General features: G+C 43.7%; 1 protein-coding gene across 1 annotated transcript; it reads right to left on the reverse strand.

Annotated features, from left to right (window-relative positions):
* Positions 1 to 17173: 17173 nt before the first annotated feature.
* LOC140186817 (histidine ammonia-lyase-like) lies at positions 17174 to 57932 on the reverse strand. The gene is made up of 17 exons (XM_072241408.1): positions 57686 to 57932; positions 56734 to 56870; positions 47746 to 47907; positions 47589 to 47661; positions 47418 to 47484; positions 46768 to 46805; positions 41518 to 41643; positions 41283 to 41422; positions 40831 to 40878; positions 40007 to 40154; positions 38209 to 38304; positions 37842 to 37900; positions 37633 to 37713; positions 35203 to 35268; positions 31449 to 31614; positions 25336 to 25470; positions 17174 to 17286 (listed from the first exon to the last, which is right to left on the reverse strand). The coding sequence occupies exons 1-17, from the start codon at positions 57930 to 57932 to the stop codon at positions 17174 to 17176; spliced, it is 1902 nt and encodes a 633-aa protein (XP_072097509.1).
* Between the last annotated feature and the right edge of the window lie 318 nt (positions 57933 to 58250).

Below are 58250 nucleotides of genomic sequence, written 5' to 3' on the forward strand. Positions count from 1 at the left end.
AGAAAGCTTCCTCACACAAAAGGGAGACATTGTGACAATCATGGGGGATTTCAAGACTGGCAAAATCAGAGTGGTGCTGAATCCCAAGAGAGGGAATTTGTAGAATGCCTACGAGATGGCTTTTCAGAGAGGCTTGTGGTTGAGCCTGCTGGGGGAATGGCAATTCTGGATTGGGTGCTATATTATGACCCAGATTTAATTAGAGATTAAAGTAAAGGAATTCTTAGAAGACAGTGATTATAATATGATAGAATTCACCCTGCAGTTTCAGAAGAAGCTAAAATCGAATGTATCCGTATTACATTGGAGTAAAGGGTAAATATGGAGAATAAATATAGAAGAGAGACGAGAGTGCTATCGGACTGTTGTAAAATGACACTGGGGAGGCAGTAATGTTGGACAAAGATATTGCGGATGAACTGAAGCAGTATTTTGCGTCAGTCTTCACTATGGAATGATGCCAGGAGTGAAACGGTTAATATATGAGGGGTGATTGGTGATCTGGGCCTGTAACTTGCTGGAGTTTAGAAGAATGAGTGTTTCTCAGACTGGTGGCCCCCTGCCTGGTAGCGTTCCCCAGCGTTTGGTACTAGGCTCATTGCTATTTGTCATCCATATCTGTATCATGGTTTGTAAATTTGAAGGAAACACTAAAGTCGGTGGTGTTTTAGACAGTGAAGATAGTTATCAAGAATTAGAGCAGAATATTGACCAGCTGCATAAGCGAGCTAGGCAAAGGCAGACGGAGTTTAATTCGGGTAAGTGTAAGGTGTTGTATTTTGGGAACATAAATCACGGTAGGACTTTCACAATGAATGGTCGGGCCCTGAAACTGTGTTCTGTGTTGGTCACATGGCTATAGGAAAGACAGCATTAAGCTATAATGAGCGCAGAGAATTCACAAGGATGTAATCAGGACTCAAGGGACTTAGTTATGCAAAGAGGTTGAGCAGTTTGGGACTTAATTCAGTGGGATTAATGATTATAAGAGGTGTATAAAATCATGAGGGTCCTAGATAGGATAAATGCATGCAGTCTTTTTTCCATGATTGGAGAATCAAGAATTGGAGGACAAGGGTAACGTGACAGGGGAGAAATTTAACAGGAACCTGAGTGTCAGCGTTTTCACCAGAGTAGCCAGTGTATGGAACAAACTGCCAGAGGAAGCAATGAGGCAGGCACATCAACAACTTTGAAAGGAAATTTGGACAGGTACATGGATAGGAAAGATTTAGAGGTATAGGCAAACAAGACTGGTTTTGTCGGTACGGACCTGTTGTCTGTTTCCATGCTGTATGACATTCAACGAATGGTGTTCAGCTCTAAAGGGAGGTGGCTCCTCAGCACTAAGTCAATGACTCCCCAGGGTTAGTGATGCCCACATCCCAAGACTATGCCTTTAAAATGCTGTATCCAACTTTGGAATTCCGGAATCATTCCAGTGACAGAGCTGAGTTGTCAGGTTAGTTAACTTCTGTGTGAAGACATGACAAGCAGGTGAACAACCTGTTTTTTTCCTTCTTTCCTCTAGTGTTAGGGTGGAGGGGCAATATTTCAGCTTCAAATTTCTTTACATTTCTGCTCACATAAGTCCAACAAAATGCCCATTTACTGCTGGACAGCTGTCACACGGCCGATGACTATTCTGGTGCATGTGCTTGTCTGTAATGTTCCATGTACGGCTGTACAACTCTCCAAACCTGTCAACAGAAATCACAAAGGATCACATTTCAACCAACACAGCGCCTGATGAGAATGACTTGGCTCAGTACCTTACTCTGGGTCTGAGCTGGCGAAGCAATGTGTTTATACGTTTACTACTCAGAATGACCTGTCACCTTAACCCACCTCACTGCATGCATAATAAACTTACTTTGAACTTCTGATTTTGTTATCAAAGTACATATACAACCCTGAGATTTGTTTTCCTGTGGGCATATTCATTAAATCCAAGTAACATGATCAGTGAAACATCACCCCCAACAGGACAGACAACCAGTCTGCAAAAGACAGCAAACTGCAAATACAAATGGGGGAGAAAAAATAAATAAACAATAAATATCGAGAACATAAGATGAAAAGTTCTTGAAAGTGAGCCCATCAGTTGTGGGAACAGTTCAATGTCTGGGCAAGTAAAGTTGGGTGAAGTTATCCACTTTGGCTGAAGAGCCTGATGGTTGGGGGTAATTTCTGTTCCTGAACCTGGAGGTCTGGGTCCTGCTGGTGTGTACCTTCTTCCTGATGGCAGTAGTGAGAAGAGAGCATGGCCTGGATAGTGGGGATCCTTGATAATGGATGCCGCTTTCCTGCAACAGCACTCCGTGTAGACGTGCTCGATGGTGGGGAGGGCTTTACCCGTGATGGACTGGGCTGCATCCACTACTTTTTGTAGGATTTTCCATTCAAGGGCATTGGTCATACCAGTCAACATACTCTCCACCACACACCTATATAAGTTTGTCAAGGTTTTAGAGGCCATGCCAAATCTTCGCAAACTTCATGGAAGTAGTGGCACTGCTGTACTTTCTTCATAATTGCACTTACGTGCTGGGCCAGGGTAGATCCTTTGAATTGATAACACTGAAGAATTTAAAGTTACTGACCCTCTCCACCTCTGATTCCACAATGAGGTCTGGCTCATGGACCTCTGGTTTCCTCCTCCTGCAGTCAATAATCAGCTCCTTGGTCTTGCTGATATTGAGTGAAAGGTTGTTGTTTTAGAAATTGTGGAGGAGATGCTGTTGCCAGTCAAACTGACTGGGATCTGCAGGTGAGGAAATCAAGGATCCAATTGCACAAAGATGTATTGAGACCAAGATCTTGAGGCTTATTGATTAGTTTTGAAGGGCTAATGGTATTGAATGTTGAGCTGTAGTCGATAAAGGGCATCCTGATGTATGCACCTTTGCTGTCTAAATATTCCAGAGTTGAGTGCAGAGCCAATGAGATGGCATCTGCCTTAGACCTGTTGTGCCAGTAAGCAAACTGGATTGAATCCGAGTCTCTTCCCTGGCAAGAGTTGCTACGTTTCATCGCCAAATTCTCAAAGTATCATCTCAGAGGATGTACGTTATTGAGGCAGATTACCATGTTCTTCTCAGGCACAGAAGTAATTAAAGCTTGCTTGAAGCAGGTGAGTACCTCAGATTCTGAAGTGAGAGGTTAAAGATATTGGCCAACACTCCAGCCAGTTGATCAGCACAGGGCTTTAGTAATCAGCCAGCTGCCCCGTCTGGGCCGAATGCTTTCTGTGGGTTCACCCTCCTGAAGGAGATCTCACGTCAGCCTCAGAGACTGAAATCACAGGGTTGTCTGGGGCTGTGGGAATTCATGAAGGTTCCTCAATGTTTTGACAGTCAAAACAAGCATTAAAGGCATTGAGCTCATCTCAAGGTGAAGCCCTGTTGACACCTATGTTGATTGTAAGAGATAATAGCACTCAAGCCCGGCCATAGCTATTGAGCATCCTTCAATGATTCTGTTTAGCCTGGAATTGCCACTTTGCCTGTGAGGTGGATTTCCGACAATCATACCTGGACCTCTTGAACCTCACTTGAAAGCCACTATTCAGCCCTCAGCAGATTTTGGATATCAAGGTTCATCCTGGGCTTCTGATTGGGGAAGACTGAGTGATTCTGTGGGAACACACTCATCTACGACTGCTTTTATAAATTCCGTGCCGACTGTGGTGTTGTCCTAATCTCTGAAGCTTTGCTCTTTAGCGTGCGCCTGTCTGCAGGTCAGAGGGGGACAGCCAGGTGATCAGATTTCCCGAAATGTGGCCTGGGCGTGGAACCGTAGGCATTCCTCGTCATAGTATAGCAGAGGTCTAGTGTGTTGGGACCCCTGGTGCTGCAGGTTATATGCTGATGGTATTTGGGCAGAGATTTTTTCCAAACAAGCCTGACTGAACTCCCCAACTGTGCCTTAAAATGCATCGGGATCGACTGTTTCTTGTCTGGTGGTGGCAGCATTCAAAATCATCAGCTTTTGATGGCGTGTAAACTGTGGTCGGGATCACAGAGAACGCTCTTGGTAGGTTGAAAGGTCAGTACTTAATTACTGGATGTTTCAGGTTGGGAAACGGGAATGTAGAAAAAACCACATCTGAGCACGACAGAGAGTCAAAGTAGATTTATTGTACAGTGCACGTATACATCACCATATACTGCACCAAACTGAGGTTTGCTTTATCACAGGAAAATAAAGAAATTCCATGGAAATTCTGAATATCTATACAGAAACAAAGACTGACAAGTAACCAATGTGCAAACAAGACAAACTGTGCCAATGAAAAATTAATCCTGAGAACATGAGTTGTTGAATCCTTGAAAGTGAGTCTGTAGGTTGTGGAATGGGTTCAGTGTTGAGGTGAGTGAAGTTATCCACGCCAGTACAGGGGCCTGATGGTAATAGAGTAATGAATGTTTCTGAACCTGGTGGTGGTGCGGGACCTAAGGCTCCTGTAGCTCCTTTCTGATGGTAGTGGTGAGAGCAGAGCATGGCCTGGATCGTGGGCATCCTTGATGAAGGACTCTGTTTTCTTGTGACAGTGCTCCATGTCAACGTGCTCAATGGTGTAGAATTTCAGTCACCTACTGCAACTACCCAGCCAAAGGTCATGTCATGAGTGCTGATATGGGCACCCGAAGGAACTCCCTGCAGGTTACTGATTTACCTCCCTTGTCAGTGTAGGGTTTGTATGATCCCAGTTTCACAATCTAGAGCTGTTGTGGAATGTATTTTACAGGAGAATTACGTCAGCATTGTGGATTCTGGGCTACCTTGCCCTTGCAGAAGGACAGAAAATTAGCATCCAGCAATGGCATTAACTGCTGAACCAGAAATTGTTAAAAAGGCTCTTGCAGGCTATGACAGACATGGGTACTCACAGACATGTACACACACAACCATATACTCTTGTAATGGTGGAGAGGACTTTACTTTCTAATTCCTGCCTCGATATAGCAACGTTATGATGACCACTTTGCACTAAAATGCACTTTATTGTTCTGATTGTATTCTTCTTAAACAGCCGGGCAAAATTTTTTTTCTTGTAAATGCTGTTTATCTGATGCTAAATGCCTGTGATGCAGCTGTAAGGAGTTCCCCACCTGTACACACACATAAACTCCACTTTGACTTTGTTTGTCAGCCAAACAGAAAAGGAAGGAGGAAATCACCTCTCAGCGGAACATAAGGTGTATCTGGGAAATGGGGCAGCCATTCCTGGCACACACAGAACACAAGGGGAAGGTAAACAAATATGTAAGTGTTGGAGATTAAAATAAAACCAGAGTGCTGGAAAGGCTCAACAGATAATATAGTATCCATAAGGAAGGAAACAGATTTAACATTTCAGGTCAGAGCCTGGTCATTAAAACACATTCAGCATTTTCTGCTTTGATTATTGATTTTGTTCACATTGACTGACAAACAAATAGTAATACCAAAGGTACAAAAATAGTACAAAAAAGAATGGATTGGGCCCAGTCCATCACATCCCTCCCACCATTGAGCACATCTACACGGAGCACTGCCACAGGAAAACTGCATCTATCTTCAAGGGCCCCCACCTTCCAGGCCACGATTTCTTCCCGCTGCTGCCATCAGGAAGGAGGGATGGGAATCTCAGATCCCACATCACCAGGTTCAGGAATAGTCATTGTTGTGTCTGTGCACAACTACATATCGACTAAATAAAAGCACATATGTGGGAGATGGCTTCAACTGGCATATTCACATTGCAGTGGGAGAGAGAGCAATGTGCATGCCAGGTTGACAGCGCATGTGCAGACAATACGTAGCGCTAAAGGGGAGGAGTCATTGCTCTAAAAGAAATAGATCCATACATTACACTTCCTCCCCTCTAGATTAATGCAACATAAAACTGTCTATGTACAAACATTCAATTTCCCTTTCACAAATCATTTTCAAATAAAAATGCTTCCACAATAACAACCCATAACTAACTTCACAGTTCTAAAGGGTCAGTCTTTTGGGTGGCTCTTCGTTTCTTTCAGGACAACGCCTCTGAACCTGTTGAATGGCATCAGGTTTGGTAGGTGTCATCACTGAGAGGTAAGTCCGGTGACTGTAAAGTGTCCGTCTTGTTGGATGTAGTCAACTCAGGTGTGTTCTTTGGTTGAGCATCCAATATCTGGTCCACATGACGTCTCCATGTCTGATCTCCAACACCCATTGAGTACATCAGTGGACCAGTTCTTGTAGCTATCCTACTGGTGTCCATGTCTTCTCGGTCATCACACACTAGGACTTCCTGTCCAACCTGGAAGCTCTTTGCTGCTTCACTTGGCAACTGGCTGAACTGTTTACTCTGCTCTTCCCCCCTGAAGGTCTGGTTTCGGGGGGTCTATGTGAGATCACAGATTCCTGCTCATGAACTGAATTGCAGGTGTTTGATTTGTCGTCACATTAACAGAGCTCTGATACACAAAAAGAAGGTTGTCCACGTTGTGCTGTAGAGAAATGCCCTCCATATCCATTGCTTTAATGGACCTCTTGAATGTCTGGATAAATCTTTCAGCAAACCCATTTGTTGCTGGGTGATGAGGAGCTGAATTGAAATGTCTGATGATATTTTTTCTGCATGAACAGTCGGAATTCTTCTGATTTGTATTGTCCATTGTCACACAATCTGTTCGGGTAAGCCATTTCTGGCAAAGGTAGTCCTCTGGGCAGAGACAGTCTTCTCGGAGATAGTTGACTTCATTGGTGTGACCTCCCGTCACTTCAAATGAACAACCACAGCAATCACAAACATGGAGTCCATGAATTGACCAGCTAAGTCAATACATACTCTTTGTCATGGTGACGATGGCCACTCCCACGGGTATAACAGTGGCTGCAGGGTGCATTTTGAAAATTTTGGTATTCCAAAAATCTTTTGGCCAAGTTTTCAATCTGTTTATCTATTTTTAGCCACCCTACATGGCTCCACTTGAGACTCTTTATCCTGACTGTACCCAGGTGTTCTTCATGCAATTTTCTAACTCTCTGCTGCGCAGTTTAGAGGGAATCACAATATACATCAACATTCTTTGACATATCGACAGTCGGTCTCATCTTGCTAAGAATTCTGGGAACATAGAGCTGGCCATTCTTGCATCACGATTTCGTTGACTTTTAACAATGTTGGGTCATTCCTTGTTTCCCTTTGTATTTCTGAATTTGTGACCGGCTACTGGTTCACCTCTGCTGGGTCACAGAATGAAGACTTTTCTTCTTCAGTTGCCAATAGTGGAAGATATGACCGTGCTGGTTGGTGCCCTTGAACTCTATGTCGTAAGAGTGGGTTCCTCGGAATAGTGACCAAAGTTGTAACTGGGTAGAGTCATTGCTGGAATTCCCTTCCTGGGATTGAAAATGAACACAAGGGGCTATGGATCTGTAAACTTTTGTCCGTAGGGGTAGTGGTGGATCTTCTTTATTCCCCGTACTAGACTAAGGGCCTCTCGGTTGATCAGTATGCTGTTGCATTCTGCACTCATCAGTGATCTTGAAAGAAATGCAATCGGACGTTCAGATCCATCTTTCATAATGTGACAAAATGGTTCCAAAGCCATAAGGGGATGCATCACACGCCAGTCTGATAGGTAGGGATGAGTCATAATGGGTGAGCAGCTCATCAGATGTTATTAGTCTCTTTGTTTCCCTAAGTGCTCTTTCACATCTTTCTGACCATTCCCACTTTGTCCCTGTTTGTAACAATGCATTCAATGGGTGCAACACTGTAGCACTGATTGGGAGAAACCAGTGGTAGTAGTTTACAAGGTCCAAGTATGACCTGGGCTGTGACACATTTTCTGGTTTGAGTGCCTGTATCACTGCTTCAATCTTCTTTTGTGACTATGTAATCCACACTTGTCAATGACATGTCCACAATATGAGATTTCATTCTTGATAAACTCACATTTCTCTCTCTTTGCGTGCAGACCATACTCACTCAGCCTGGTAAGCACTTTACCAGGGTTCTGGAGGTGCTCGTCATCATTCTTGCCAGTCACGGTGATGTTTTCAAGGTAACATTGTGTTTCTGGGATATCTTGGAGCACTTGGTCCATTGCTCTTTGCTAATTTGCTGGAGCTGATGCGACACCAAAGGCGAGATGGTTATACTGGAACAGTCCCTTGTGAGTGTAGGTTGTGAGGAACTTCCTGCTTGACTCCTCAATCTCCATTTGCAGATAGGCTTGTGACAAATCACTCTTTGAAAACCACTCCCGACCTGCCAAAGATGCAAAACTGTCTTCTATTCGTGGCAGGGGAGTACGCAGTACACAGTACCCGGTTGATGCTCACCTTGAAATCCCCACATATGTGAACAGCTCCGGCCTTCCCTTTCTTTACCGCCGGGACAATGGGCGTGGTCCAATCGCTCCACTCAACCTTGGAGAGAATTCCAGGTGTCTCCAAGCTCTGCAGTTCAGCATCCACTTTAGGACAGAGTGTGTAAGGCACTGGGCACGCTTTATGGAATCTTGGTGTTGCTGTTTCATTCAGTTCAATTCTGGCCTTCATGCCTTTGAGTTTACCAATCTCCTTCTCAAACACCTTTTCATTAGCATTAAGTAGCTGTGACTGTCTCTAGTTGGTGCTACTATTTGGGCTGCAGTTACCTGTTGATGTCACACTGAGAATTTTCATTGAGTGCCAGTCAAGTTGGATTTTCTCAACCAATCACATCCAAAAAGTCTTCCACTTTTCAATACAAAGCTCAAACTGTTGTGTTTGGCCTCCATACATCATATATACTTCCAGTTTCCCTTTGGGAAAGACTTTTTCACCTATGTAGGTCTTTAGCATCACTGAAGTCTTCTCTAATGGTATCTTAAAAACAGTCTGTTGTAGTCAGCCTCTGGAATTATGGACAAAGATGACCCTGTATTCAGCTCCATTTTCAGTTTTACACCAGACACATCTATTGTGATCCAGATGATTTTGTGATCTGCTTCAGTTATAATATGCAGTTCTGGGCATGACAGTTCACCTTTGTCAGACTCTATGTTGTCTGATTCTGTTTTACATTCGGTAACTTAATGCATTTGCTTAGTTTTGTCTTTGAGACTTTTCACTCGGTTGTGCTTTTTGTCTGCTTTGTACAATTCCTAAGTGACCTTGTCTGTGACACTTTCTGCAGACTTTTTCTTTGAACCAACAGTCATTTGCATCATGGGAGGATTTGCTGCATATAATATATTTTGATCTTTGCACCATTCAGGGACATTTTGTTCATTTCACGTTCTAACCCCTTTTCTGCATCCCTTTCTGCAGTCTCTAACAATATTGCAATGGTCAATGGTCTAAGGTTAAGTCTCTTTCTGATAGTAGCCCTTTTTGAGAGCTTTGACTATGCATGCCACATACAAACCTGTCCCTTAATGCATCAGAAAGTCCATCTCTAAAGTCACAGTACTGGGAAAGTTTGTGCAACTCTGCAATATATTCAGAAAGGCTTTCATCTTTTGACTGGTTACTTTTGTAAAATCCAAATATCTCAGCTATTGCCAACGGTTTAGGACTCAAGTAATTTTGTAAAATTGTAACAAGTTTGTTGAAAATATTGTTTGCTGGCTTTTCAGGAGTTACTAAGCTGCATAAGAGACTGTGCGTTCTTGGGCCCATTAAGCTAGAAGTGCAGCGGTTTCTTTGCTCATCCACATTGTTCACATTACAATACAGTTCAACCCTTTCAATATACCACTCCCAGCCTTCATTAGCACTATCAAATTCGTCAACTTGCCTGACTGGAGCCATCGCCACATTATTTTCACTTTAAGTTCAGCGCATCTTTCACTGTTACCTGTACTGTACAAACACGTTTGTTAGCATCTGTGATGGTGTTCTCATGCTGTTTAACTCTCGCTGGTTTGTCCTGTAATTGTTGGTGAGATTCTCTACCACTCAGGTTCGTACTCGTCGCCAATTTGTTGTGTTTGTGCACAACCACATATCGATTAAATAAAACCACGTACACGGGAGATGGCTTTAACGTTGCAACGAGAGAGAGGGAAAACAGTGGGCATACATAAACAACAGTGCACACACAGACAACAGATCGATACATAGCGCTAAGGGTGGGGGGCACTGCTCTAAAAGAAATAGATCTGTACATTCGAGTTATTACCGTAAAACCATCAGGCTCCTGAATCAGCGCGGATAACATCACTCACCGCGAATCTGAACTGATTCCAACCGATGGACTCACTTTCAAGGACTCTACACCTCATGTCCTCAGTATTGTTTATTTATTTATTTATTTACTTATTATTTTGTTTTTCTTTTTGTATTTGCACAATTTGTTATCTTTTGCACACTGGCTGTTTGTCCATTTTTGTGTGATGTGCAGTTTTTCATTGATTCTGTTGTGTTCCTTTGCAACTACTGTGAATGCCCACAAGAAAATGAATCTCAACGTGGTATATGGTGACATATACTATATGTATTATTTGATAATAAATTTACTTTGAACAATCATTGGTCATTGCCTTTGGGAAGATCTACTATTCATCTTTAGGGAGGGCAATGAGGTCATCCCTGTCTACCAAGAAAGCAGGTAGAATCACCACAAAACGTCTCATCCTAAAGGCACCATTTCTGATACAGCAGTGTCCAGTCAGTATCTCACAGGAGGGTCAACCTGGATTGTGCAAGGTTGAATGGAGTGGGATTGTAACCCACAGAATTCTGTCTCAGAAGCTAATGTGGATGGATTCACCTTAGCCTTTAGGACAAAGGGTCAAAGGTCACAACTTGTTGACTACATCTGCTATGCACGTGCATGCAATCACACACACACTCTCTCTCTCTCTCTCTCTCTCTCTCTCTCTCCAATCAGCCGCACAGCAGTGGCTCTGCAATCATCTCTGTCATGTTTCCAAGTTGGCACTCAGACGCATGGATAATGATGTGATCACAGAGTTACAGAGCCAAGCTCATCCTTCTGTCACTTGTTAATTTTAGATCTGGACAGCAAATTAGAAATGTAAAACAGAGCAACTGAAAGATCCAGAGAGTTCAGAGGAAGTTTGCAAGGACAATTGTAGGAATGAAAGACAATATATGAGGAGTATTTGATGTCTCCAGGCCTGTACCTGATGGAGTTCAGTAGGGTGAGAGGGGATTTCATTGAAACCTAATGGATACTGAAAGGTCTGGATAGAGTGAATGTGGGGAGGAAGTTTCCATCAGTAGGAGAGTCTTGTATCCAAGACCATAGTCTCGGAAGAAAGAGATGTCCCTTTAAACTGAGATGAGAAAGAATTTCTTCAGTCAGAGGATAGTGAAGCTGTGGAATTCATTGCCATGGAGGGCTATGGATGCCGTCATTGGGTATATTTAAGGCAGACATCCCTATGTTCTTTACTGATAAGGGAATTAAAGGTTACAGGGAGTGGTGGGAGAATGAAGTTAAAAAATAATCAGTCATGATTGAATAGCAAAGCAGACTCAATGGGCTGAATGGCCTAATTCTGCTCCTGCATCTAGTGGTGGTGCAGTATCTGCAAGCTCAGGATGCATGGAGCTATGGAAACTTGCCTGTTCTTCCATCAGCAGCCTCTGAACAACCTCGTTGTCTGGAGCCATAAATCGGTCTTTAACCAGGGGCCTGCAAAAGGGAAAGATTTACAGGCAGTGAGGAACAGCATGCCAGTGGCAGTGCGGACAGTGCTCATCACAGAGTTTTATGCTGAGGTTATCCAACGTTATAGTCTCATCATCTACTCCTGCAAACCGTCAGCTGTAGAAAGCAGTGGATCCCATTCCCTTTCCAACATCTGCACAAATGAACAGACTTCAGAGGTCAAACAACCCACCCTCACAACTCCATTTTGATTCGTGCCAAGAGCAATGCAGCACAGCACAGAAACAGACCCTTCAGCCCATCATGTCCATGTTGTGGTGAACAAGACCCAGGCCATTCAGCCCATCATGTCTATGTTGTGGTGAACAGGACCCAGACTGTTTGGCACAAAGCCTGGGCCACGGTACAATACACTTCTACTGCCGTACCGGCGTAGGTAAATTTAAGCAGAGAAGGGACAGTATGAACCATAGAATTGGAAGATCATTGAGCTATTGAGATGCTTTCTATACTTTCCAGTTAGTTTCTTTCAGGAATAGAAAAATAAAAGGAATCTGATTTATTTCCTAACACCACTAAATGATTTAGCAACAGTCACCGCTTGAAGTGAGGGGGTCAGATAGGACAGAGGCATATGATACTGTAGATGCTGGAATCTGGAGCATCTGTGGAAGGAAATGTACAATACGTATGCTGGCTGGAGCAGAGCTGGGAGCAGGGTAGGTGCATCTCACACAGATGGAAGAAAACAGAGTACCATTTCCCAAAAGGAAGATGGTTTGAGGGGAGGAACTGATACTGGGAGCTGCACTCCCTGATGGCAAATGACGTGACTGAAGCATCAATGTTCAAGAATGTAAACAAGAGGTGTGCGACCAACCTGATTATCTCCGACACATCTGGGAAGAATTTTTAACCGAAGATAAGACAGTTATGGCGGGTAATGAGAGGAGGGCTGAAAATTTCATGGGAATGAGATCAGTATAATGTGTGTCTGGACCTGAGGATTATCTAGTATTCTAGTCACCAACTATACAGAGTTTACCAAGCTGTACCTTGGGCCTAAAGCTAATGCACTGTCTCCCAGTCACAAAATACAACTGTTAGATCTCACTTTCACTCAGCCAATGGAAACCAATTGATGCATTTTCCCTGAACTGACACTCAAAGAATAACTGAAGCTCAAACCACGATTGCTGGTCACAGCAGATTTTGGTTCTCATCTGTGACAGATTTAGTCAGGTTGTTGACTGTGAGAATGTGAGCCTCAAGTCTCTATTCAAAACCCCTGAAAGGTATTTACAAAGAATATAAAACTGTTGTTCTCTCAATTTGCAGAGAAGGATTTGCTAAATTTGAAATATGCCCACAAATTCACTTGCCAATCTGGTATTTCAAAACGTATCCACGCTATCCTGTTCAACAGTTGGGATACTGTTTTATAAATTAGGCCATGACCAGTCCACTTCTGTGTCAGTGATCATAGCAACAATAAATCTTTTTCTCTTTCCCCAATGATACTCTCCATCCAAAGAAAACTAGGATTAAAGAGCGCAAACACGAGGAAATCTGCAGATGCTGGAATTTCAAGCAACACACATCAAAGTTGCTGGTGAACACAGCAGGCCAGGCAGCATCTCTAGGAAGAGGTACAGTCGACGTTTCGGGCCAAGACCCTTCGTCGGGACTAACTGAAAGAAGAGCTAGTAAGAGATTTGAAAGTGGGAGGGGGAGGGGGAGATCCGAAATGATAGGAGAAGACAGGAGAGGGAGGGATGGAGCCAAGAGCTGGACAGGTGATTGGCAAAAGGCCCCACCTCCCCCTCGTACCCTGTCTGTCATTAATTTATTTATATACACACATTCTTTTTCTCTCTCTCCTTTTTCTCCCTCTGTCCCTCTCACTATACCCCTTGCCCATCCTCTGGGTTTCTCCCCCTCCCCCTTTTCTTTCTCCTTGGGCCTCCTGTCCCATGATCCTCTCATATCCCTTTTGCCAATCACCTGTCCAGCTCTTGGCTCCATCCTTCCCCCTCCTGTCTTCTCCTATCATCTCGGATCTCCCCCTCCCCCTCACACTTTCAAATCTCTTACTAGCTCTTTTTTCAGTTAGTCCTGACGAAGGGTCTCGGCCTGAAACGTCGACTGTACCTCTTCCTAGAGATGCTGCCTGGCCTGCTGCGTTCACCAGCTACTTTGATGTGTGTTGCTAGGATTAGAGAGTATGTCTTATGAAGACAGGCTGAGCGGGCTAGGGCTCTTATCTCTTGAGCGAAGGAGGTTGAGAGGTGACTTGACAGTGCAGGATGATAAGAGGCATAGACAGTCGAAGACTTTTTCGTCAGTGCGGAACTGACTAACACAAGGGGGCGAACTTTTCAGGCTGTGAGGAAAGTATAGAGGGATGTCGGAAGTAGATTTTTTTTACACAGAGGATGGAGAATGGTGGATGGTGATAGAGGCAGATACATTAGAGATATTTCAGAAACTCTTAGGTTGGCACAGGGATGACAGAATGGAAGAGAGAAGGATTAGATTGATCTTCGTGTACATTAAACAGTCAGTACATATCCTACATGTACTGTGCTGTAATGTTCCATGGTCTGTGTTCTGTATAAAAAGCCAGCAACAAGGCAGTAACGTTTGCCACATAGAAACATGGAAACATAGAAAATAGGTGCAGGAGTAGGCCATTTGGCCCTTCGAGCCTGCACCGCCATTTATTATGATCATGGCTGATCATCCAACTCAGAACCCTGCACCAGCCTTCTCTCCATACCCCCTGATCCCCGTAGCCACAAGGGCCATATCTAACTCCCTCTTAAATATAGCCAATGAACTGGCCTCAACTGTTTCCTGTGGCAGAGAATTCCACAGATTCACCACTCTCTGTGTGAAGAAGTTTTTCCTAATCTCGGTCCTAAAAGGCTTCCCCTTTATCCTCAAACTGTGACCCCTCGTTCTGGACTTCCCCAACATCGGGAACAATCTTCCTGCATCTAGCCTGTCCAATCCCTTTAGGATTTTATACGTTTCAATCAGATCCCCCCTCAATCTTCTAAATTCCAACGAGTACAAGCCCAGTTCATCTAGTCTTTCTTCATATGAAAGTCCTGCCATCCCAGGAATCAATCTGGTGAACCTTCTTTGTACTCCCTCTATGGCAAGGATGTCTTTCCTCAGATTAGGGGACCAAAACTGCACACAATACTCCAGGTGTGGTCTCACCAAGGCCTTGTACAACTGCAGTAGTACCTCCTTGCTCCTGTACTCGAAACTTTTCGCTATAAATGCCAGCATACCATTCGCCTTTTTCACCGCCTGCTGTACCTGCATGCCCACTTTCAATGACTGGTGTATAATGACACCCAGGTCTCGTTGCACCTCCCCTTTTCCTAATCGGCCACCATTCAGATAATAATCTGTTTTCCTATTTTTGCCACCAAAGTGGATAACTTCACATTTATCCATATTAAATTGCATCTGCCATGAATTTGCCCACTCACCCAACCTATCCAAGTCACTCTGCATCCTCCTCACAGCTAACACTGCCACCCAGCTTCGTGTCATCCGCAAACTTGGAGATGCTGCATTTAATTCCCTCATCCAAGTCATTAATATATATTGTAAACAACTGGGGTCCCAGCACTGAGCCTTGCGGTACCCCACTAGTCACCGCCTGCCATTCTGAAAAGGTCCCGTTTATTCCCACTCTTTGCTTCCTGTCTGCTAACCAATTCTCTATCCATATCAATACCTTACCCCCAATACCATGTGCTTTAAGTTTGCACACTAATCTCCTGTGTGGGACCTTGTCAAAAGCCTTTTGAAAATCCAAATATACCACATCCACTGGTTCTCCCCTATCCACTCTACTAGTTACATCCTCAAAAAATTCTATGAGATTCGTCAGACATGATTTTCCTTTCACAAATCCATGCTGACTTTGTCCGATGATTTCACCGCTTTCCAAATGTGCTGTTATCACATCTTTGATAACTGACTCCAGCAGTTTCCCCACCACCGACGTTAGGCTAACCGGTCTATAATTCCCCGGTTTCTCTCTCCCTCCTTTTTTAAAAAGTGGGGTTACATTAGCCACCCTCCAATCCTCAGGAACTAGTCCAGAATCTAACGAGTTTTGAAAAATTATCACTAATGCATCCACTATTTCTTGGGCTACTCCCTTAAGCACTCTGGGATGCAGACCATCTGGCCCTGGGGATTTATCTGCCTTCAATCCCTTCAATTTACCTAACACCACTTCCCTACTAACATGTATTTCACTCAGTTCCTCCATCTACTGGACCCTCTGTCCCCTACTATTTCTGGAAGATTATTTATGTCCTCCTTAGTAAAGACAGAACCAAAGTAATTATTCAATTGGTCTCCTTGCTCCCCATAATCAATTCACCTGTTTCTGTCTATAGGGGACCTACATTTGTCTTTACCAGTCTTTTCCTTTTTACATATCTATAAAAGCTTTTACAGTCAGTTTTTATGTTCCCTGCCAGTTTTCTCTCATAATCTTTTTTCCCCTTCCTCATTAAGCCCTTTGTCCTCCTCTGCTGAACTCTGAATTTCTCCCAGTCTTCAGGCGAGCCACTTTCTCTGGCTAATTTGTATGCTTCTTCTTTGGAATTGATACTATCCCTAATTTCTCTTGTCAGCCACGGGTGCACTACCTTCCTTGATTTATTCTTTTGCCAAACTGGGATGAACAATTGTTGTAGTTCATCCATGCAACCTTTAAATGCTTGCCATTGCATATCCACCGTCAATCCTTTAAGTGTCATTTGCCAGTCTATCTTAGCTAATTCACGTCTCATACCTTCAAAGTTACCCCTCTTTAAGCTCAGAACCTTTGTTTCTGAATTAACTATGTCACTCTCCATCTTAATGAAGAATTCCACCATATTATGGTCACTCTTACCCAAGGGGCCTCTCATGACAAGATTGCTAATTAACCCTTCCTCATTGCTCATGAACATGGGGATAAATTCAAAGGAGATTTCCCAAATGGGGCAAGTTTTTTTTTGACACAGAAAGTGCTGGGTATCTGGAATATGCTGTCTGGGATGGTGGTAAATGCAAATTTGATAGAAGCACTTAAGTTGTGCTGAAAATGGAGCGATATGGACATTGTGAAGGAAGAGGAGATTAGTTTAGTTAGACTTTAAATGACTAGTTCAGCTGAACATTGAGGGCTGCAGGCCTGTTCCTGTGCTGTACAGTTCTAAGTTTTAACATAACCAGTGCCCTAATACCTTAATCTAACTGCAGATTGTGGAAACCTGAGCTGACAGCAGAACATGCTGCAAATATTTACATAGCCAGTCAGCCAGCATCTACAGGGAGGGAAACAAGGCAATATCTCAGACCGATGATCACTTTGTGGAAATGTCTGCACAGGAGATCATTCACCTGAAAGGTTAACTCTGATTCTCTGCTGGTGTAACCTATATGGTCTGTTCCTATCACACTTGGCATTTTAACCTGAGCGGAACGTTTAACCTGTTCAAAATGTTTAAACTGTTCGGAAAGTTTAACCTGAGTGAAAGGCTTAACTTACTTCACCCCTGAGCGAACCAGCTGGTAGACTCTTTCCAAAGGTTCTGTTGTGTGAAGGGGGCGCACAAACTCCAGGCCTTGACAGGCTGCAAGAAGCTCGATAGCAAGCACTGGAAGAAAAGATGTCCCACAAGGAATGAGCCATTTAACTATCAGTCCAGTGTGATCTGATAACAAGTGGAATATACACATTAACAAAATCCATATATATACAGGTGTCTCCCGCTTTACGAAAGTTCGCTTTACGCCACTTCGCTTTTATGAAAGACCTACATCAGTACCTGTTTTCACTAACCAAATGAAATCTGAAGAAGATTTTTGCTTTTCCAAAAAAAGGCGCCTGCTTTAAACTTGTGTTTACCCCGAGAAAGACTACCATGACCGTGAAGCTTTGCGTGGGCAGGTGTGTGCGCATGCGTGTACGTGCCAATTTTTTTCCACAAATCAGTTTTGGCTCAATCTTCCCGATTCTGATAAGTGAAAATACATTATACATACATTATTTCTATTTTATATGGGCTGTGTATTTATCATATCATTCCTGCTTTTACTATATATTAGTGTTATTTTAGGTTTTACGTGCTATTTGGTATGATTTGGTAGGTTATTTTTTGGGTCTGGGAATGCTCAAAAACTTTTCTTATATAAATTAATGGTAATTGCTTCTTCACTTCATGCTATTTCCGCTTACGAACGGTTTCATAGGAACGCTCTACTTTCGCATAGTGGGGGAAACCTGTATATAATATAGATATAATATGAAAATGAAAAAAATGAGATGCTGAAAATCTGAAATCCAAACAGAAATGTTGGAAAGACTGGCTGATGAAGACCAATGAACCATCTCAGATTGAATGTGAGACTGTGGCAAGTGCACGTGCGGCCAATTACTCAGATGGTGAATCCATTGGGCCTCCAATGCATGGAAGGCTTTCTTTTTCTGCAGCCTTGGGGGTGCGAATGTTTTGTCTCACTGGACGCAGTTTGTCACTCCCGCCCAGCGTGTATCGTGGCTAACATGACTCAGTAAAAGTATTCAATCCTATGACTACGTTGTCGTTCTTTTTCTGCGTGTATTTAGCAACCAGCATGCCATTAGCCATCTTCAACAGCCTGCATACTTTCAGGGCTGCCTGAACTTGTACATCTGCGTCCCTCTATTTGTCACTAATATAACCACTATCCCATCTTACCCAAAAACGGGCAGTTAACTGCAGGGACTTGAGAAGTTAGGCTGATTCTTCTCCAGTGTAGAAGATAAAAAGGGAGATTTAAACAGATGTTCAAAATGAGATCATTTGAAAGAAACAACTTAGAAGCATCGTTTCCACGAATAGATCAGTATCTGGAAGGCACAGATTTAGATTAGTTACCAGAAGCTCACTGTTCAAATTTTCCTCTGTCTTAGACCATAGAATTAGGCCATTTGGCCCATTGAGTCTGCCCCACCATTCAATCTTGGCTGATCTTTTTCTCTTCTCCTCAGCCCCGCTCCCCAGCCTTCACCCCATAACATTTGACGCCATGGCCAATCAAGAACCTTTCAATCTCCACCTTAAATACACCCAGCATCCTGGGAGCATTCCGGGAATAGTTCACAAGGATAAATATGTCCCACAAGAGAAGTAGTTCTCAAATGGCTGGGGTAGGCAACTGTGATTGACAAGGGAAGTTAATGACTGCATAAAAGCCAATGAAAGGGCATATAAGGTAGCTAAACTTGGATGATTGGGAAGCTTTTAAAATCCAACAAAAGGCAACTAAAAGCCATAAATAGGGAACAGATGAAATATGAGGGCAAAGTAGCCAACAATATAAAGCAGGATACTAAACATCTTTTCAGTTATACAAAGAGTAAAAGGGAGGTGAGAGTTGATACCTCACTGGAAAATGATGCTGGTGAGGTAGTAATAGGGGACATGAAAGATGAACCTAATAGGTACTTTGCATCAGTCTTCACTGTGGAAGACACTAGCAGTGTGCCAGAGGTCCATGAGTGTCAGGGAGCAGGAGTGAGTGCCATTGTTAATACAAAGGAAAAAATGCAGGCAAACTCAAAGGTCTTAAGGTGGATAAGTCACTCAAACTATATGGACTACATCCCAGAGTCTTGAGAGAGGTCAGTGAAGAGATAATGGATGCATTGGTCATCATCTTTCAAGATTCACTTGATTCTGGTATGATCCCAGAGGACTGGAAAATTGCAAATGTCATTCCACTCTTTAAGAAGGGAGGAAGGCAAAAGAAAGGAAATTATAGGCCAGTTAGTCTAACCTCAGTGGTTGGGAAAGTGTTGGAGTCTATTATTAAGGATGAGGTTTCGGGGTACATAGAGACTAATGATAAAATAAGTCAAAGTCAGCATGGTTCCTGTAAAGGGAAATCTTGCCTGTTAGAATTCTTCAAGGAAGTAACCAGCAGTGTGGACAAAGGAAAGGCAGTGGATGTTATTTACTTGGATTTTCAGAAGGCGTTTGATAAGGTGCCACACATGAGGCTGCTTAACAAGATAAAATCCCATGGTGTTACAGGAAGGATAATGGCATGGATAGAGGAATGGCTGACAGGCAGGAGGCAGTGACTGGCAATAAAGGGGGCCTTTTCTGGTTGGCTGCTGGTGACTAGTGGTATTCCTTAGGGGTAGTATTGGGACCGCTAGTTTTCACATTGTTTGTCAATGATTTGGATATTGGAATTGATGGCTTTGTGGCATCAGAAAGGATGTGTTATCATTGGAGAGGGTCCAGAGGAGGCTCAAGGGGATGATTCTGGGAATGAAGGGGTTAACATATGAGGAGCATTTGGCCGCTTTGGGCCTGTACTCACTGGAATTTAGAAGAATGCGGAGGGAATCTCTTTGAAAATTACCAAATGCTGAAAGGACTAGATAGGGTGGATGAGGAGAGGATGAGTCCTCTGGTGGCGGTATCAAGAACCAGAGGGCACAGCCTCAGAACTGAGCAGCAACCTTTTAGAACAGAGGTAAGGAGGAATTTTTTACCCAGAGAGTAGTGAATCTGTGGAATGCTCTGCCACAGACACCGGTGGAAGCCATGTCTGTGGGTATATTTAAAGTGGAAGTTGAGAGTTTCCTGATCGGTCAGGGCATCAGGCAGGTGTATGGGGTTGAGTGGGATCTGGGCAGACTTGATGGGCTGAATAGCCTAATTCTGCTCCTATGCCTTATGGTCTTGTGGTCTTATAAACCTGGCTTACAATGCTGCCTGTGGTAGAAAATACCACAAATTCACCACCCTCTGGCTAAAGAAATTTCTCTGCATCTCTGTTTTAAATGGACAGCCCTCTATCCTGAGGCTGTGCCCTCTTGTCCCAGACCCCCCCACCATGGGAAACATCCTTTCCACATCTACTCTGTCTAGGCCTTTCAACATACAAAAGGTTTCAATGAGATCCCCCCTCATCCTTCTAAATTCCAGTGAGTACAGACCCAGAGCTATCAAACATTCCTCGAATGATAACCCTTTCATTCCTGGAATCATCCTAGTCATCCTCCTCTGGGACCTCTCCAATGCCAGCTCATCTTTTCTTAGATAAGGAGCCCAAATTTGTTTACAATACTCGTGAGGCATTACCAGTGCCTTATAACGCTTCAGCATCACATCCCTGCTTTTGTATTCTAGACTTCTTGAAATAAATGCTAACATTGCATTTGCCTTCCTCACCACTGACTCAACCCGCAAGTTAACCTTTAAGGCGTTCTGCACAAGGACTCCCGTCCCTTTGCATCTCAGATTTTTGAATTTTCTCCCCATTTAGAAAATAGTCCACACATTTATTTCTACTACCAAAGTGCATGACAATGCATTTTCCAGCATTGTATTTTATTTGCGACTTTTTTGCCCATTCTCCTAATCTGTCTAAGTCCTTCTGCATCCTACCTGTTTCCTCAACACTACCCGCCCCTGCCCCAATCATTGTATCATCTGCAAACCCAGCAATAAAGCCATCTATTCCGTCATCTACATCATTTATACACAGCATGAAAAGAAGTTGTCCCAACACTGACCCCTGCAGAACACCACTAATCACTGGCAGCCAACCAGAAAAGGATCCTTTTATTCCCACTTGCTGCCTCCTACCAATCAGCCAATGCTCTAACCATTCCAGTACCTTTCCTATAATACTATGGGTGCTTAACTTAGTAGGCAGTCTCATGTGTGACACCTTGTCAAAGGCCTTCTGAAAGTCCAAATATACAACATCCACTGCATCCCCTTTATCTATCCTACTTGTAATCCCCTCAAAGAATTCCAACAGGCTCGTCAGGCAGGATCTTCCCTTCAGGAAACCATGCTGATTTTGTCCTACCTTGTCCTGTGTCACCAAGTATTCCATAACCTCATCCTTAACAATTGACTCCAACATCTCCCCAACCACTGAGGTCAGGCTAACTGGTCTATATTTTCCTTTCTGTTGCCTTCCTCCTTTCTTAAAGAACGGACTGACATTTGCAACCTTCTGGTCCTCTGAACCATGCTAGAGTCCAATGGTTCTTGAAAGGTCATTACTAATGCCTCCACAATCTCTACCACTACCTCTTTTGAAACCCTAGGGTACAGTTCATCTGGTCTGGGTGACTTAAGCACCTATAGGTCTTTCAGCTTTTTAGCACCTTCTCCCTTGTAATGGTACCTGCACTCAGTTCTTTTCTCTCACACCCTTCAACACCTGGCACGCTGCTAGTGTCTTCTACAGTGAAGACTAATGCAAAGTACTCATTTAGTTCATCTGCCATCTACTTGGCCCTTGTTATTATTTCTCTGGCTTCATTTTCTAGTGGTCCTATATCCACTCTGATCTCTCTTTTATTTTTGATATACTTGCAAAAGTTTTTTCTATCCACCTTGATATTGTTTGCTAGTTCAATTTAATATCTCTTCTTTTCCCTCCTAATGATTATCTTAGTTGCTCTCTGTAGGTTTTTAAAAGCTTCCCACTCCTCTACCTTCCCAGTAATTTTGCTTTGTTGTTTGCCCTCTCTTTTTTTTCTTTTACATTAGCTTTAACTTCCCTTGTCAGCCACGGTTGTACTATTTTGCCATTTGAGCACTTCTTTGTTTTTGGAACACATCTATCCTGCACCTTCCTCATTTTTCCCAGAAACTCAAGTCATTGCTGCTCGGCTGACATCCCTGCCAGCATCTCCTTCCAATTTAGTTTGACTAACTCTTCTCTCATGCCACTGTAATTTCCTTTACTCCACTGAAATACTGCTACATCAGACTTTACTTTCTCCCTATCAAATTTCAAGTTGAAATGTATCATATTGTGATCACTGCCTCCTAAGGATTCCTTTACCTTAAGCTCCCTAATCGCCTGTGGTTCATTACGTAACACCTAATCCAGTATTCCTGATCCCCTAGAAAGCTCAACAACGAGCTGCTCTAAAAATCCATCTCATAGGCATTCAACAAACTCAGTCTCTTACCAACCTGAATTTCCCAATCAACCTGCAAGTTAAAATCTCCCGTGACTAATATAACATTGTCGTTTTGACATGCCTTCTCTATTTGGAGGCCTGTATATAACTGCCATCAGGGTCCTTTTAGCCTTGCAGTTTCTCAACTCAACTCACAAGGATTCAGCATCTTCTGATCCTATGTCACATCTTTCTAATGATTTGATGTCATTCTTTACCAGCAGAGCCACGCCACCCCCTCTGCCTATCTTCCGAACCTTCCGATACAGTGTGTAACCTTGGACATTCAGCTCCCAACTACAACCATTCTTCAGCCACAATTCAGTGATGGCCACAACATCATACTTGGCAATCTGTGAAAGTACAAAATCAACCACCTTATTTCTTATACTCTGTGCATTGAGATATAACACTTTGAGTGTTGTATTTGCTACCCTTTTTGATTCTGCATCCCTAATGCACTGAAACTCACCCTGCCAGCTGCAATTTTGTCCTATCATCTCCAAGCCCTTCCTGACAGTCAGACTGCACGTTATCTTTGACTTTTACCATCCGTCCTATCCTGAGTCCCTTCAGTCTGGTTCCCATCTCCCTGTCAAATTAGTTTAAACCCTCCCCAACATTTGTAACAAACCTGCCCGTGAGAATATTGCCTCCCCTCAGGTTCAGGTGCAACCCATAACTTTTGAACAGGTCATACCTCCCCCAGAAGAGATCTCAAAATCAAGAACCTGAAGCCCTGCCCCCGCCCCAGTTTCTCAGCCACGCATTTATCTGCCAAATCATCCTGTTTCTACCCTCACTGGTGGGTTTCATGGGTAGCAATCCAGAAATTACTACCCGGTTGGTCCTGCTTCTCAGCTTTCTACCTAGCTCTCTAAATTCTGTTTTCAGGATCTCTTTGCTTTTCCTTCCCATGTCATTGGCACCAGTATGTACCAAGACATCTGACTGCTCCCCTCTAAAGTGCATTGAAGGCGATTCAAGACGTCCTGATCCTGGCACTGGGAGGCAACATACTATTCAGGTGTCCCGTTCACATCCACAGAATCTCCTGTCTGTTCCCCTCATTACTGAGTCCCTATCACTACCGCTCCCCTCTTGTCCCTCTTTTCCTTCTGCACCATGGACCTACGCTCAGTGCCAGTAACCTGGTCTCCATGGCACAACAGTATCTGAAACGTATATTTATTACTGAGGGGAATGGCCACAGGGCTGCTCTGCGCTTACTGCCTATTCAGCATCCCATTCCTTCTCCCTAGACCTGATAGAGTGTGTGGGAATGAAGGGAAAGGGGTGGCCTTACTAGTCAGGGAAAATATCATGGCAGTGCTGAGACAGGACAGACTGGAGATCCCATCTGCTGAGGCTATATGGGTGGAACTGAGGATTACGAAAGGGATGGCCACTTTAATGGGATTCTATTATAGACCATCTAATATCCACGCACATAATGGTCACCAACCTGCAGGGAAGGTATCAATAAGATTGAAAGAGTAGAGAGAAAACTTACAAGGATGTTGCCGGACTTGAGGACCCAAGTACAAGGGGAAGGTTGAATAGGTTAGGACTTTATTCTTTGGAGCGTAGAAGAATGAGGGGAAATTTGATAGAGACGTACAAAATCATGAGGGATATGGAGAGGGCAAATGTAAGCAGGTTTTTTCACTTCAGTTGGGTGAGTTGAGAACTAGAGTCATAGGTTAAGGATTAAAGGTGAAATAATTAAGGGGACCCTGAGATGGAAGTTCGACTCACAGGGTGGTGAGGGCACGGAACAAGCAGCCAAAGAAGAAGTGGTGGATGTGGGTTCGATATCAACACTTAAGAAAAGTTTGTATAAGTATTTGTTAAGTTATTTAGCGATACGGCGTGGAGTTGGCCCTTCACGCCACACCTCCGACCTCAGCAACCCCCAACAAACCCGATTAACCCTAACCTAATGATGGGACAATTTATAAAGACCGGTTAACCTACCCGGTACGCCTTTGGCTTGTGGGAGGAAACCGGAACACCCAGAGGAAACCGACGTGTTCCACAGGGTAGGGGTGCAGAGGCTGAACCTCGGACTCTGGGATGCCCCGAGCTGTGATAGTGTCACATGAAGCAGCACGCTACTGCGGCGCCCACACGTGCATGGGAGAGGTATGGGAAGCTACTGGCCACGTGCAGGTCAATGAGACTAACAGTTCAGTACAGATTGGGGCCTGTAGGGTGGGTAAAGATTATTATGAGAATTTGGATGCCATTATGATTACAGAGGATGAGTAGAGTGGAATCCGAAGTTTCCGCTTTAGAACACTATATAGGACAGATCAATGGAGTTCTCCGTTCCTGCCCCACCTGTGTACCAGAGCTTCTCTACAGGCATGAGGGGAATGTCTTGGCTCAAAGGAATTCTCTATCCAAGGTACTGAATTAGCAAGTGCATCCATGACAGGACACTGAAGGGAATCACTGACAGCACAGGAGAGGGGGATCTTTCCCTTAGTTCGGACACAAACTTATTCAATATCGACATGGCCGAGATTTCTCCTGTTATTTCATACCAGTGACCTGGCTACAGATCATCAAATTCCTCCTCCTCTCTGGAAAGAATAATGAACACGACAGAAGGAAATAAATAAGCAACGTTAGCTGCAGTAGCTCTGTCACAATCAGGTTCCCTGCTGTTCCCAATGGCTGGCAGAGTATCCCAGACACTGGGAGCTTGTCTCACCTTGCTCCACGTGCTCGATGGCTTTCAGCGCCTTCCTGGCGGCCCATCCTCCCATGGAGACGTGGTCTTCAGTGGCAGCGCTGGTGGACAGTGAGTCAACAGACGATGGGTGGCACAGGACCTTGTTCTCAGAGACTGGGGAAACATCAGTATACTGGAATTATTGTTGTTTGCTTCATTGTGGTTTATGATTCAATAGAAATATAGAAAAATATCAGAGAAGGGCGAGGCCATTTGACCTTCAGCCGCACTCTGCCGATCAATGATCACTTTGCTGATTCATTATGGCACCCCTCTTCACCTGGATCCAGGTCGGGGGTACAGTGTAAAGCTTGTCTTACACACTGTTCATACGGATCGTTTCATCACATCAGTGCATCGAGGCAGTACAAAGGGAAGAACAGCAGAGTTCAACAAAAATGTTACAGCTATGGAGAAATTACAGTGCAAGTAAACAATAAAGTACAAGATCATAACAAGGTAGATTGTGAGGTCAAGAGTCCATCTTGTCATACTACAGAAGCATTCATTTGTCTTATAACTGGGGTAGGAGCAGACCTGCAGCCATGCACTCAGGTTTTTGTATATCTTGCCTGACGGGAGAGGGGAGAGGTGGGAGTCCTTGATTATACTGGCCGGTTTACTGAGGCAGTGAGAAGTGTAGACAGAGTCCGTGGAAGAGAGACTGGTTTCAGTGATGTGCTATGACCACAACCCCCAGCAGGTTCTTGTAGTCATGCGGACCTGTTGCCATACAAGCTGTGATTCACCTGATAGGAATATTTTCTGTGCTACATCAATAAAAACTGGTGAGGGTCGAAGGGATCAAACTTCTCCACCTCCTGAGGCAGTAGAGGCTCTGGTAAGCCTTCCTGGTGTCTATATGGACCAGAACCGGCTATTGGTGATACAGTATCCACTTCAAACTCTCATCCCTCTTGACAACAGCGCCATTGATGTAAACAGGAGCATGTGCGTTTTCCTCACGACAATGCTCAGCTCTTTTGTTTGTTGGCACTGAAAAGTTGTTGTCATGGCAACATGTCACTAAGCCTTCTATCTCCTTTCTCTACCCCGACTTTTCACTATTTGAGATTCGGCCCACTACAATGGCACTTAACATAGTCTTTTACTCTTATATCTTTATTTAACCAGTCTTTTTAGCACTTTTATTATCCATTTGCCTTAGTACTATCATTTTTCATGTGGACCTTACCACATTTGTTGCTCTATTCTGTCCCTTCCTTATGTGTTCATCTCACCCCACTCACTTTCTGGCACTACCTCATAGTCCTGTTGTCAGACTGTAACAAATGTGAAACACTCTCTGTGGACAAGTTTGATTACCATTCATAACGTTATGGACCCAAGTGTGTGGGTCCACTGAGTGACACTGTCTACTCTGTGTGGACTTCAACTTCTCCTCCTCACTGACAATCAACCCAGGTTCACCTCAAGCATATGTGCTTAGCCTGCTAGTCTCCTCTCTCTGCACCCGTGACTATGTGACTAGGCAAACGGCATCTACAACCTTGCTCACCGCACTGCTGTTGGCACAATCTCAGATGGCACCGAGGAGGCATAGACGAGTGAGATCGTTAGGTGGCATTGCAACACAACCTTACAGACAACGTCAGCAGAACCAGGAACTGAGACTGAAAACACACAGTCAATGTTTCAGAAACAGCTTCCCCCCACGAGTGGATTTCTGAATGGTTCAGAACTCCATGAATACTGCTTCAGCCTTCCTCTTTTGCAATATTTATTTATTCTAACTTCAAGTGATTTTAATGCATTGCACGGTACTGCTGCCACAAAGAAACAGATTTCACAACATTTGTCAGTGATAATAAACCCGATTCTGATTCAGAAATACAATTGCATAGATTTGTACTTTTAATAAATAAATTCATGATTTAGATAAATTAAATTAACATAGGCCACATATGGAGGCTGTGGGGACAACAGCCACATTTGTCTGCAGTTTGAGAAGCCTTGGCACTGAGCTGATAAGCTGGAGTCTAGGTTTAGGACACTGCAATATCTTGCGAGGAGAGAGCTCCCTGGATGCTCTCTGCCAAGAGGCAATCGTGCCCCTTGGATTGAGTCTGCAGACTAGGTCAGGCCGGAGGGACAGTAGGGTGCGAGGGGCAGCTTGGTTCAAACAGGCTGCATGATCATTCCTTGTTAGGTAAGGCAGAGACAGAGGCTCCGGATGGTTGGAGAAGACTCTCCCTTTGCACATATCTAACAAGGAGAGGTGGTAAATTAGATTAGACATTGGCTCAATGGAAGAAGCCAAAGAGTGGTGGTAGAGAATTGCTTCTCTGAGTGGAGGCCTGTGACTAGTGGTGTGCCACAGGGATCAGTGCTGGGTCCATTGTTGTTTGTCATCTTTCTCAACGATCTGGATGATAATGTGGTAAATTGAATCAGCAAGTTTGCTGATGATACAGAGATTGGAGGTGTAGTAGACAGTGAGGAAGGTTTTCAGAGCCTGCAGAGGGACTTGGACCAGCTGGAAAAATGGGCTGAAAAATGGCAGATGGAGTTTAATACAGACAAGTGTGAGGTATTGCACGTTGGAAGGACAAACCAAGGTAGAACATACAGGGTTAATGGTAAGACACTGTGGAGTGTGGTGGAACAGAGGGATCTGGGAATACAGATACAAAATTCCCTAAAAGTGTCGTCACAGGTAGATAGGGTCGTAAAGAGAGCTCTTGGTATATTGGCCCTTATTAATCAAAGTATTGAGTATAAGAGCTGGAATGTTATGATGAGGTTGTATAAGGCATTGGTGAGGCCGAATCTGGAGTATTGTGTTCAGTTTTGGTCACCAAATTACAGGAAGGATATAAATAAGGTTGAAAGAGTGCAGAGAAGGTTTACAAGGATGTTGCCGGGACTTGAGAAACTCAGTTACAGAGAAAGGTTGAATAGGTTAGGACTTTATTCCCTGGAGCGTAGAAGAATGAAGGGAGATTTGATAGAGGTATATAAAATTATGATGGGTATAGATAGAGTGAATGCAAGCAGGCTTTTTCCACTGAGGCAAGGGGAGAAAAAAACCAGAGGACATGGGTTAAGGGTGAGGGGGGAAAAGTTTAAAGGGAACATTGGGGGGGCTTCTTCACACAGAGAGTGGTGGGAGTATGGAATGAGCTGCCAGACGAGGTGGTAAATGCGGGTTCTTTTTTAACATCTAAGAATAAATTGGACAGATACATGGATGGGAGGTGTATGGAGGGATATGGTCCGTGTGCAGGTCAGTGGGACTAGGCAGAAAATGGTTCGGCACAGCCAAGAAGGGCCAAAAGGCCTGTTTCTGTGCTGTAGTTTCTATGGTTTCTATGGTTTCTAAGGAATGACCATGCAGCCTGTTTGAACTGAAGCAGAGACTGCAGGAGAGACGCACAAACTGCCAACAGCTCCATGAGACTCCATAGGAACCATTCAAACTGGGGAAGTAAAAAACAATATCGTAACGATAAATCATCGTGTATACCCTTTGGGCCCGCCTTCCCTGAGGATTTTTGGCTATTTTATCTATACAGAGCCTCCTTATTGACTACAGATGGCTGCTCCCTCACAGTGGGAGGAGGTTACAGAGGCGGAACTCTGTCGGGCTCCAACCTGCTCTGTACTTACTGCTCTTCTCTACTCACTTTATGCTTACGACTGTGAGGCTAAGCACAACTCTGACGCTATAGTTAAGTTTGCTGACAACACTGCAGCTGAATCAAAGGTGGTGACAAATCGGCGTTCAGGAGGGAGACTGAAAATCTGGTTGAATGGTGCCACAACAGCAACCTCTCCCTCAACGTCAGCAAACCAGAGAGTGGATTATTGACTACAGGAGGGAGTAATCAGGGCCAGAGCCAGTGCTTGTTAGGGGATCGGAGGTGGAGAGGGTCAGTAGCTTTAAATTCATGGGCATTATTCAATCAGGCGACCTGTCCTGGGACCGCACTTAAGTACCATTTCAAAGAAAGCACAGCAGTGCTTCTACTTTCCTAGAGGTTTGTACGGATTCAATATGTCATCTAGAACTTCGACAGACTTCTAGAGATGCACAGTGGGATATCCTGACGGGTTGCATCACGCCCTGGTATGGAAATACCACTGGCCAAGAATGGAAAAGTCTACAAAAGGTGGTGGATACAACTCATTTCATCACAGGCAAAGTCCTCCCAATCACTGAGCACATTTGCAAGGAGCACTGCCACAAGAAAGCAGCATCTATCAAGGACTGCCACCATCCAAGGTCATGCTCTCTTACTGCTGCCATTGGGAAGGAGATAAAGGAGCCTTAGATCCCATATGACCAGGTTCAGAAACTGTTATTACCCTACAACCATCAGGCTCCTGAATCAGCATGGATAACTTCACTCGCCACAAACTGAACATAACTTATGGACGCAGTTTCACTGGACTCTAGTGGTATCTGGTTTTCTAGTGCAGCCCTCTTTACGTTGGTGAGACCCGATTTAGATTGGAGATTATTTCACTCAACACCGTTGGCCCGTCTGCCGCAACAGGTTTGTGTTGCTTAAGATCTCCAGCATCACAGAATCTCTAGTGTTTGTGTGCTTCCTGGCTGGTGACCCTGTGGGTGAGGTCATCAGAACTGACACCAGCCACTTCCCAAGTAATCTCCTAGTCCCATTTCACTCTGGATTACAGGGTATCCTGCCTCCCTGAGCATGGATAACATGTCCCAGTGATTTCTCTTGTTTCTAGCCCCATATTTCTGTAGCAACATTCACAATCTCAGGACAGCTAGTTAATGAAGTACTTCTGAAGTGTCGTCAGCTTTGGAACACATAAAGAGTGTGCTCTCGAACAAACCACCTGTTTTCCTCCCATTTGTTAAGGAACAAGTATTGTTACTCTCTAGGGATAATTTCTCTCCCTAACTCAGAGAATACCGCATGACCTTTCATACTGAGATTGGGCGAGTCCAGAATTAGAGGTCACAGGTTTAGGGTGAAGGTGAAATATTTAAGGGAAACCTCATCAGAGGGTGGTGAGAGTGGGGAATGAGCTGCCAGATGAAGTGGTGGATGTAAATTTGATTTCAACACTTAAGAGAAGTTTGGATGGGTAGACAGATGGGGGTGGGGGGGGGGAATGGAGGGCTACGGTCCCAGTGCAGGTCAATGGGACTAGGCAGAGTAACAGTTCAGCACTGACCAGATGGGCAAAGGGCCTGTTTCTGTGCTGTAGTGCTCCAAGACTCTACCTGGCCGAGAGAGCAGGTGGGTCTATCACCCATCTAAGCAAGGTCACCTCAGACAGTCTGACGCTCTCTGGGCTCAGCCCACCGGAGGGGAGTTGAAAACATTACATAGGTCCAAGCAAGCTACTGCATGTTCTGGGAGTACTCTGCACGCCAGACAGGAGAGGGAGGTAGGGTCTGACCTTTAACAAAGACCCTGACCTGCACCTTCCCTTCACAGGTGCTGTTGAGTTTCCCACCAAGATCTGTTTTAAGTCAGACTGTTACATTTCTGAGAAAGTTACGATATTGTTCTGCAGTTAAGGTACACAAATAAAATCATTGCCCATTCTAACAATCCATACAGACAACCCCTACTTTACAGCCACTTGGGCCGCAGAAATTCACCTTGAGAGAGTTCATAAAAACACTATCCAGAATTTTGCCATACAGAATAAAATTTGCCTCACGGAATTAATGTAACAAAAAGTAAAAAAATTGTAGGTTTTTGCAGATAAAATGGCATGAGGCGTTTTATGTTGAAGGAAAACTGTAACAAACTCCTTTATCGTCTTCCATCCAATTAACACAAAGCAAGGTAAAAGTATTTTACATAATTATGCCGTCACGTCAGACCAGCCTCTTAAAGTGAAACCCAAGTCAAAGTCACTGTCTGTGAAATATGTATGTTTCCACTAATTACATTACCCTACAAAATTAACACAAATTTTTATAACCTGCACTTTTTAACATGAGTGAATGACACGGCATCATGCTACAGAATCACAACATGCATCATTTTTGCGAACAATAATTATTTTATCCACATGATTGTTCGGATGTATCAAAGTCTGAGCCGTAAACTCAGAGTTTATGACAGCAGAGTTTGTACCTGATGCAGCTGCTGTACAGTAGGCCATCATGAAGCCACAGTTAATTCCACTCTCTTTTACCAGGAAGGCGGGCAGTTCACTCAGTGACGGATTACACAGCCTCTCAGTTCTCCTCTCACTGATGGAAGCAAGCTCATGAACACCAATCGCCAGATAGTCAAGAGCCTGCAAGCATCAAGGAGACACTGGTGTCAGTCTTCTGCACACCTCAGATGTGATCACAGTTACATTACTGATTCTTCAAGGAAGTCAACGTCTGCCTCGTGAATAGGATTAGATTCACCCCCAAAAACATCAGATTAGAAGTGGCATTGGTGCCTTTATTAGGTGTTACAGCTCCTGCCCAGGAAACTGGCTGGATGCACAATCGACCTGTGTTCTCTCCGCTATGACCATCCGGGTTCTCCTCATTACAATCTATTTTAACCCCCTCCCCATTCCCACATGGACATATCTGTCCACAGCCCCCTCCACTGCCAGGATGTGACTAAACGCATGCTAGAGGAACATCATCTTGTATTCTACCCCGATGGTATGGAAGTCGAATCCTCTAATTTCATGTGACCTGCTCCCTCCCACCTCCAACCCCTTCCACTCACCTTCCTCCTACACCCACCTCAGCCCCATTCACCCTATTTCCTTCCCCTCTTCCACACACTCCCCACTGTTCACCATTGCCCATCACCCACACTCTCCTCCTATTGGGTCCCCTCCCCCTCTGTTCCCATCTGCCCATCACCCACACATTCCCCCCACCCTTCCTTGGTTCCATGTCCTGCATGAAACAATACAAAAACTACACTGAACTACGTAAGAAAAACCACAAAAACTACACTAGACTACAGACTTACCCAGGACTGCATAAAGTGCACAAAACAGTGCAGGCATTACAATAAATAATAAACAACACAATAGGCACAGTAGAGAGCAGTAGTTTGGTGTCAGTCCAGGCTCTGGGTATTAAGGAGTCTGGTGGCTTGGGGGAAGAAACTGTTACACAGTCTGGTCGTGAGAGCCCGAATGCTTTGGTGCCTTTTGCCAGATGGCGGGAGGGAGAAGAGCTTGTATGAGGGGTGCGTGGGGTCCTTCATAATGCTATTTGCTTTACGGATGCAGCGTGAGTTGTAAATGTCTGTGATGGTGGGAAGAGAGACCCTGATGATCTTCTCAGCTGACCTCACTGTCCACTGCAGGGTCTTGCGATCCAAGATGGTGCAATTTCCGAACCAGGCAGTGATGCAGCTGCTCAGGATACTCTCAATACAACCTCTGTAGAATGTGGTGAGGATGGGGGGTGGGAGATGGACTTTTCTCGGCCTTCGCAGAAAGTAGAGGTGCTGCTGGGCTTTCTTTGCTATGGAGCTGGTGTTGAGGGACCATGTGAGATTCTCCGCCAGGTGAACACCAAAAAAGTTTGGTGCTCTTAACAATGTCTACGGAGGAGTCGTCGATGATCAGCGGAGAGTGGTCGCTCCATGTCCTCCCGAAGTCAACAACCATCTCTTTTGTTTTGTTCACATTCAGAGACAGGTTATTGGCTCTGCACCAGTCCATTAGCCACTGCACCTCCTCTCTGTATGCTGACTTAACATTCTTGCTGATGAGACCCCCCACGGTCGTGTCATCGGCGAACTTGATGATATGGTTCGAGCTGTGTGTTGCTGCACAGTTGTGGGTCAGCAGAGTGAACAGCAGTGGACTGAGCACACAGCCCTGGGGGGCCCCATGCTCAGTGTGATGGTGTTGGAGATGCTGCTCCCGATCCGGACTGACTGAGGTCTCCCAGTCCGGAAGTCTAGGATCTATCTGCCTGTGGCCATCCCTCACTTGGATCCATCTGCCAATTCTTGCTCCAACTTTTCCCTCCACCTTTTTATACTGGCTCTCCTCCCACTTCTAACTTTCAGCCCAATGAAAGGTTCTGACCTGAAACATCAACTGTCCATTTCCCTCCACAGAATCTGCCTGGCCTGTTGGGTTACTTGAGCAACTTCCTGTTGCTCCATGTTCTACCTGCCCGGACTGTCCTTTTTCAGATCAGACCAATGCTTACTCCAGGTCCAATCACTTCCAAAGAGGCTGGGCTCCACACAGCACAGGTCTGTGAGGAGCCCCAGAGTCCTGGTTGAGCTCCTCCCTCATGATCTTTGTTCCATTTCAAATGGACAGTATTCTGCAGTTGGCACCAAAGGATGACCTTAAGGTGCCCATGGAGTTCCCTACTGTGCCCCAATAAACTAATTTCTGAACTCCACTTTCCAAAAAGAAATCGGAAATCTTCCCATATATTCTTCTATGTTATAGAGGCATAGACAGGCACAGTACAAAGACAAGCATTTTTGGCCTGTCTCCAAATATCACACATACTGTGGTTGGAGATTTGCTGCCGTTTCCTCTTGGCATACAGTCGAGACTGACGATCACAGACACTGAAGGGAAATGATTCCGATAATGCAGCTGGTATTTTGGTGACTTGTGGTTTTCCCTGGAGTACCACTACACAGAAAAAGCCTCTCCAGCCCATCTAATTCATGCCAACCCGTCTTCTGCTTCGTCCCATCTGTCTGCACGTAGACTATAGCCCTCCAAATCCCTCTCATCTATGTACCAATGAAAACTTCTCTCAAGTGTTACAACTTCATCTGTACCCACCACTCCCACTAACAATTTGTTCCACACTTGCACCACCTTCTAAGTGAAGAAGTTTCCCTTCATATTTGCCTTGAATATTTCACCTACGACCTTTAGCCCTCGTCTCACCTAACCCGAGAGAAAAGAGATAGCAACTCTGGTGGGATTGAAAACACGGCCTTTGAGTTACCTGGTCACACAGCAGAAATCTGATGCTAGGGATCCCACCTTGTGATGTTCACAAGAACCTAAGAAAAAGAGGCAGGAGTAGGCCATTTGAGCCCTCCTACCTGGACTGACATTTGGCAAGATCATGGCTCCTCAGTAACAAATCCTTGTGATACACTCTACTCCAGGGGAAGAAATTCCCTTCCACCTCTGTCCGGAATGGCTAGCTCCTTTAGGGTCTGGCTCCCTGCTTCTAGGTATGCCAACCAGGAAAAACATCATCTAAGCATAAATGCCCTGCCAAGCCAAGTATGAATTTGCATATTTCAATGAAATCATTTCTTGTTCTTCTGGGTCCTCAGTAGTACAGGTCTTGTATGCTTAATCTCTTGTCAGGATTACCCTATCCCGGGATTCAATCTGGAAATATCTCCTCTTATAGAAGTGTGTCTGTCCTTAAACAGGGAGACCAGACCCTGTACTGAACATTTTACGGTAGAGTAGTGACGATCACATTGCTTTACAGTACCACCGACCTGGGTCAATTAAACAGGGAGACCAGACCCTGTACTGAATATTTCACAGTAGAGTAGTGATTAGCACAATGCCTTACAGTACCAGCAACCCGGTTCAATTCTCACCACTGGGTCTGTAAGGGTTTGTACTTTCCTCCCCCTGACTGTGTGGGTTTCCTCCAGGTGTTTTGGTTTCCTCCCACAGTCCAAAGACAGGGTAATTGATCACTGTAAATTGTCCCATGATTAGGCTAGGATCACTGGGCAGCAAGGTTCAGAGGCCAGAAAGGCCTTTCCCTGCTGTATCCAACAAACAAAAATATTCAAGTGTGATCTTCAGTCCTGTATTCTCCCGTTAGCGGTTTCACTTGGAAATTCTTTCATCCAGGTACGTTTAAGACAAATTGTGAAAGAAACAATTAGCAGATTGAACACTTACTTTAGCAGGATATTCACCATGGAAATTCCCACTTGAAATAATTTCCCCTCTGTCCACAAATACAATCTGGACACTGATTAAGAAGCAAAGTTGATCAGGCTTAAAAGAATGTAAATGATCCAATATTCAACACACTTTTTACGCATGCTTTGACTTGGTAGGTTACAGAATTTTTAATCTTTTTTTGAAAGGTGAAAATTGCACATCCATAGATTTGGAAAACAAACACAGACATGTTTTGAGCAACACACTTGCAAAATGCTGGAGGAACTCAGCAAGTAAGGCAGCATCTATGGTGACATTTTGGGCCGAGACCCACTGACAAACTTTGTGTAAAAATATGTAAGAATATGATGAAGTGTCAATAAAAGCTATCTATGCTCACTGTCACATCAAGATGATACATTTCCATATCATTTCAACAAACTCTCTTTGAAATCAAATCACTAAAGTCTCAAATAATTAGAGGTTCCATCTTTTCAGACACACAACAACTCATCTGGGCTTTGTAAAATTTACAAAAATCCAACTGGTATGTGAGTGGATCATGACCACAGGAGCCACAAAGCACTTTTCAGTTGCAGTCCGATATAATAGCAGCAAATTTATGCAGAGCAACAATAATGAGATTGGAAATTTTAGAAATGCATTACTGCAAGGTGTGCCCACCATGCAGTAGAGTACCAACCAGCGATAAATCTCTACTCCCAAAATCCCAAAGTCCAAAGAATCAAGTTCCTGCAGTCTGACTGTTACATACCTTGTGGGTATCTTGTGACTGTCTTATGACCATGATGTAATTGAGTATCTTGTGAGCATGATGTAATGGTCTTGTGATGGTGGTGTGATGTAATTTTCCCTCCAGTGTGAGGTCACGTGATGACATGTTCCTTACAGGTATATAAAGGGAAACCCCTGTTGTCATGCAGTTTTAGTTTGTCAGTTATGTCGTTATGCTGTGTATTTGTCTCATGATGCAGTTTCATTTTAAAGTGGAGTTTTACTTTCTATTGTAGGTAAAATCCTGGTGCTGGCAGTTTCACCAATCGCTGCCAGTTTTTGTGTGTTGCACCTTTGATTTACTTTTACAGTCTAGTTTTGGAGAGTGAAGACCTTATTAAAGTACGGGAACCTGAAAGATTGAGTAAAGTTGGTGTTGTTCGGCGGTTTCATAAAGGATCGACCTTATTGAATCTTTGTTCAGGAATAGTGGCCTGCATCTGCAAGATAACCCCTGCAAGATCAGGAAGCTTTGTGCAGTGCTCACCATCCAGGAAAAAGGTCAATTCCTTTAAGCCACTTTATTTCCTTCGTCGTGAATTCTTTGGACAAAATATCTCGGCTAGGATCAGCAGTAACGTCAAGTCTTTGAAGAAATCAGTTTCAGAGAAGTCTCTCCTTACTGACTGTATAAATCACTTAGACTTCTGAATTTACCACTTTAAGACTGTGTTTGAATTCACCACTTTAAGACTGTGTTTGAGTTTACCACTTTAAGAACTGTTCCAGAGTTGCCGTATAGCAGTTAATTTCCAGTTAAGTTAGTCGTTTGAATACTTTTCACTATTGTTGAGCAGAGTTTAATAAATGTTTATGTTTGTTTATAAAACCTGACTCAATTATATATCCATTGTTGCTGGACACGTGACACTGACATCATCTTAAATATTACAGAGTCTAAAAAATCAGAAAATTTAGGAAATACGCAGCAAGTCAGGCAGCACCTGTGGTGATGTTTCAGGTTGATGACTTGATCCCACAATGTGCCTGACAGCCTTCTACATGCAACACTAACTTATGATGATGAAATTCCCCCATTTGCACACCCTCCCCGCCCTCTTATTGCTCAACCTGTCCTCCTGACTTGTTCTGAATGTTAAAACATGTTTTGTCACAACACTAGCCCTGTTTCTCTCTCCAGAGATACTGCCTAACCTGCTGAATATTTCAGATATCCTTTCCTTTTTGTTCACTATTCACTGTACACACAGTAATATTTTGTGTGTTTAGGATGGGCAGCTGAGGGTGAAGTTCAAATGTTTTCCAAGTTGGCTGAGAGATAAGTATTGGTTGTGACATCAGGAAGACATGACTCCAAGTTGTGATGCCTGTTCTCCTTTGACTTACACTGTGAATAACTGAAAGAATGAGTAAAATATCACACCAAAACTTTACCACCCTTACTGGGCCTAACCCCACCCCTCCCTGCACTGTCAGCCAGAACTTTGTGTTCAAGTAAACATCAAGGCAAGGATCTCACCAAAGAACCACAGGTAACCCCGAAAACATTTCTTGGGGGTAAAGCTAAATGGTATGCTTGTTTCTTTTACATTGCTATTCTTTTACTCTGTTTAATATGTAAATATATTGGAAATGTACTGAAAGTGGCAGAAGGCCTATACAGAGCAGAGTCAGGTCACGAAAGGATACAGTGTTATTCGTTACGCTGTTCATTTCAGTCTCCAGAATACCCCTCACAAAAGCAATTGTGTCATTGACCAGCCCATGTACCTGGAAGAGAGCATCCCCAGGTTAGGAGAAATGTAAAATAGTTCCAACCAGGGTCACCAAGATCAGATCAGTGCAATAATGGTCGACAAACCAAAAACTTGTGCACTGTGGCATGCGTAGACACTCACCTGTGGACAACACCGGAGTGTATAGGCATCCTGTACTCGGTCACATAACCGGTGACTCTCTGGGAAAGTAAATTAGCAGATTGGTTTATTGTTACCACATGTACCGAGTTACAGTGAAAATCTTGTCTTTTTGTTACAAGCCATCTACATAGATTGTTTCATTACAACAGCACATTGAGGTAGTATGGGGAGCACAGTAACAGAGACCGATGATCATAGAAGCAATCTATAGATCTGCTGAGGGCAGCTTGCAATGAGTTACAAAACAAAATGAATATTGTCATCTGTATGTCCTTCCTTTTCTTTGTATTTTTATTAGTATCTGAATTAGTCCACATTCTTTATTGTCACAAGGCAGGTGGCTCACCTGAGATTTCAGACCCATGAATATCAGAATCCAAGACTGACCGCATTCGAGCAGCCACTTCCATCTGTCCCTGGTGAGGCCGCAGCTCATGGATACCTGTTTAAAACACGAGACCATTGCATTATCTTAAAAGCTGGACCAACCTTCCTTTCTACAAACCTGACGTACTGTGTTGAATCGAGCTGACATGCAGCTGCTGCATAAGGAATGTCCAGTCAGCCACATGGATCAGTCCACAGCGGAATTCCGCATGTTCTCGGTCAGATTCGGAATACTGACTTAGATGACAGAAAATCTGGGCCAAGCACTGGACTCTGTGAAGGAGCAGTAGCACTTCCCACCTGGCCCCTCAGGCTCACAATGGGAACAGAATAAACAGAATTGCTTACTCTTTACTACACCTCTGTATTTTCTGCAAATGTCAAAACTGCACACTGCTCCCCAGAGTTACCTTAAGAATTGTCTTTAAAGCACCTCTGGAGCCAGCAATTAAAACCCAGGGCCATGCTATTGTTCTTCCATTCTGAAAGGCAGCCAGTCAGCACTTGTCTCTGCTTTGCACTTTTATCCATTTCTGTCCTTGCTATTACTACATCCTGTGGACACTCTGTAAAGCCCGGGTACGTGAGGTTGACTGTATGTCAACCAGTATCACACCCTCACTGTGACTTCATCCAAATTGGTAGCTGGTGAAACTGGACTGAGAGAGAAAGTTCTTTTCATCAGAACTTTATACTCAAGGATGAGATAGAGTCCTTGAGTTCTAGAGCACTAAGGCATGTGGGTAGAAACAGGCCTTTTTGCCCATCTAGTCTATGCCAAATTATTATTCTGCCTAGTCCCATTGACCTGAACCTGGATTTATCCAAATTTCTATTAAATGTTGAAATCAAACCCTTACCCACCACTAGTTTCCAGTTTAGCACACTATCATCCAGATCGTTGATATAGAAAGCAAGCAGCAATGGACCAGCACCCATCCCCGCTGCATTCCATTGGCCACAAGCCACCAGTCAGAGAGGCAACTATTGACTACCACTCTCTGGCTTCCCCCAGTCCAATTTACTACCTCATCCTGAATGCCAGACGACTGAATCTTCTTGACCAGCCTCCATGTGAGAGCTTGAAGATCGGTGCTTGAAGACTCGTACGGCCAGATTTGAGAACAGCTTCTTTCCAACTGTGATAAGACTGCTGAACGGATCCTGACCCGGATCTGGGCCATACCCTCCAAATACCCGGAAATGCCTCTCGGTTTTTTTGCACTACCTTACTTTCCATTTTTCTATTTTCTATTTATGATTTATAATTTAAATTTTTAATATTTACTATTGATTTGTACTCCAGGGAGCACAAAGTGCAGAATCAAATATCGCTGTGATGATTGTATGCTCTAATATGAATTGTTTGGCAACAATAAAGTGAAGTAAAGTCAAAGGCTTCGCTAAAGTCTATGACTTAACAAATCACTGCTGGCTCTCTTTTATGGAATGTGCATGAGGCATTCGATCAAGGTGAGAGTTTAATTAATTTTTAGCTAAACAGCCACAATCAGATCATAATGTGGTCAATTTACTTAAAACTTCCACTCAAAAATTTTCGAGACTATATTGAACACCCGTCTGTGTATTAAGGGCTGTGTTACATTCAGTAATAACAGGTGTTAACTCTCCACATTGTGATAGGTCCTATCCATTTGGGTTAAATTATACAAAAGGTAGCACAGTGGGGGTGGGGAATGACGGAGTCCATGTTTCATTAGGCTGTTCTGTGTATGCTCCATGTTCAGGACACTCACCACTGTCGAAGGCTCTAGTGGTGCTTTTGAGAACCTCCAGTGTAAGGGCTGCAATAATGTCAGCCTGCCGGGCTATCGCTGTCGCTCTCTCCACCGCCTCTGCCCCCAGCGAGGTGATCATCTGTGTCCCGTTGATCAGGGACAGTCCCTAGGGTTTAATCACCACTGAGTTTGATACAAAATTATAACAGTATACATTAAACAAACAATTGATCCATAAACTTAAATGCTTGAATATAGGATTTTGCATTGAATGAGTCAATGTTCTCTTAATATCATTCATTTATTGGGGTCAGGACCTACCCATTAGGTCCAGAGCGCACACAAGAAACCACACCACTTGCTGTTATGTAAAATCCCACAATTAATATAAAAGTGAACAGTGGCTATGGCCATCTCATACAGTAACACAGAATAAAATTTTGTACAACTTTGTACTTTCAAACTGCTTGTCAAATGAGGTCCTGGAATTAAAGAGTAAATTTTACAGATATCTGGTAAATAATGTTTACATAAGTTCTTCTCAAATTGTATCAGTGAGTAATCACATTTAGAGTCCTAGAGCTCTACAGCACAAAAACAAAACCAGGTCCTTCGGCCCGAGCTGGAGTTATTCTGCCCAGCTCCATATCCCTCCCATCCATACCCACATTTCTCTGAAATGTAGAAATCAAACCTGCATCTACCACTTCCACAGGCAGTTCATTCCAAATACAGAACTTTTATAGATATAGTAGTCAAATATGAACGTAAATTGGCAATATCTATAAAATTGTTTATGTTCTTTAACTCACAAATTGTTGGTGAAAGCCCTTCTTTATTACCTCTTTAGCTTTCAGTGAAATTGGTTGAAGCCCATGAGCTTGCAAAACCTGATGGTGTGAGGTAGAGTAACATTAACGGATGTTTGTTTTATGATCCACATGTACAGAATCACAGTCTAGGAGAATAACTGGACTTTTCAGACACATCCAATTACACAGTATTACTGAATTTCACACCTTGAATCACCAAATAGCAGAGTACAACCAAACGGCAAAGGATTGTCTGATCACCAAGCAGTACAGAATCAGAGTCATACAGTCAAACAACAGCACAAAGTCTTGGATTCAAAGAAACCTGCGTAACCCACCACTGCACAAAATAACCATTTGGGCAATGTTGTAAAGTCCAGATTTTAATTGGTTGAAGTCTACACATGAAACAATGATCAGGTCCCACAGAAACCCAGGAGGACTCATGTATTTAGAACTACAAATAAACCAGGAGGACTCACGTATTTAGCGTCAGCCCAGCCACTTTTTGGCGACCACATTTTCCCTTCACCCATCAGTCCAAGGGCAAGGTGAGCCAGGGGAGCAAGGTCCGCACTGGCTCCAACGGTTCCCTTCTCTGGGACGTAGGAGAGGCAGGAAGCTGTGGAAGGCAAATTAACAGAGTAAGATCACAGCTCATCAAAGCATAATCTACAAAACATGTAGGAAACAGCAAAGCAGAAAATGAGAGTTTACCATTAAATGCCTCAACCAGCTGATTGAGGGTCTCCAAGGAGATTCCACTGTAACCCTTGGCAAGGACATTGATCCTGAGAGCTAGCAACATACGGCACCTCTCCAGTGACAAGGGCTCACCCACACCTAAAGAGAAGCAAGATCTATTGATTTCCATAAAGTTAACCCCTGTTGCCTCAGTACAATGTGTAGAACCCTGGGTGTACTGGCTGAAAATAAATCAACCTCTCATGGCTCCTTCCCTCACCTCCCTCTGGTGCCTCTCTTCCTTCCTTTTCTCCCATGGTCCATGCTCATCAGATTCTTTCTTCAGTCCTTCACCTTCCATCTTCTCTGCTTTATCCCTCCTCCCCCACCCTCCACCTTCCCCCTCACCTGGCTTCACCTCTCACCTGCCAGCTTGAACTCCTCCCCCTCCCCACACCTTCTTATTCTTCCCCCTTCCTGATGAAGAATGCCAGTCTAAAGTGTTGACTGTTCATTTCCCTCCACGGATGCTGCCTGACCTGCTGAGTTCCTCCAGCATGGCAATTTTCAGTGGCAGTGAGGCAAGCAATGTAGCTGTTTAGAAACATTCATTAGCCAGTCCGGAGCTGAAATAATGAGACAATTCTTCTATGTTTTATGTCAATTACAGGATTGCTCATAATTCTGGGATGTGGATTTTGCAGCAATGTTTCGGGGAGTGGATACTGCCAACCAAAAACAATCTATCACCTTGTTCAGAGCACTAAGGACCCGATGCTGGATAGGGTTGGGGGCCAGGGTTCAGAGGAAACGGAAGAGGGATTTGGAGGAGAGGAGGGGAGGGCAGAAGGTTGAGAGGAGGATTCAGAGGGTTGGAACGGATAGAGGTGGCTAGGCAGCAAGTTCAAAGCTCATCTGTGAAAAAAACATTAAAAGAGTGAATCTAAATAAATATATTTTAATATTTTTTAATAATTTTTTTTTTGCTCAGCGTAACAAAACTTTCAGTTTCCAGATACACTTACATTTACATTTCTTCCCCTCACAGATATCAGGTATCAGAATACTTCCATCAAAAGATAGACATCACCACAACATCCTATACTATATAATATTATAGCAGACAGGTTTACATCTATATACTGTAGAAAAGGTTGCCATGTTTTATGAAAACTATTTGTATTTGAGTGTACCATACATGTCAAAAATTCCAAAGGAATGTATTTTATGACTAATTTACGCCAACCAGAAAGTCCAGGGGCCTTATCGGATATCCAACAAAGTAAAATGTTCTTCCTCGTACAAAAAGTCAGGGTGTTTAAAAAAGTTTTTCCTGATGTGCCTTAATAATACGACCGCTGGGTAAGCCTATGAGAAACGACACTGGGTCCAGTTCAAGCTCCACTTTCAGAATCTTTTCTATTTCACCCAAAATATCACTCCAGTATGCCTGAAGTTTGGGACAAGTCCAAAAACAGTGGGTGAAAGTTCCAGTATTTACTTAACATTTAGAACACATTGGAGAAACCCCCGTCTTAAATTTCGAGAGACGGTCTGGAGTCAGATGGGCTCTATGCAGAATTTTGAGTTTCAATGCTTTAGTTCAATTACAAACTGAAATCTTCTTTGCATTATCACAGATGTCTTCCTGTGTTTCAGCTGTAATTTCTACTCCCAGCTCTTCCTCCCAGACCTTTCCCAGCTGCTCAGCCTCTCCACAAGAACATTCCCTCAGGATGCTGTAAAAAGTACTAATAGAGACTTCACCCTTAGAACGAAACACCCTCTTTTCTATTTCAGAACTATAGGAATCAGTTAACAATGATGTTTTTTTCCTGTATATAATCTCTTATCTGAAAGAAACGAAAAAGATCCTTGTCGGGTATGTTAAATTTCTGTACTATTTGACTAAAAGACATCAAGGATCTTGAGCGATGAAGCACTCTTCCCATTTCTTGGCTTGGCTGAATATCCTTGCTCAAAATGAACATTCTTCCTTGTCTGCTCGACCCAATACGAGTGATTCCAGTCATTTTTACCTAACAAATACTTTAAAAAATAAATGGCTGGTTTGTTTCTTTCATCTGGAACAAAAAAAGACCCTGTATTAAAATGTCTATGTTGCAGCTTCCCAGTAGTCTAGGGGGTCTGGATTTTCCAGACATCAAAAAATATCAATTAAGTTCCTTTTTATCTTATGTGGTTGACTGGGCTTGAGGGACCCCTCCTCAATTTGGCTGGACATTGAAGCTTCACAAGCAAAATGCTCTCTTATTAATTTGCTTTTCCTCAATAAGATGAAACTAGTTAAGGAATATTGTTGCAATCCAATAACAATTAATACAGCCAGGGTTTGGAAGGGCGGTGTGACAAATTGAGGGCAACGCAGCGAAAATATCACCCTTCGCTCCAATAACCAGCCGTCCAGATTTTCAGCCTGGCATAATGGATTCTGGATTTAAACTCTGGATTCCTAAGGGTATTTTCCATCTAGGAGATTTGTTTGATGAAATATATTTTAATATTTAATGATTCACTTATTAAATATACTTTTCACAGATAAGCTTTGAATGTTCTCATTGAGATACTAGGGTAAGGGTTGGATGCTGACTGTCACTATCATGCACAGATTCATTCATCACATCTACATTGAAACATACAGTGAAATGTGTCATTAGCATCAACGACCAACACAGTACAAGGAAGTGCTGGCGACAGACTGCAAATGCACCATGCTTTCAGAACCAACATAGCTTGCCCACAACTTTCCAACCTAACCGTACATCTTTTTGGACCGTGGGAGAAAACTGGAGAACCCAGAAGAAACCCACGTGGTTACAAACTTCTGACAGACAACGGCAGAATTGTACCTGGGTCGCTAGTGCTGTAATACTATTACACTCACTACTACTTTGCCACGCTGCCCTGCAATTTCTTGCAGTCTGGGGCATATGACAAAAGGAAATCTGGGTGGATCCTGGACCTTCGCCATCTACAAATTTGCTTTGTTTCCTGAGAATGGACTGAGATCATTCTTTGGCTTTTATCCTCGGTGTTAACAGCTTGGGCAGATTTTGTTTGGGAAGCAGCAGTGAATAGCGAAAGGGAATGAAAACAGACTGGGAATTAATCAGCAGCAGAGAAATTGTAAAGGAATTGTCTGGGCTTCTCCAACTGTGAAAAAAACAGAAAAAAAGACCAAAAATAATAGTGGCTCTAATGGAGAAATTAAAACTGGGAATGAGCATGTTCTTAAATCATAGAAAGTCCCCTATCCAGATACATCACAGCTTGGTATCGCAGCTGCTCTGCCTGAGACTGCAAGAAACTGCAGAAAGTTGTAAACACAACTCAGTCCCTAACACAAACCCTCTTCCTCTCCATTGACTCTGTCTACACTTCTTGCCGCCTTGGGAAAGCAGCCAACACACGGGACGGCTCCGTAGTGTAGTGGTTAGCGTAAAACTGTTACAGTGCCAGCAGCCCTGGGTTTAATTCCGGCAGCTGGCCGTATGTTCTCCCCGTGACAGTGCGGCTTCCTCCAGGCAATCCCACATTCCGAGGACGTACGGGTTAGTAGGTTAACTGGGTGGCACGGACTCAGTGGGCTGGAGGGGCCTGCTGCCCTGCTGTATCTGTAAATAAAAAGTGTCTAACACCAGAGGGCACGCATTTAGAGTGAGAGGGACTACGTTTAAAGGAGATCAGCAGGGCAAGTTTTTATTACATAGAAGAGTTGTGGGTGCCTGAAATGTACTGGAATGTGGTGGAGGCAGATATGATAGAGGCATTTAAGAGGCTCCTAGATAGGCACTGACTGTACAGGGAATGGAAGACTAGATTCCTGACTTCACAATCTAGCTCGTTATGATCACTGCATTTTGTCAGTAGCTGTTGCACTTTATTCCGCATTCTGTTAGTCTCTTACCTCAATGCACTGTGTAATGATTTGTTGGTATAAATAGTGTGCAAGACTGGTTTGCACTGTATCCCATTACATGTGACAATAATAAGCATCATGTGGTAGAAGGAATTCATTTAGTTGGGCATGTGATTACTTAGTTTGGCACAACGTCATGGGTTGTAGGGCCTGTTCTATCTTCTATTGTCTATAGCAAGGATTCCTCCCCCTATGGTCATTTTCCCTCTCCCTGCCCCTCCTGTCGAGCAGAAGATGCAAGATCTTGTGAGTCTGTAGCACTTCATTCAAGAACAGCTTCAATCCCCCTGCTATCAGATTCTCAAACAGGCCACCTGTCCGTTAGCCGATGAACTTTTGATCTTGCAGTCCATCTCACCAAGGCTTTTGCTTCTTATTTATCTCCCCGCACCACAGTTTCCCTGTAAAAGCAACACTGTATTCTGCATCATGTACTTCCTCAATGTACTGCTGTGTGCAATAATCCGACTGGGTGGCACACAAACAAAATCTTTTCACCGTATCTCAGTACATACAACAAAAAAATGACACTTGTGGGCTGTCTCAGCACATCCTAAAGTTGTGTTGGTTGTTAATGCAAGGCACCTTTCACTGTAGATTTGATATACGTGTGATAAATAAATGAATCTGAATCTAATACTAAACCAAACTAACAAATAAATGAGGTCTTCACTGCAGAATATCGCAGAGCAGAGAACAATACATGAACACCTTTATTGTAAAGGATGTTGGAGTACAAAGGTAAGGAAGACTTGCTGAGATTATTCAGGGCTCTGGTGAAACATTTATTTGCAGCAATATGTGCTGGTTTGCTCTTTGTGCCTAAAGGCAGGACCCCTGCTTTGGAGTCAGTGCACTGGATGGATTCCCGCTTCAGACATTATCCTATGTGGAGACATTAAGTAATACTACAAAATGGAGTCATGCAACGTTCTGAGGAGAACTGAGAGGGTCAATAGTGATAAACTTTTTCCTCTGATAGGCAGCAAAGATTCAGGATGAGGAATTTGCCATTCAGGACCAAGGTGAGAAATTTACATCCATGAAAACTTATACTTCAATGGGCTGTGGATTTTCAGTAGAATCTAAGTATGGATCAATAGATTGCTGAGTTTTCAGGGTAAGTAATGATAGCGGGATAGGCAGGAAAGCTGAAGCATGATTAGCCACGATCTATCAAATTTCAGAGTAGAGGAGGGTTTGCTGTCGTTTGGTCTGTTCCTGCTCCTTTATCAGCCATGTGTACAACCAATAAGGAGAAGGCAAAGATGGTTCTCACAGAAACATCCGCACTTGACAACGTGCTTGACAATTAAACTAGTAAAAGGGGGTCTTTCACGTACCGACCGCGGCGGAGTGTATAACATTCTCCTGCAGTTCCCTGTGAAAACAGCAGAGTGAGAAAGAATGCAGCAGGGAGTCACATCACATAGTGCCAAAGATCAGCTTTATTTTCCATATCCATTTCCACGTATTGGGAATTTGCTGTGCTGTTGGTCAGGGCACAAACATGCAACAGAAAACAACAACTTTCAACAATTCTAAAGTTTGAGGATAAAGTAGGATTTGGAATATAATGTGTATAAATACGTAAATACCAGCATGTTTACAATGTAGACAGCATTATAACAAGTGGTTTAAAGTGCTGACAGTGCAGTGGCAGAGGTAGTAAATGGAGGGGGTGGGGAGGGAGCTAACAAGAATGGTTGATCAGATTAATTGCCTGGGCGAAGAAACTTCTAAGTTGGTGTAAAATTTTTGTTTTAATAACCCTACAGAGCTTTCCTGAAGGGGACTTTTGCAAAAGGCAGTTTGCAGGGTAGGTAGTGCCCGCAGTGATTTTTCTTGCCGCTTCTTTATCCTGGATACATACAAGCCCTTCCGTGACAGTAGACTGCAGCCATTTCTGCTGCCCGACAGTTCACTGTCGTTTTCATGCATTGTGAAAGGGTGCTGCACCAAACTGGGCAGTGTTATTTCAGAACGTACTCACACAAGTTTATCTGGGGCAATAACAGTCCTGGCAAACTTCCCGAAGCCTGTGTTTATTCCGTACACAACTAGAAAACAATATATTTGCACAAGGTGTTATTTGTGGGGCTGAAACTTGGCTCATAAAGTTAATTGCTGAATATTAACTTAAATGAATTTAAAACAAGGTGACCTTGCCCTTCAGTGATGATTCTTTCCACCAGCTCTCTTGATTTCTTGACCCTTCTTTCACTCTCAGTGGTAAGCTACAAGGAAAATCCACTGATTTAATGACACATGGCTGTATGACATTGCACATCTATCACCTGAAGTGACATCCAACATCTCACCTTGATTTTATAAGTCCCCTTGCTGAGTTGAACAAGTTGTTGTGCTGATAAGCTATTTCCATCCACATAAATGTACTGAATAGGGAGAAAAAACACATTCAGAAATGAACTGTAGATCACTGTAAGTCCCCTTATTCCTCTTATTAACTGGGCTACACTCACCTGCTGAGAATATTGAAGCATTCTGCATTTGCTTATTAAGAACTTGTAAGATCAAAATAACAGTTAACAGTACAGTTTGTCAGCTGTGAGGTTGAAAAACACACTTTGTGAAATAGGACAAAACTCGGCAAACACTGTTATCTGATTTAGGAGGGGTTACAAAATGGCTGCCAGGAGAAACGAGCCAAGAGCCAGCTGCTGGAGCTTCCAAGGTGACTGTTAGGCAGTGAAGACCTAATCTTGGGGACACAGCTAAAAGTGTAAGCTTTCATTTAACTTGAAGGTGACAATGAAGCATAGATGAGTATAAAAGCAAGAAGCTTATAATTCACTGATAATACCCCACATGGGCTATTATGTCCGGTTCTGCACATACATCTTAGGAAGTTATTTGAAGTTATGGGGAGAGTGCATATGAGATTCCCCAGTACAGATGCAGTAAAGCAGTGCACCGTGGCACTGATCTCACATCAGAGAAATCCAAATGCAGATTTAACAGGGTTGAAAATTACAAAGGGTTTTGGAAAAGAAAACAAGAAAATATTTTACCACTGTCTTCTGGTGTCATGTTCTGGTACGGCAATCCAAAAGCACAGGAATGCAAGAAGCTGCAGTGGGTGGACGCCTCAGCCCAACAAATCACAGGCACGTCTCTCCCTACCCCAGGCCATGCTGTCTTCTCACAGCTACCACTGGGCAGGAGGATATAGAAACCTGAAATCCCATAGTTCCAGGTTCAAGAGCAGATTCTGTACCTCCCTTCAACCATTCACTTCTGGAAACAAACGGCACGACACTGTAACCATGCTGATCACCTTGCACTACAATGGATCTTATTTTTATTTAATTATGTTTGAGGCACGACTGCACAACCGCAAAGACGCCCGTGAGTTAGACTGGCAGGAAGAGTTTAAAAGGAGAAAGTTTTTTCTTCAGTGGTTTGATCGAGGCACGACTGCACAAGCACTATGATGTCAGCGAGTCAGACCAGCCGGAAGAGTTTAAAAGGACACAGTTTTTTAGAGCGGGCACCAGGGTAGATGGAAACAGAGTAGGAGGGCTTTGGTTCGACGGGACTTCTGCTATAACGGGTCGAGGCCAGATAGGTTACCTGTAAAGAATAGAAACAGGAAGTATGCCTATGAGGCCGGTGTTCTGTACTGGGTGTCAAATGTGGAATGTCCGGGAGACTCCCAGCCTCCCGGACAGCCACATCTGTGCCAGGTGTGTCAAGTTGCAGCTCCTTAGGGACTGGTTTAGGGAACTAGAGATGCAGCTCGATGACCTTCATCTCCTCAGGGAGAGTGAGGAGGTGATGGAGAGGAGCTATAGGCAAGTAGTCACCCCGGGACCACAGGAGACAGAGAAATGGGTAACAGTCAGGAGAGCGAAGGGCATGAGTCAGATGACAGAGAGTACCCCAGTGGCTGTCCCCCTTAACAATAAGTACTCCTGTTTGGGGAGATGGCCTACCTGGGGGAAGCAATAGAGTCTAGCCCTGTGGCTCAGAAGGGTAGGGAAAGAAAAAAGACAGCAGTAATAGGGGGCTCTATAGTTAGGGGGTCAGACAACGATTCTGTTGATGCAGGAAAGAAACAGGGTTGTTAGTTTGCCTTGCAGGTGCCAGGGTCCGGGATGTTTCAGATATCCTGAAGTGGAAAGGAGAACAGCCAGAGGTTGTGGTTCATATTGGTACCAACAACATAGGTAGGAAAAGGGAGGAGGTCCTGAAAACAGACTACTGGGAGTAAGGAAGGAAGTTGAGAAGCAGGACCTCAAAGGTAGTAATCTCATGATTACTGCCTGTGCCATGCGACTGTAAGTATAGGAATAGAATGAGGTGGAGGATAAATGCGTGGTTGAGGGATTGGAGCGGGGGAAGGGATTCAGATTTCTGGATCATTGGGACCTCTTTTGGGGCAGGTGTGACCTGTACAAAAAAAAATGGGTTGCACTTGAATCTGAGGGGGGCCAATAACCTGGCAGGGAGTTTTGCTAAGGCTATTGGGCAGAGTTTAATCTAGAATTGCTGGGGGGGGGGGGGGGGGGAACCGAAATGAAGAGATGGAGGAACGGGCAGTTAGCTCACTAATGGAGAAAGCTTGTAGACAGTGCAAGAGGGAAGATAGGTAGGTGATAGAGAAGGGATGCACTCAGACCAATGGTTTGAGATGTGTCTATTTTAATGCAAGGAGTATTATGAACAAAGCGGATGAGCTTAGAGCGTGGATCAGTACTTGGAGCTATGATGTTGTGGCCATTACAGAGACTTGGACGGCTCAGGGGCAGGAATAGTTACTTCGAGTGCCAGGCTTTAGCTGTTTCAGAAAGGACAGAGAGGGAGGCAAAAGAGGTGGGGGCGTGTGACTGCTGATCAGACATAGTTTCACGGCTGCAGAAAAGGAGGATGTCATGGAGGGATTGTCTACTGAATCTCTGTGGGTGGAACTTAGAAACAAGAAGGGGTCAATAACTTTACTGGGTGTTTTTTATTGACCACCCAATAGTAACAGGGACATCAAGGAGCAGATAGGGAGACAGATTCTGAAAAGATGTAATAATAACAGGGTTGTCGTGGTGGGAGATTTTAACTTCCCAAATATTGATTGACATCTCCCTAGAGCAAGGGGGTTTAGATGGGGTGGAGTTTGTTAGGTGTGTTGGATGAGTTGAATGATCAGCCATGATCATAATAAATGGTGGTGCAGGCTCGAAGGGCCAAATGGCCTACTCCTGCACCTATTTTCTATGTTTCTATGTGTTCAGGAAGGTTTCTTGACACAATATGTAGATAAGCCTAGAAGAGGCGAGGTTGTACTTGATCTGGTATTGGGAAATGAACCTGGTCAGGTGCCAGTTCTCTCGGTGGGAGAGCATTTTGGAGAAAGTGATCACAACTCTGTCTCCTTTACCATAGCATTGGAGAGGGATAGGATCAGACAAGTTAGGAAAGCGTTTAATTCGAGTAAAGGAAAATTTGAAGCTATCAGGCAGGAACTTGGAAGCATAAATTGGGAACAGATGTTCTCAGGGAAGTGTATGGTTGAAATGTGGCAAATGTTCAGGAAATATTTGCGTGGTGTTCTGCACAGGTACATTCCAATGAGACAGGAAAAGAATGGTAGGGTACAGGAACCGTGGTGTACAAAGGCTGTTGAAAATCTAGTCAAGAAGAAAAGAAAAGCTTACGAAAAGTTCAAAAATGCAAACACGAGGAAATCTGCAGATGCTGGAAATTCAAGCAACACACACAAAATACTGGTGGAATGCAGCAGGCCAAGCAGCATCTATACAAAGAAGTACAGTCGACATTTCAGGCCAAGACCCTTTGTCAGGACTAACTGAAAGAAGAGCTAGTAAGAGATTTGAAAGTGGGAGGGGGAGGGGGAGGGGGATATCCGAAATGATAGGAGAAGACAGGAGGGAGAAGGGATGCAGCTAAGAGCTGGAAAGTTGATTGGCAAAAGGGATACAAGGTTGGAGAAGGGAGAGGATCATGGGACTGAAGGCCTAGGGAGAAAGAAAGGGGGAGGGGAGCACCAGAGGAAGATGGAGAGAAAGCAAGAAGTTATTGTGAGAGGGACAGAGAGAGAGAAAAAAAAGGGAATGAATGAATGAATAATAAATAAATAAATAAATAAATAAATAAATAAATAAATAAATAAATAAAGGATGGGGTAAGAAGGGGAGGAGGGGCATTAATGGAAGTTAGAGAAGTCAATGTTCATGCCACCAGGTTGGAGGCTACCCAGATGGAATATAAGGTGTTGATCCTCCAACCTGAGTGTGCTTCATCTTGACAGTAGAGGAGGCCATGGATAGACATATCAGAATGTGAATGGGACGTGGAATTAAAATATGTGGCCACTGGGAGATCCTGCTTTCTCTGGCGGACAGAGCATAGGTGTCCAGTGAAACTGTCTCCCAGTCAGCGAAAGGTTCAAAAAACTAGGTAATGATAGAGATCTAGAAGATTAGAAAGCTAGCAGGAAGGAGCTTAAGAATGAAATTAGGAGAGCCAGGAGAGACCATGAGAAAGCCTTGGCCAGCAGGATTAAGGAAAACCCCAAGGCATTCCACAAGTATGTGAAGAGCAAGAGGATAAGATGTGAAAGAATAGGACCAATCAAGTGTGACAGTGGAGAAGTGTGTATGGCACCAGAGGAGATAGCAGAGGTACTTAATGAATACCTTCATTAAGTACCTCTGCTTCAGTACTCACTATGGAAAAGGATTTTGGCGATTGTAGGGATGACTTACAGCAGATTGAAAAGCTTGAGCATATAGATTTTGAGAAAGAGGATGTGTTGGAGCTTTTGGAAAGCATCACGATGGATAAGTCACCGGGACTAGACGGGATGTACCCCAGGCTACTGTGCGAGATGAGGGAAGAGATTGCTGAGCATCTGGCAATGATCTTTGCATCATCAATAGGGATGAGAGAGGTTCCGGAGGATTGGAGGGTTGCAGATGATATTCCCTTTTCAAAAAAGGGATTAAGATAGCGCAAGAAATTATAGACCGTGAGTCTTACTTCAGTGGTTGGTAAGCTGATGGAGAAGATCCTGTGAGGCAGGATTTATGAACATTTGGAGAGGCATAATATGATTAGGAATAGTCAGCATGGCTTTGTCAAAGGCAGGTCATTCCTTACGAGCCTGATTGAATTTTTTGAGGATTTGACAAACACATTGATAAAGGTAGAGTAGTAGATGTAATGTACTTGGATTTCGGCAAGGCATTTGATAAGGTACTCCATGCAAGGCTTATTGAGAAAGTAAGGGGGCATGGGATCCAAGGTGACCTTGCTTTGTGGATCCAGAATTGGCTTGCTCACAGAAGGCAAAGAGTGGTCGTAGATGGGTCATATTCTGCATGGAGGTCCGTCACCAGTGCTGTGCCTCAGGGACCTGTTCTGGGACCCTTACTCTTAGTGATGTTTATAAGTGACCTGGATGAGTAATGGAAGGATGACACAAAGGTTGGGGGTGTTGTGGATAGTGTGGAGGGCTGTCAGAGGTTACAGCAAGACATTGATAGGATGCAAAACTGGGCTGAGAAGTGACAGATGGAGTTCAACCAAGATAAGTTTGAGGTGGTTCATTTTGGTAGGTCAAATATGATGGTAGAATATAATATTAATGGTAAGACTCTTGGCAGTGTGGAGGATCAGAGGGATCTTGGGGTCCGAGTCCATTGGACACGCAAATCTGCTACGTAGGTTGACTCTGAAGGCATATGGTGCATTGGCCTTCATCAACCATGGGATTGAGTTTAAGAGCCAAGATGTAATGTTACAGCTGTATAGGATCCTGGTCAGACCCCACTCAGAATACCGTGCTCAGTTCTGGTCACCTCACTACAGAAAGGCTGTGGAAACTATAGAAAAGTTGCAGAGGAGATTTACAAGGATGTTGCCTGGATTGGGGAGCATGCCTTATGAGAATAGGTTGAGTGAACTCGGCCTTTTCTTCTTGGAGTGACAGAGAATGAAAGGTGACCTGATTGAGATGTATAAGATGATGAGAGGCATTGATCGTGTGGATAGTCAGAGGCTTTTTCCCCAGGGCTGAAATGGCTAACACAAGAGGACACAGTTTTAAGTGCTTGGAAGTAGGTACAGAGATGTCAGGGCTAATTTTTTACGCAGGGAGTTGTGAATGAGTGGAATGGTCTGCCGGCGATGGTCGTGGAAGCAGATACAATAGGGTCTTTTGAGAGTCTCCTGGATAGGTACATGGAGCTTAGAAAAATAGAGGGCTATGGGTAACCTTAGGTAATTTCTAAGGTAGGTACATGTTCGGCACAACATAAGGCCTGTATTGTGCTGTAGGTTTTCTATGTTTCTAATCAGAGGGAAGATGAAGAGAATGGTGTTTTTGCACTGGTGATCTGGGATGCCTGCCTGAAATAACCAAGGGAGCGGTGCACAGGTCAAAAAAGTGGTTAAGAAAGTACCTTTCTTCATTGGATGGGCATTGGGTACAGGAACTGGGATGTCATGTTACAGCTGTTCAAGACACTGAGACATTGTGTGCAGATTTGGTCAGCCAGCTGTAGGAATGATGTGATTAAAGTGGAAAGGATGCAGAAATATTCCCAGCAATGTTGCTGTTACTGGAGAACTGGAGTCCTTAGGAGAAACTGGATAAGCTTGGTTTATTCTCACTGGAATTTTAGGAAGCCAAGGAGTGACCTTATGGAAATTCTCAAAATTATGAGAGGCATAGATAGGATAGATAGTTAGAATCCTTCTCCCTGGAGGGTAGGAGGCTGAGGATGATAAATTAATGAGGGGCATTAAGTAGGTAAGGTAGGTGGTCACAGGTTTTCCCAAGGTAAGGGAATCTAAAACTGGAGGACAGAGATTTAATGAGAGAGGGGAGAGAGGGAGAGGTTGTGAGTGGTAAGTTTTGACACAGATGGTGGCAACAAAATGGAGTAAGCAGCTAGAGGAAGCTGACAGATGCATGGTTTGGAAGACGTAGAGAGAAATGGGCCAAATCCAGTCAAATGCAGCTAGCTTAAACAGACATCTTGGTGAGTTGGGCATTTCTGTGATGCAGAACTCCATGACTCTGAGGGAAAAGGAGAGAGGCATCAGGCTTGTTCACATGACTCTAGATTTAGCAATAAATTTCACATTGAGTGTTGGATAAATACTCAAAAGGAATCATTTAGAGGGATGTGATTCTCTAAGACTTGGGCAGGTATTGTGGCCCAAATGGCCTCTTTGTGCCAACTCAAAGATCAACATGTATAAAATCATAAGAGACATTAATAGAATGAATGCACCATCTTTTTCTCCAAGGTTAAGGAGTCAAAACTAGAAGACACAGGTGTAGGGTGAGAGGTGAAAGATTATAAGAACTTCTTCAGCCAGAGGACAGTGAATCTGTGGATTTCATTGCCATAGAAGACAAAGCATGCTACATCGTTACTTTTATTTAAGGCAGAGATTGACAGGTTCTTGATTGGTAAGAGGTTAAAGTTTACAGGGAGAAGGCAGAAGAATGGGGTTGAAAAACTCAGCCATGATTGAGTGGATAAGCAGACACGATAGGTCTAATTCCATTCATATATCTTATGGACATTCACTCACTTACTTTGAAATCTTATTAATTTTTATTTAGAGATACAGCGCGGTAACAAATCGTTCTGGCCCAACGAGCCCAAACCACCCAATTATACCCATGTGACCCATATGGTTTTAGAATGTGGGAGAAAACCGGAGGAAACCCATGTGCTGACATGGAGAATGCTTAAACTGCTTACAGACAGCAGGGCCATTCAACACGGTCACTGGTGCTGTAATAGCGTTACACTAACCTCTATGCCACCAATCCGCCCCAGAGATCCAGAGTCAAAGAATGGTGCTCTCTGGTTCATAGAACATAGAAATCTACAGCACATTACAGGCCCTTCGGCCCACAATGTTGTGCCGACCATGTTACCTACTCTAGAGACTGTCTAGACTTTCCCTAGCGCATAACGCTCTATGTTTCTAAGCTCCATGTACCCATCTAGGAGTCTCTTAAAAGACCCTATTGTATCTGCTTCCACTACTGCCGCCGGCAGTCCATTCCACGCACTCACCACTCTGTGTGAAAAACTTACCTGTGACATCCCTCTTGTACCTACTACCAAGCACCTTAAAACTGTGTCCTCTTGTGCTAGTCATTTCAGCCCTGGGGACAAAGCCTCTGACTATCCACACAATCAATGCCTCTCATCATCTTATACATCTCAATCAGGTCACCTCTCATCCTCCGTCACTCCAAGAAGAAAAGGCCGAGTTCACTCAACCTATTCTCATAAGGTACACCCTCCAATCCAAGCAACATCCTTGTAAATCTCCTTTGCACTCTCTCTATAGTACCCACATCCTTCCTGTAGTGAGGTGACCAGAAATGAGCACAGTACTCCAAGTGGGGTCTGACCAGGGTCCTATATAGCTGCAACATTACCTCATGGTTCTTGAACTCAATCCCACAGTTGATGAATGCCAACACACCATATTAACAATGCTGTCAACCTGTCCAGCGGCTTTTGATTGTCCTATGGACACGGACCCCAAGATCTCTCAGATCCTCCACACTGCCAAGAGTCTTGCCATTAATATTATATTCTTTCTTCAAATTTGACCTACCGAAATGAACCACTTCACACTTACCTGGGTTGAAGTCTATCTGCCACTTCTCAGCCCAATTCTGCATCCTATCAATTTCCCGCTGTAACCTCTGGCAACTTCCAGACTATCCAGAACACCCCAACCTTTGTGTCATCAGCAAACGTACTAACCCACCCTTCTACTTCTTCATCCAGGTTATTCATGAAAATCACAAAGAGGAGCAATCCCAGAACAGATCCCTGCGGAACACCACTGGTCACAGAATGCCATGTAGAATATGATCCATATGTGGTTCAGTAGAGGAGATTTTCCCCAGCAAAACCTCAGGCAAAGGAATGGGTGACAAGGCAGATAAACATTGAAGAAAGGACTGCAAGTAACCAGGCACACTTTCAGTATGAAAAGGGTTGCTACTAAAGGGAGGGCTTCACATAAAACAAGTCACTTACACCACATAAAGAGGGAAGTGGGGAGATGGGGGAGGGTTCTAACTTGATCCATGGTAAGTGACAGATGAAACAGATGCAAGGATACTGGTCTGTTCCCTTTCAAACCTGCTGTCACTGCACTTTGCTCCAAAATCCACCACCTCCTTGAGGATGACTGCCATATCTCTAACCCTGCTCTCACCCCACCAGTTTCTTTCAAAAATTATTCCACGCAACCTCACCTCCCACTTGTGTTTCTGCCCTTACCAATGTTACAACTGTTACTTTGTTAACCATTGCTCCCAGCTTTCTCAGCCACTCCTTGCCTGAGGCACAGCTTTGCCCACTCCATCCACCTCCCTGTAGCCTTCTGATGGCACAAATCTGGGTTTGGTCACTCGAACCTAAAACAAGATGAGGCCAAGCATCTTGAGCAAAGGATGCTCCTTCCATTCCCACACCCTCGATTCCTCATATTCCCATCAGACCAAAGCGTGAGCTTCCTCTGGTGTTGAAACTGCCCTGGACCTACTGCAAATCACCACCAACCTCCCAAAGCCTGCCACCACCTCCTTGTTGGTAGAGTGCGTATCCCATCCACGTGAGGAGCTATCATTCGCTCAAGCTAAACAATAAAAAGGCTGGTAGGAGCCTGATGTTGCTTTCATTCACTCTTACTTGGACATAAGAGTATATTGTAATCACTGGGTCTAAATCCTGAAAGCCCATGGATTTGGAAGCAGAAAGGTGGAGATTATACTCCAGATTATTTTAAGAAACAATGAGATGTGAAAGTGGCGTGAATTACTAGGTTTTCTGCACAGGAACTACAATGTTTTCTCCTGATCGCCTTGTAATCTTATCATTTACACAATGGCTGAGCTTGCCGGCTTCTTAAAACAGATTTACCGCAGCAGAATTTTGCACATATCAACCCAAAAGGCGACCTTTGAAAATAAGAGAGAATGAGACCAAATTGTACATAATTGTTAACCATCGAGAAGACAAATACAAAGGATACAGGGGAGCCAAGTGGACGCTCAATGGATCAAATTCAACTTCTTGCCCTTGGATAACTAGAATGAAGAAACCAAAAGGCTTGGTAAAATTAGGAGAAAACAACTAATGACTCAGAATTGGGATTCCCATTCTGAGAAAGGAGACAAGTATTAAAAGTAATTATTTTCCTGACCTGGCAGTTGTCTCTGCATTGACTTACCAATCTGGATAAAATCTTTATCTTGCAGGACATCTTTAATTGCATCATTAGGATCCAACAGACTCTGCCCTTGACAGCATTTCACTAAGAACTTGATATCTTCAGTGCACCCCCGGCCACCACCATCTGCCTTAGCTTTCATGTAGCATCTCAGAGCTTCCTGTCCCAGCCATTGGATATTATAAGAAGGATCTTTACAGGGAACCGTCAGCCATTCACCCTTCACATGCACAGTGAAACAAAGCATTATTAATAGTCAACAGTCAGAACCAACATGGAGTACCTCCGAACACACCCCTCCTACTAACAAAAAGTGAAAGAAATGTAGCCAATTTATAGTTATTGTCTGTTAAAAATTAGCAGTGCTTATTGCAAAATTCATTAATACTCATCAAGACTCTCACTTGACCTGCTAACAATCAGTACATTGAAACCAGTTTGTTTTTACTGAATTAAATATAATACCAGATTTCCTTGATTTTGGGTGTATAATTAATTCGGGTGTGTTGACATGCTAAAGCAAAGTAGGCACGGTTGTGTCCAGTTGGAGGTTACTTGGACTATT

This window comes from Mobula birostris, chromosome 23, assembly GCF_030028105.1.
Source record: "Mobula birostris isolate sMobBir1 chromosome 23, sMobBir1.hap1, whole genome shotgun sequence".
Lineage (NCBI taxonomy): Eukaryota > Metazoa > Chordata > Chondrichthyes > Myliobatiformes > Myliobatidae > Mobula > Mobula birostris.

Coding starts and splice junctions, on each gene's coding strand:
- LOC140186817 (XM_072241408.1), bottom strand. CDS start 57,932: ATGCTTTGTTTCACTGTGCATGTGAAGGGTGAATGGCTGACGGTTCCC. Junction 40,879..41,282: donor GCTGGGCTGACGCTAAATAC/GTGAGTCCTCCT, acceptor TCACACCATCAG/GTTTTGCAAGCTCATGGGCT. Junction 35,269..37,632: donor ACAGCGTAACGAATAACACT/GTATCCTTTCGT, acceptor ATCAGTGTCCAG/ATTGTATTTGTGGACAGAGG.